The sequence below is a fragment of the Hyperoodon ampullatus genome (assembly GCF_949752795.1).
Source record: "Hyperoodon ampullatus genome assembly, chromosome: 4".
NCBI lineage: Eukaryota > Metazoa > Chordata > Mammalia > Artiodactyla > Ziphiidae > Hyperoodon > Hyperoodon ampullatus.
This window is the reverse complement of record NC_136917.1, coordinates 59,724,629-59,778,950: the sequence shown is the minus strand read 5'-3', so window position 1 is coordinate 59,778,950 and position 54,322 is coordinate 59,724,629. Positions and strand designations below refer to the sequence as shown.

The 54,322-nt window shown below is 42.9% G+C and overlaps 2 protein-coding genes across 4 annotated transcripts; both read right to left on the bottom strand.

Moving 5' to 3' along the window:
* Nucleotides 1–5,356: 5,356 nt before the first annotated feature.
* On the bottom strand, nucleotides 5,357–22,190 carry GFRA3 (GDNF family receptor alpha 3; the record flags this gene model as incomplete). Its single annotated transcript, XM_079703664.1, has 8 exons — nucleotides 5,357–5,446; nucleotides 5,662–5,750; nucleotides 6,160–6,294; nucleotides 6,464–6,567; nucleotides 8,032–8,344; nucleotides 9,668–9,760; nucleotides 14,888–15,175; nucleotides 22,115–22,190. 8 exons carry the CDS (start codon nucleotides 22,188–22,190, stop codon nucleotides 5,357–5,359), a joined length of 1,188 nt encoding a protein of 395 aa, XP_079559790.1.
* A 6,281-nt stretch (nucleotides 22,191–28,471) lies between these two features.
* On the bottom strand, nucleotides 28,472–53,678 carry CDC25C (cell division cycle 25C; the record flags this gene model as incomplete). 3 transcript variants are annotated; one of them, XM_079703818.1, is made up of 13 exons in its annotated part: nucleotides 28,472–29,003; nucleotides 29,204–29,315; nucleotides 29,703–29,836; nucleotides 30,373–30,471; nucleotides 31,742–31,804; nucleotides 32,817–32,918; nucleotides 34,068–34,220; nucleotides 45,545–45,694; nucleotides 50,164–50,253; nucleotides 50,369–50,402; nucleotides 51,915–51,960; nucleotides 52,671–52,765; nucleotides 53,467–53,663. In XM_079703818.1, 13 exons carry the CDS (start codon nucleotides 53,661–53,663, stop codon nucleotides 28,854–28,856), a joined length of 1,425 nt encoding a protein of 474 aa, XP_079559944.1. In that variant the 3' UTR covers nucleotides 28,472–28,853. The 3 variants fall into 3 exon arrangements, with proteins under 3 accessions (XP_079559944.1, XP_079559946.1, XP_079559945.1); XM_079703820.1 differs by lacking the exon at nucleotides 31,742–31,804 and having other exon boundaries at nucleotides 53,467–53,678; XM_079703819.1 differs by lacking the exon at nucleotides 32,817–32,918.
* Between the last annotated feature and the right edge of the window lie 644 nt (nucleotides 53,679–54,322).

Here is a 54,322-nt window from a genome sequence, read left to right as displayed (position 1 = left end):
GGCACACATTAAACTCTTAATAAATGTTAGTTATTATTATTGTCTCCTCCACCCCCACAACTCCCACAGTATGTCAGATAAGCCCTGACCAGCTCAGCACCTGAGGGTGGAATTTTATTGGACCAAGTTTCCCATGTGAACAGGCATCCTCCTGAGAGAAGCAAAGATGCTGAAAAGAGACTGGAATTTCTGAGAACCCAAGATTCCATGAGAGGAAATGAGAGTGAGAGCCTATGACTGTTGGTAAGATGGGCTATAGAGGCAAAGATGGAGGGTTATCAGCCAAGGAAGTGGCAGTGCTTTTGTTGGGGAGAACAAACCTTTTCTTCTACCCTCTTAGGGTCAGTAACTGGAGGTCTGTGAATTAAGCTAACAAAAAACATATTAACAGGAGATAAGGCACAATTTTTATTAATATTTACCTGCATGGGAGTTTACAGAAAAGAAGTGAAACTCATATAGGACTTGGGGTTAGACTAGGGGCCTTATATACCCTTTTAACAAAGGCTGGAGGGTTTGGGACCCAAGGAACAATAAATTGTGCAGAAGTGACTAGGAAATATATGGGGGAAACTAATGGAAGATAAGGGCTATTTTAGTAAGGTCTGTCTATGCAAACTTATCTTGGTGTTGACTCCTCATCTTCATTTATGCCCCTTCAGGCACGTAAGGCGAGGGCACAGAACTCTCCCTGTTGGTTCTTAATTGCCTTCAGGTAAAAATAATCCTTATGCCAAAGTGGCATATTTTGGAGTGGCATATTCTGATCCCCTTCACTTTGCCTTACTCTTCAACTGCTGGGACCAGAAATCTAGCAAGCCCCACAGCAGCAAAGCCTCCTTCTGCAGCCATGAAGAACCTCCATCTAGCTCTCAGGATGGTTCTCAGACCCAAAGGAGCCACAACAGGGCCTATGTTCCTACATTCCTATCCCTGAGGGCATCCAAGAAGGAAGCTCAGAGAAGACCCTCCTAGACCAGGAAGGAAGCCACAAAAGAAGCAAAGCTGGGCTTCCCTGGTGGCGCAGTGGTTGAGAGTCCACCTGCCGATGCAGGGGACACAGGTTCATGCCCCGGTCTGGGAAGATCCCACATGCCGCAGAGCGGCTGGGCCCATGAGCCATGGCCGCTGAGCCTGCGCATCCGGAGCCTGTGCTCCGCAACGGGAGAGGCCACAACAGTGAGAGGCCCACATACCGAAAAAAAAAAAAAAAAGAAGCAAAGCTGGACCTTGGGTGATTAAGATCTACCTTAATTCCCTGCCAAGAGTCTATGCTCTTGGAGTCCTGCTGAGATACACTGACTTCTCTGAGAACTGCCCTCCACTAACAGGCCTGGGGCCCTGTAATTACTTTAGTAGCATGTGGATCTATGTTTCTTTTACCCAGCTGATAAGCCTGGGATGGACCCTTAACCCAGGAAAGCACAGACAATCAGATTTTCCATGAATTTGGAATTGGGATGGGAGGTCATTCAGTTGAAAATGCTGGCCCTGGAAGGTCATGCAAAGGAAGCAGGTCTATAGAGAGAATGAAGTAGATGGCCCAAGATGTCTAGGCCTTCAACAGACGGGGCTCAAGACTGGTTCCTGACTTTCCAGTCCTATCCCCGGCAAGGCCCAGCTGAACGTCCTGGGATTCAGCTGCATGACATTCCCTTTTTACTAAGTAATTTCAATGTTTCTGTTACTTGCAGCCAAAAGACCCTTGACTAAGACACTGTCTCTGATTCCATGCCTGGTCCAAGGTCCCTCAGAGCCTGAGCTACAGACCCAGAGCTCTGGTTTCCATCCTGGAGTTCAGAGCTTGAATAGCGAGTCTCCCAGAAGCAGCCCCACCCAGAATTCAGCCCACAGTTGGAGGCAGAGCCAGCACCATCACTCACCACTGTTCCAGGGCAGGGAGCAGAATACATAGTCCCCACAGATCCCATCCCAGAAGTAATAATAGTAATAGCTGCCATTTATTGATTGTTCATCCTGTATCAGGCACTATGCTAAGTGTTGTAATTATTTCCAGTCTTCAACAACCCTGATTGTTTTAAATATTTTTACTGTTATCTAATGTAAATATATGTGGAGATCAAAATGAGCATACATTCCTCATGCTTATAAGCTTTTATAGAAATAAGAAGCCAAAAAAATTACCAACCAAAGCCATTTAAATTGATATAAACATCAGTTGATAATGCTAATTTGTTTTTTTGACTGAAATTAAATTGCTGATGTTGTATTTATTAAAAACAAAGGCAGGGCTTCCCTGGTGGCGCAGTGGTTGAGAGTCCACCTGCCGATGCAGGGGACACAGGTTCGTGCCCCGGTCTGGGAGGATCCCACATGCCGCGGAGCGGCTGGGCCCGTGAGCCATGGCCGTTGGGCCTGCGCGTCCGGAGCCTGTGCTCCGCAACGGGAGAGGCCACAACAGTGAGAAGCCCATGTAACGCAAAAAAAAAAAAAAAAAAAAAAAGCGAAAAAAAAAAAACAAAGGCAAAACAAAAACTGCAACCCTTTAAGTACTCCTACTGGGGTCCCTACTGGAGATGAGGAAATGGTGGCTCAGAGGGACAAAGAATATTTGCCAAGGTCAAACAGCTGAGTGTTAAAATCAACCAGGATAACTGAAAAGTCCCAAGTGCCTAAAGCTGAGGTCTATCTGCCAAAGTCCTGGGCTGCCCCTTCACCAAAATGGTAGCTCATGAATGCGCAGGGACAGACCTTGAAAAATACAGCCTGGAACAGAGCATTGCTAAGGTTTGTTGAATGAATACATGATTGAATGGGTGAATTGGAAGATAGTTGTTTAAAAGACAGTCTGCTCCAACCCGGCCATGCAGAGACCTGTAATTCAGCGCTCTCTGCTTATCACTGCTGCCAGCAGCCCTTCCCACCTCATTACCCAGAAACTAGTCTAATGGCATTAACCATCCCGGCCAGCCAGGATACCATTAAAAGCTTCAGTCCAGCCCCTGTGTGCCCCCACCCCGAGCCTTGGCTCTGGGCCCTAGGCTGGGAGAGTGGTCTGGTTGTTTACCAGGAATTTGGACCTTCTTCAGAGAAAAGCACAGATGACCTATTAGTCTAATTCAAGCACTTAGCAAGGAATGACTGTACCATTCACCACCCCCCCAGCCCCAGGATAATGGAGCCAAAGCAAATGGAGGGGCCTTGACGGTTCAGAGATCTTCCTGGGAGGGGAGGAAGGGGAAGGTCCACCCAGTGCTGCACTGTAGTTTGCAGGACAGCAGGTTGGCTGGGCACTTCCTGGGGCAGGGTGGGGTATGTGGATACAAGAATGTTTAGGGGGTGCTTTCCCTACTCCACCCACCACTCAGGCAGCTCTTCGGCACATGCTACCCCGTCACCTCCTCACTGCCTTAAAACTTGGCTCAGAGAAAAACAGGAAGAAAACCAAATACCCATCAATACAGAACTGGTTAAATAAACTATGTATGTAGGAATATGCATTCATAAAAGTCCATGTTATGCAGCTGATAAAAAGGATGATGTATTCTGAGCTCTACTCATGGATGTTGAAAAGTGTCTGTGACTTACACTTTGATAAGCAGTCTCTGACCTCACATATATAAAATTATACATACCCATAGTTTCTCATGTGCACAGATGTACAGGGAGTAGTTTGGAAGTTTGAGAATGGGATTTTAAAGACTTTAATTTTCTTCTTTATAACTATCTGTATTGTCCAAATTCTCTACAAAAACCATATGCTGTAACTGCTAACTTTTTTGAGTTCTATTTATCAGGCACAATGCTTTCACATGGATTATCTCATTCCTTGTGAGGTAGGTGCTATACCTTTTCATGTTACAGATGTAGATAGTGAGCCCCAAAGAGGTTAAGCCCAAGGTCACGTAGCTAGTGAAGAATTAAATGAATTATAAATGTATTTGCACACAGTAGGGGCACAGTAGTACTTGGCACACAGTAGGGGCTCAGTAAATGAGGGTTATTACAATTATTGTACAGTACTCATCACACTGCACTGTTCTTATTGACTGTCTTGTTAGTTCCCCTGCTCTGATGTGTAAAAGGCTTGAAAATAGGATCTGCAAATAGGATTACCTTGGAATCTCCCTCACCCAGCACAGTGTCTTGGAGAGCCAGCACTTATCAGATGCTTTTGGAAAGAGTGAGTGAATGAATTAACAGACAAATTTCCACAGCCCTATAAATATATTTTCCCAACTACTTTGCATGGGTAACTGTTTCCTTATCCCAACTGGATTGCACATGAGTTCAAGAACCAGTCTCTCCTTCCTCTGGCCCCCATTATGGTATGGAGCAGACTGATAACACAAGCAGGTGCTCAAATGCTGTGGTTGACTATGGACCCTCCCCCCTCAGCTGCTGTGGCAGATCCCAGGCAGCATGCTCAAAATGGCTGGAGCTGGAACAGGTACCCGGTCCACAGCCTCACATAAGTTATTTTTCTTCCAACTCCATGTCAAGTACACAGAGAGGCTGAGAGACTTGCCTGGGGGTCACATAGCATCTGGTGGCAGGGTTGCTGTGTCTCCTAGATCACCTGGCCTGTGCTCTTGTGTCTGTAACACCCCTAGTTCTATATAAATTCACAGTTTGAGACAATGGGAAAAGAGAAAAGTTTTAAGTTAAAATGTTTAATCATGATCCAAGAGGCTAAGGGGACTTTGGGACAGTAGCAGGAAGAAAGCAAGGCCCATATGCTCCAGCTCGTGATGCTCAAATGTTCTGTAGGATCCCCGGGCAGGCAGTAGGTTCCCATCCCCCATTCAGAGGAGGAGACAAGGGGCCAAGAGTCTTGCTCCAGCTTTCCTCACCATGAGGAATGTCTTTCTAGGTTGCTTCAGAACACCCAGCCCTGCCTACCTGGAGAATGCAAGAGAGCGTGACTGATTTGTTAGAGCCTGGGTGATGCCGGTGGGCAGAAGAAAGGGGTAAGGAGAGAGCCTGGTAGAGCTGGACATCACCAGAAGATATGGCTAAAGTCCTAAGGAGGGGCAGCCTGAGTCAGAAGTAAAGGGAATGACTCTGGCGGTCCAGTGGTTAGAACTCCGAGCTTTCACTGCCAAGGGCCTAGTTCAATCCCTGGTCAGGGAACTAAGATCCCAAAAGCCAAGCAGCATGGCCAACAACAACAACAACAACAACAAAAAAACAAAAAAAGAAGTGAAGGGAATGAGAACTAGGCTAGTCAGCTTCTACTGTGGCCTAATCTGGAGTCGACTGGAGGTGTGGGGTGACGTCAGGGTTTCCATGTTATGTACTGAACCTCCTTCCTGTGCTGTCCTTTCCTCACCCCTTGCAGGCTGCAGGTCAGCTGGGTGTGGTAGAGGGGAAGAGGGCCCCCAGGGAAGTCCAGCTACCAGAGGCTCAGAAGCAGAATCAAGGTAAGTATACAGGAGAAAAGAGAGGGCACCCAGGGCTGTGGCCTCAGAGCAGGGTTTTTGTTCTGTGGAAAAAATAAAATGGGAGTCAGCTCCACCCTTTTCACCACCTTAGTCTCAGTCAAGGCCTGTCCTCCTCCCCTGAGGTGTCTGCTAGAGGTCTAAAGTATTCATGACCACAAGGAGTTCACCGCCCCCATCCAATCTCTTGCTTGCTTTGTCTGGGTTTCCCCCAGCTGGTCCAGTAAAGGTAGGAGGGGTGTAACAGAGGAGGCTCTACCTGGCGTTCCATCATGGAAAAGGTAGAGGCTGTCCAGTCCTGGGAGAAGAGTTGGCTGTGAAAACGCATCTTAGCTGCAATGGCCTCCACTGAGGAGAGGAGAGAAGGAAGACTGAAAGCAGGCAGATGTTGGAGATCTCTCAGGCTCCCAAAGAAGGAAAGGGAATGTCTCAGGGACCCTGGGATATGCAAGGGTGGGTGGGTGGCAGCTGGGAATGGGATATTATCTCATTCTGCTTGCTATTCCTTGAGCTGAAGAGTGTCCCTAGGGCCCAGGCAAGTGAAGAGGCAGCTTGGCCAGGGATGGGGGTGGGTCACTTATAGAATGGGAGAAGGCAGAAAGGCCCAGGTTGGGGAGATGTAAGCCTATGCTGAGGAGGGGGCTGCTCCATCTGCAGGAGATGGATGGAACCAATGGACCACAGAGCTGACCCTTTCCCTCTCCCTGGGTCAAGCTGAGCCAGCCACGGGGGCTGGGAGCAGGTGGAGAGCACTCACTGAGGCAGGGGTTTCGGGAGAAGGACTCTTCCAGCCTCTCACACTCCTCCTGCAGATTGCCACTGCCTCGGCAGGTGCAGCTTAAGGCAACACTGGCATTGACATTGCTGACAAAGTTGGGAGTCATGGCAGTCCCTATGGGGTGAAAAGAGGATTGTCAGTGCCTAAGCCAACCCTACCTTCAGCTCCCATCCTCTCCCACCTGTCTCAGGACCACTCCATGGGGGTTCAGTCTCCAGAGCATTTTCACCCTCCCCCAGGCTGGCCAACCTGCAGGCTTCCTAAACATGCCCCCCAGCCTCACCAATCAGCCCCATGTATGCTCGCAGACATTTGGACTGCTCTGTTGCACAGGTCCCTAGGATGTCCATGGGATGGCAGTGGGTCTGAAAATCCGCCAGGCGCGATCTGGAAGAAGGGAAATTTTAAGAGTCCCTATTGATGGTCTGGCCTGCAGCCTTCACCTTGCCACAGTGTCACCTTGCTGCCCCTTTAGTTGAGATGCCCATCTTCATGCCAAATCTGCCTCAGCCTTTTTCAGAGCCTGGCCCATGGCTTCCTCCTCAGTGAAGCCTGCTCCTGTCACAATTAAATGCACCATCACCCCAGCCTCCACAGCATATCACTCTGAATTTGGGCTCCACAATCCCTAATTATGAGATCTCAGGCAGTTTCTTTAGCCTCAATTTCCTTGACAGTAAATAGAGATGAAAATAACACTACCTTGTGGATTTTTGTGAGGATGAAGTAAGAGAATACATGTATAGCATTTAACACAGTGCCTGGTATACAGTGAGTGTTCAGTAAATGTTAGATATTATTATTTTTAACACTCATCCTACAATAGGTAAAGCTGGTTATCTTCAGGGGATGGAATTATGAGTATATTTTTGTGTGTATATTTGTGCACTTTTCCTTACATTTTGCCTTGTGTTAGATTGGTGGTTTACATATCTGTCATCCCCATTCAGCTGCAAACTCCTTGAAGGAAGGGACAGTATCTTAGTCATCTAGCCCAGCACTTATTATGTAACAGTAATAGTAATATTGGGTTGGCCAAAAAGTTCGTTCGGGGTTTTCCATTAAAAACCCAAACGAACTTTTTGGCCAACCCATAGCTCCCAGCATAATAACAGGCAGCATAACAGAGCCTCTAGGAGCACAGGCTCTAAGCCAGACTTCCTATGAAGGAAATCCAAACCTCATTAACAAACCTGACTTACTACCTAGGTGGATTTGAGCAAGTTATTTAAACTTTCTCTGCTGTGGTTTCTTCATTTGTAAACTAAGGATGATAAAAAAAAATAGTAATAATAGCAACTATCTTATAGGGTTCTTGTGAAGCTTAGATAAATTAATAGATGTTAAGTACTTAAAATAGTACTTAGCCCATAGTAAGTAAGTACTCAGTAAGTGTTAGTATTATGATTTTTGAGAGCTCCATGTAATATCTTACAGAAGAGGAAGTGGGACTCAGAGAGGCAAAGTAACTCGCCCAAGGTTATACAGAGAAGTAAGTGGTAGAACCAGGTTGCAAAACAAGGTTGGTGTCTGATTTTGTTTACCTGGCGAGAAAAAAGACTGGAAGGAAATGCTCCCCAAATTATGGTAGATTACCTCCAGGTGACAGGTTTTGAGTGATATTTTAACAGTTTTATATTTCCTAAAGTTTTTATACTCTCTATATAATTTTATTTTATTATATTTTATTTTTTTATAAAAGAGTTTCAGAAAGTATCCAGGGTAGCTACATGGTAAAGTCGGTTCATGGTGCCTTGCGGGGGGGAGGGTGGTTCAGACCCAGCCCTGCCCAGGAAGGAGGCGTCAAAGGAGTGGTGTCCACCCCGCCCGCCCGCACCCAGCACCCGGCACCTGCACAGCGGGTCGGACACGCATATGTGCCACAGCTCCAGGCAGTTGGGGGCCTCCGATGGCAGTGAGCAGCTGGGGGCGATGGTGTTGCGCCGGCGCTGCCCGCAACCCAGGTCGGTGGGCGCGCACGGGCACAGCAGCAGGCCCTGAGCGTGGGGCTCCGACGCCTTCTCGAAGAAGGAGCGCAGCTGCCTTTGGCAAGTGTGGCGCTGGCAGCGGGACCTGGAGCACGCCTCCCCGTACGCCTTGCGCAGCCGGTCACACTTGTCATTAACAGTGCACATCATGGCGAACTTGAGGCAGAGGTCCGAGTCTGGGGGGAGAGGGGCACCAAGTCAGCAGTCCTCTCTGCAGACGTGCAGCCCAGCCTCCCCAGGAATCCCGGCAACCCTCTGATTTCACGAGGACGGTAGTGGGAAGGCACTCCTGTCAGGGAGGACTGCCCCGAATAAGGCCTTTCCCTCTACCCACAAACAGTATCAGGTATTCGCGAGCCTCTCCCATCCTGCTCCTCCGTTTGCCTAGGTTTAAAAAACAAAAGCCATATACATCTAACCAAACCCTTTCCTCAATCCTATGCAATGAGTGAGATCCCATGGTGGAAATTGTAACCAAGAGGCCCTACAACATTCTAAAGTACTTTCTGGGGAATTCCCTGGCAGTCCAGTGGTTAGGGCTCCCCACTTTCACTTCTGAGGGGTTGCATCCCTGGTAGGGGAACTAGGATCCTGCAATCCTCCTGGCGCAGAAAAGTACTTTCTGGATTGTCCACAGCAGATGCAACCAAATTCTATTTAGGATTTTGGTTTTGCATCTGTCTATTCTGCCCATAGACACTGACTGATGCATTTCATTGACTGATGCATGCATAAAACCCCCCATACTCTGAGTCTTGGGAAATTATGGTGATATTTCTATTAACAGAATATTCCAGCAGTCAGAACAATGGAGTAACTGGAATAGGTTATTCCCAGATTCCCTGTAACCTAGAGTTTGTAATACATAAACCTCTATGCTTTTCTCTCAAAGTTCTAATACACAGTACTGACTGTACAACAAAGCTCACATCTTTCTCAAAAAGAGAGTGCATGTGTGTGTTCCTTTCCAATTAATACAACAGCCTCACTTTCCTGAAAAACATGCATCATAGTCCTTGCCAGACAGATGGCTCCCCACCCTGAGTCACCCCTGAGGAGTCACGCTCTCTCTCACCATTTTCCCTGCCCAACACCTCACCCATCCCATTAGAATGGCTGAAAACAAGCAATTTCCTAGTCTTCAGGGACAAAAAGCTACTCTCCTGGCTGCCTCGAATTAGGGTAAGTACTCCATTTCAGCACTTTTTTTTATGGGACTGCTGCCACTCCCACCAAAGCCTTTGTAGAGATCCACCTTTTGGAACCAGGGAGCTCTAATGGGCTCTCTTGGAATATCTCCCTAATAACTATTGCTCTGTGTTGACTCGTGAGACTAGATCATGCGGCATAGCTCAGACTCTCACCCTGAGAGTGCTTCTTTAGTTACCTGGCAAGCTAGAACTCTCCCCCTTCATTCTCCCAGCTTGTGTTCCCCACCAGCCACCCTTCCCTCAGGGTCCAGGCCCTCCCATACCCCAGCCCCAGCTTGCCTTCCACACCTGGTTTGAGCATGTTCAGTTTGCTGAGATTCATTTTCCAGGGTTTTCTGGTCACTGTGTCTTCATAGGGAGAGACATCCAGCTTATAGTCACCTAGAGACAAAGGTGGGGAGCACCAGAATCCTGAGGATGGGGCTGGGGGTGGGAGCAGGAGGGGTTGAGGCTGCTGGAGAAAAAGAAAAGGCATAGTCTCTACCTAAATAGCTGCATGCTGGGCAGAGGAGAGAAAAAGAACAGGGCCATAAAGGTATAGGCTAGGCTTGACAAATAAACTGGGTTTAATGATAAGAATAATAAAGCTACTGTTTGTGGAGCACACTGTGTACTGGGCACTATGGTACAAGTGGAAAAAAATATATATATATACACATACAATTTCACTTAGTCTTCATCGAAGTCTTTGGGTAGGTAAAAGGAAACTGAGGATAAGAGAGGTTAATTCACTTGCTCAAGTTCACATAAGCTAGTAAATGGAGCCAGGATTTGAAACCTGGATTACCTGACTTCAGAGTCTCTGCTCCTAACTACTACAAGTATCGCCTGTGGGCACATAAGCAGGCAAGGGGACTCTGTCTTGTTTTCTCTTGCTATTGGAGAAGGGGCAGTGGTGGACTCTGTTCCAGCCTGACCACTTGGCTATGGAGATGCATTGCATGCTGCAGTCATGCAAATGAGACTAGATCTGGAACTGAACCTGACTGAGAAAAGCAGAGAAGGGAGAGAAATGATCTGAAAGGAAACACATCTCTTTCAAACACCCCATGGGGCTGTGGGCTCCTTAAGACCTTATAAAATCACTAGGTCTTACAAAATCACTGCACACACAACATTGTTAACCAACTATACTTCAGTTAAAAAAACAAGATGACTGCATAGCTCATACACATGGTAGGTGCTCAATAAATGTTGAAGACAGAGGTGAGCTTGCAGGGATGTCACCCAATAGGCCTTTGTGAATGTCTTTAGGCGGGAAGGGATATAGATGATATCAAGCAAACAGGAAAGGATGGTTTGGATGCTTGGGAAGACCTGGGAGCTCCCAAGGGAAAGAGGGGGAGACAAGAGGATTCAGGGAGAAGTCTCAGTGGAAGTTCTAAAAGAGAAGTGATTAGGATGAGGAGTGGAAATCAGGGAACAAGGAGAGCTTGTTTCCAATTGCTTGCTGTGGGAGGATAATACAACCTCACCTGTTGCCTTGTGACTTTTAGGCCCCCTATGAGAGGACTGTACTTTCCCACGCTACTGTAAGTCTTGGCCATGTGACTTGCTTTGGCCTGTGGATTGTGAGCTAAAGAGGCATAATCACCTCTAAGTTTCAAGAACTAACATGTGGTGCTGCTTGGCTCTTTCCCATCTACCATCCTGGATCCTCAAATGAAGAAGACAAGTGGAGTAAAGACAAAGCCAACTCATGGGACTTCCCTGGTGGTGCAGTGGTTAAGAATCCTCCTGCCAATGCAGGGGACACGGGTTCGATTCCTGGTCCAGGAAGGTCCCAAGTGCCGTGGAGCAACTAAGCCTGTGCGCCACAACTACTGAGCCTGTGCTCTAGAGCCCGCGAGCCACAACCACTGAAGCCCGCATGCCTAGAGCCCGTGCTCCGCAACAAGAGAAGCCAGAGCAATGAGAAGCCTGCGCACCGCAACGAAGACCCAACGCAGCCCTAAATAAATAAATAACAAAATTGTCCTCCAAAGCCAACTCATGGAAGCCCACAGCAGATGTGTAACATGAACAAAAGATATATTTTTGTTGGTGAAAGCCAGAGATTTGGGGTTGGTTGCATAATTTAGCAAATTCTTATTAAAAATGTAATTGGTCATATAATGGAATCTAAAAAAATAAAATGGTTCTGATGTGCCTAGGGGCAGGACAGGAATAAAGACGCAGACATAGAGAGTGGACTTGAGGACACGGGGAGGAGGAAGGGTAATCTGTGATGCAGTGAGAGAGTAGCATTGACATATATACACTACCAAATGTAAAATAGATAGCTAGTGGGAAGCAGCTGCATAGCACAGGGAGATCAGCTGGGTGCTTTGTGACCACCTAGAGGGTTGGGACAGGGAGGGTGGGAGGGAGATGCAAGAGGGAGGGGATATGGGGATATATGTATACATATAGCTGATTCACTTTGTTATACAGCAGAAACTAACATAACATTGTAAAGAAATTATACTCCAATAAAGATGTTAAAAAATGTAATTGGTATCTAGAAATGGAGAGCTGAAGTAACAAAAAAAGATCTAAAATAAGTGGTATTGGCTTTGGGACTAGGTAGTGGGTGGTGAATAAGCTGTTACTGGGGGCTGGGAAGATGGCAGCCCTCATTATGCAGTGGCAAAGCATTTGGTAAAATCGTTGCCTGCAATAACGTGGAAGGAAGATGATGTACTGAGTAAGCTTGTGCTTTAAGGGGAAGAAGCTGAGAAGCTGAAGATTACTAATATGTCCTGATTGCTGATAGCCACACTTGGCATGGTACTACGAGAAAGATATAAGCTCAGAGAACTGACCAGTTTACGCACAGAGAGGAAACAGAAAAGAAAGAATACAGAAATTCTAGGATCTGCAAAATTAAGAAATGCAACTCCTTCTCATATTGAAAAATGCATTGAGTAATAAGGTCAATTACAACTCAGCCTTGGGCCAAAGACCAATTCAAGTTTGTGGCTATCATGCCCTTTGTGGAGATCTCTCACTGATTAAGACAGTATCCGATAAATCCTGCCTGTTGGACAAATGTTCTCAGGGAAAAAAGACTAAGATAGTGGCTCTCCCACAGAAGCTTGATAAGGGCAAGGTACCTCTGATTAGGTCTCAAAAGAGATGTATGTCTTGAAAGGGATTATAGGAAAGGCTACTGGCACATGAGGTGACAGAAATCAGACATAAAATGCAATTATGTTTTGAGAGAGTTGTACTGCTAAGAGCCACCAGCCTGGATTAAAAGAGACTCTTAACTATTTGAGACTTAAGATGCTCCAACATTCCTCAGGTAGGAAGCAAGTGGAGAATGCTACTCAGTCCCTAAGGAGGTCATAGTCTCCAATGCCCTTTCCAGATGTAGCCCAAGAAAATAATGGAAAACAAAGGACCTTCCAGGGGGCTGGGAAACTCCTGGGCTTTTGCTCCTCAATGAGCAAAAGTAGGGCCTTATTTAAGAGCAATCCCTACTCCCAGGGAAGACAGCCCTTGCAACAATTGTGTGGCAGGACTTCAGAACTGCTATGAATCAACGTCTACTGTGTGCTTCCCATTACTCCTCTTTCTACCTGAGAGTTTGTTGTGCTTCTCCTGTCCCCATTCCATTACTATATATTGAGTATAGATGGGAAGCGGATGACTTTTTAAAAAAATTTATTTATCTGTATTTTTGGCTGTGTTGGGTCTTCATTGCTGTGTGCGGGCTTTCTCTAGTTGCAGCAAGCGGGGGCTACTCTTCATTGCGGTGCACGGGCTTCTCATTGTCGTGGCTTCTCTTGTTGCAGAGCATGGGCTCTAGGCGCACGGGCTTCAGTAGTTGTGGCACACGGGCTCTAGAGTGCAGGCCCAGTAGTTGTGGCGCACGGGCTTAGTTGCTCTGCGGCATGTGGGATCTTCCTGGACCAGGGCTCGAACCCCTATCCCCTGCATTGGCAGGTGGATTCTTAACCATTGTGCCACCAAGGAAGCCCAGCAGATGACTTTTTAGTGCATAGGTTTCTAAATTAAGAGAAACCACATCCAGACCTGATATAGAAATTATCACAAGATCCTAGACTCGGAGCCTGATGTCCTGCTTAGATGGAATTCTTAGGCACCTTCCTTAGAAAGTGAGTAGGTATATTTTGCTTGTGAAAGGGAGGGAAATGAATGTTTTGACCAACTGGTGGATTACGGTAGATTGCATTATTGTTTACAATTATTTTTGTCCTCCCTGTAAGACTATACATCCTCATTTATTGCCATGTGATTTTCAGTGTCCCCTGTGGGAGGAGTATACTTCCCCTTCCCCCTGATGTCAGGTTTGACCACGTGATTTGCTTTGTCAATAGAATGTGAGCAGAAGTATTTTATGTAACATCTGAGCAGAAGCTTTTAAAGGCATCAAATGGTTCTGCCATTGCTCATTTCCCTCTGCCACGAGAAGGGAACATCCCAGATAGAGGCTGTACTGGATCCCAGAATGAAGAGGACACATGACACAGCCAAGACAGAACATGAGCAAGAACTTAACCTTTGTTTTACAAGACCCTGTTGTGTTACTGCAGCACAGTCTAGTAAAAGCTGACTGATACGGAAAGGGATCTCCAGAGTCAGAGGAAGCTCCTCTCTTTGGCTCTTCCAGTGCCTTCCGTCTTTTATCATATCTTGTCTGGTTAATGAATATCCTCTCTGTTAAAGGCTGGACCAGGACACTGCCTCCCAGTCTCTCTGAACCTATGGATTATGTTGTATTTGCAGCCTGTTTATGAGTTAAGACCATTTCCCTCCATTTCCTCTCCATATCCGTCTGTTCCAGGAGCTCCCCATGTTGGGCCTTAGCTTGGTTCAGAGACCTTCCAAGAGGCAGCTACATGTTTCCAGATAAAAAAAAGGGGGAAGGACTTCCCAGGTGGCGCAGTGGATGAGAGTCCGCCTGCCGATGCAGGGGACACGGGTTCGTGCCCTGGTCCGGGAGGATCCCACATGCCGTGGAGCGGCTGGGCCCGTGAGCCATGGCCGCTGAGCCTGTGCGTCCGGAGCCTGTGCTCTGCAATGGGAGAGGCCACAACAGCGAGAGGCCCGCGTACCGCAAAAAAAAAAAGGGGAGGGGGAAGTAGTGAGAAGGGAGGGCAGTACTGTGGGGCCCAAAAGCATACTGCCAATTCCTCCTTCCATTTCTTACTGACGTCAAATGCAGAGCTTCATTATCATCCCTGTCAGAATCTACCATGTGGCCCATATCCAGCAGGATTAAAAAACAACTCCCGGGGCTTCCCTGGTGGCGCAGTGGTTGAGAGTCCGCCTGCCGATGCAGGGGACACGGGTTCATGCCCCCGTCTGGGAGGATCCCACATGCCGCGGGGCGGCTGGGCCCGTGAGCCATGGCCATTGAGCCTGCGCGTCCGGAGCCTGTGCTCCACAACGGGAGAGGCCACAACAGTGAGAGGCCCACATACCGCAAAAAAAAAAAAAAAAAACAACTCCCAAGAGCCATCTTCCCTAGCTTAGCCCACTCTAGGATGGGGGCCTCACCAAGGCTACGGGCAGGGTGAACGGTCCAGTAGATGTCCAGGCAGGTAGCTTGGTTCTTCATGCGCCGATGGCATGTGCAGCTCATCAGAGAGCTATTCCTGAGTTGCTGTGCTGCCTCCATGCAGTCATCAGGGACTGAAGGCTCCTCTGCAGGTGATGAGGTGCTTATACTAGAGGCACAGGAATTCAAGTAGTGGTAGGTAGCACTGCAAGTGGGATCAGCCTGGCACTTCCTCCTGGCCTGGATACAGCTGTTCATGAGCCGGCCTTCTGTGGGGAGGTGGTCCCCTATGGAGGGAGAGAGACCAAGTGAGGCTCACATAAGGTCAGAGTAGCTGTCTGGGAGAACCTAGTCATAAGCTAGGGTGGGGGGATTCTGGATGAAATCTTTAGCAGGAATGTCTTGGGGTGGCATAAAGGCCTTTAGCAGGGAGAAAGAAGTCCAGTAGGAGTAGAGGGTCTGCAGCTGTCACAATCTGGACAGAAGAGATCAGGCTCAAGAAGAGGTGGGGGTTTGATGAAGACAAGCTGCTAAGCCTCCTGGGAGGGGGAGGGGAACATTATTTGAAGCTGAGCCTGATGGCCCAGCCAGGCACTGGGAAGAGGGCCCTGAGCAGAGCTATGCCATGGACAGGGACAGCATCATAACCAGAGAGTTGAGAATGTGCATGGGAGTGCTAAATGACAGTTATTAACAACTCTGAGTCTTCCATTAAAAGTCACTTAAGGGGGGCTTCCCTGGTGGCGCAGTGGTTGAGAGTCCGCCTGCTGATGCAGGGGACATGGGTTCGTGCCCTGGTCCGGGAAGATCCCACATGCTGCGGAGCGGCTAGGCCCGTGAGCCATGGCCGCTGAGCCTGCACGTCCAGAGCCTGTACTCCGCAACGGGAGAGGCCACAACAGTGAGAGGCCCGCGTACTGCAAAAAAAAAAAAAAAAAAAAAAAAAAGTCACTTAAAGGGAATTCTCTGGCAGTCCAGTGGTTAGGACTCGGCACTTTCACTGCCGGGGCCCAGGTTCGATCGGTGGTCAGGGAATGAAAATCCTACAAGCCGCACAGCGCGGCAAAAAAAAAAAAGTCACTTAAAAATACCTTACAGTGGGAACTGGTTGGGGTTGGGGTGGGGGGCTTTTATAGATTCTGTCACTCACTCAGGAATATCAAGGTTGGTTATAGTTCAGCTCTGGAGAAAGGCCCTGCACCCTAGGACTTAGGGTCCCTATCAAGTGGTAATAGCACACCATCATCCCCCAGTTTTTCAAGGCAGAACATCTAGGAGTCATTCTGAATTCTTCTCTTTCCTTCACATTCTATGTCCAATCCAGTAAGTCCTGTCAACTCCACTACATATCTGGAATCTGTCCACTTCTCTCCACATCTATCACCACCTCCTTAGCTCAAGCCACCATCAACTCTTGTCTGAACTAGTTGAGAGCCCTTATTGGTCTCAGTGATTCCACCTTCCAAATTCATTCTACCATACCATTCAGCCATCTTTTTTTGTTTTCCAGCTTTATGGAGATATAATTGACATACAACATTGTTTAAGCTTTAGGTATACAACATGATGATTTATGTATATATTGTAAAATGTTACCACAATAAGATTGGATGTGTTAACAATAAGATGCATTAAAATGAACACATCCTTCACTTCACATAATTACCTTTCTTTTTGTTGTTGCATTCATCTTTCTTAAGAATTTTTTTAGGTTGGAAAACATTTTTATTGGGGTAAAATTCATGCCTGGTGATCATTCTGAAATGTATAGAAATAGCAAATCACTATGTTGTACACCAAGAACATAGTACTGTAGGTCAATTATACTTCAAAAACAAACTCATAGGAAAATAAATCAGATTTGCAGTTACCAGAGGCAGAGGGTAGGGAGGGAGAACTGGATGAAGGTAGTCAAAAGGTACAACCTTTATTTATTTATTTAAACATCTTTATTGGAGTATAATTGCTTTACAATGGTGTGTTAGTTTTTGCTTTATAACAAAGTGAATCAGTTATACATATACATATGTTCCCATATCTCTTCCCTCTTGCGTCTCCCTCCCTCCCACCCTCCCTTTCCCACCCCTCTAGGTGGTCACAAAGCACCGAGCTGATCTCCCTGTGCTATGCGGCTGCTTCCCGCTAGCTATCTGTTTTACGTTTGGTAGTGTATATATGTCCATGCCACTCTCTCACTTTGTCCCAGCTTACCCTTCCCCCTCCCCGTATCCTCAAGTCCATTCTCTAGTAGGTCTGTGTCTTTATTCCCGTCTTACCCTAGGTTCTTCATGACCTTTTTTTTTTTCCCTTAGATTCCATATATATGTGTTAGCATACGGTATTTGTTTTTCTCTTTCTGACTTACTTCACTCTGTATGACAGACTCTAGGTCCATCCACCTCACTACAAATAACTCAATTTTGTTTCTTTTTATACACACTTTATTTTAAAAAGAAAAAGAGAAAGAAAAAAATTCATGCAACATAAAATTAATTATCTTAAAGGGTACAGTTAAATGGCATTTAGTACATTCACCATGCTATACAACCATCACTTCTAATTCCAATTCATTTTCATCACCCTAATAGGAAGCCCATACCCATTAAACAGTCACTCTCCATTCTCCCTTTCCCCTAGTCTCTGGCAACCACTAGTCTGCTTTCTGTCTCTACACATTTACCTATTCTAGTATTTCATGTAAATAGAACCATAAAATATATACTCTTTTGTATCTAGCTTCTTTCACCTAACATGCTGTTTTCAAGGTTCATCCACATTGTGGCATATATCAATATTTCATTCTTTCTTATGAATAATATTTCATTGCATGGATATACCATATTTTGTTTACCTAAACGTTAGTTGATGTACATTTGGGTTGTTTCCACCTTTTGGTTATTGTGAACAGTGCTAAGTGAAGAATCATGTACAAGTATTTCCTTGAATACCTGTATTCATTTCTCTTGGGTGTATACGCAGGAGTGGAATTGCTGGGTCATATGTAATTCTATGTTTAACTTTTTGATGAACCACCAAATTGTTTTCCACAGTGGCTGCCCCATTTTACATTCCTACTAGCAATGCATGAGGGTGGTTCCAATTTCTCTACATACTTGCCAACTCGTGTTTTCTGTTTTTTGCTCTGTTTTTATAGCCATCCTGTGGGTGTGAGGTAGTATCTCACTGTGGTTTTCACTTGCATTTCTCTAATAACTAATGATATTGAGCATATTTTCATGTGTTTGTTAGCCATTTGTATATCATGTTTGGTAATAAATTAATTAAAGTATAACATATAGAAAAATACATAAATCAAAAATATATAGTTTAATTTCAAATTATATACACCTGTGTAACCAGATCTCCAGGTAAAGAACCAGAACATTACCAGCACCCCAGAAGCCATCTGCCAGTCACCATCTTCCCAACAAAGCAAATATAATACAATATCCTGATTTCTAACATTAGCAATTTGTTTTGCCTGCTTTTCAATCATACAACATGTGCTTTTGGTGTTTTGGCTTCTTTTGCTCAATATTACGTTTCTGAAATTCACCCACACTGATAAGTATAGTTGTAAACAGCTTATTTTCACTGCTATATAGCAACCCATTGTGTGAATATAACATAATTCTAATACTGACTAGCATTATATGGGATCATCTCTTAAAAAGTGTAAATCAGGACTTCCCGGGTGGCGCAGTGGTTGAGAGTCCGCCTGCCAATGCAGGGAACGCGGGTTCGTGCCCCGGTCCGGGAAGATCTCACATGCCACGGAGCGGCTAGGCCCGTGAGCCATGGCCGCTGAGCCTGTGCGTCCGGAGCCTGTGCTCTGCAACAGGAGAGGCCACAACAGTGAGAGGCCCGCATACCGCAAAAAAAAAAAAAAAAAAAAAAAGTGTAAATCGGATGATCTCATTTCTCTGCTTAAATCCCTCCAACAGCTTCCATTGAACTTAGGTTAAGATCTAGTTTATGTGCCTTGGTTTACAAAGCCTTGTAAAGACCTGGTCCCTGCCCACCTCTCTAATCTTACCTCCTAGCTCTCTCTTCCTCTCCCACTTCCCTCCATCTACACTGGCCTTCTTTCTGTTTTGAATGCTCTTCCAGCTGATCTTCACATGGCTGGGCCCTTCTGGTCATTCAGTGTCATCTCACAAAGGCCATCCCCAACCAACCAATGTAAAATAGCCCCCCAGCTACTCTAACACACTGTTGTTCCAATTCTCTGCATAGCACTTATCACCACTTGATATTTTTTTACTTCATTTTTTATTATCTCCCCAGCTAGACTTCCATGTCTATCTTATCACTACTCTGTTGCCAGTGCCTAGAACAGGGCTTGTTCTTTGTAAGCTCCTACTAATATTTAAAAAATGACCACATAACAGAGACATTTTATGAGCCACCCTGATAATGTCTCTGGGCCCCTTCTCTCTACTTATAATCAAAGAGTCCCAAAATTAGGAGGGGCCTCTGAGTTTAGGTAGTCCAACCTTCTCTTCCAATCACATAATAATCAATTAGATTACTTATTAAAATGCAGATTTCTGAGCCCTAGCACGAACTACCAAAGCAGAACCTCTGGTGATAAAGCCTGGGAATCTGAATTTTAGTAAGTTTACTGGAGAGAATGATGTAACCTAAAGTTTGAGAATTGGTGCCATATCCAATGTGTAAAAAAAGACAGGATCAGTAGTACTGATTTTTCCTTTTGCTTCAGGTTCCAATATGCCTCAGCATGGCATTATTACTCTTTTAATTTAAAATTTTGGTATTTTGTTCATAATGTATTTTTGGTATTAATTTTGATTTTTTAAAAGGGGGTTGGATTAAACCAGATTTTCTCAATGCACGGGACGGGGAAGAGAGAGGATGGGCCCCTTTTGGGGGTGTATCAGAATTTCCAAAGGGAATGTGTGGTTCAAAAAAGCGTATTTACAGACCTACTAGAGAATGGACTTGAGGATACTGGGAGGGGGAAGGGTAAGCTGGGACAAAGTGAGAGAGTGGCATGGACATATATACACTACCAAACGTAAAACAGATAGCTAGCGGGAAGCAGCCGCATAGCACAGGGAGATCAGCTCGGTGCTTTGTGACCACCTAGAGGGGTGGGAAAGGGAGGGTGGGAGGGAGGGAGATGCAAGAGGGAAGAGATATGGGGATATATGTATATGTATAACTGATTCACTTTGTTATAAAGCAGAAACTAACACACCATTGTAAAGCAATTATACTCCAATAAAGATGTTAAAAAAATCACATAAAAAAAGCATATTTGACAATTTCATATGTGGAAGATGAACAAAAAAACTTTTTTTAATGCAACTAGTTTTTTTATTAAACTTTTTATTTTATATTGGAGTATAGTTGATTAACAATGTGTTTGTTTCAGGTGAACAGCAAAGTGATTCAGTTATATATATATACATGTATCTATTCTTTTTCAAATTCTTTTCCCATTTAGGCTGTTAAATAATATTGAGCAGAGTTCCCTGTGCTAATACAGCAGGTCCTTGTTGGTTATCCATTTTAAATATAGCAGTGTGCACATGTCAATCCCAAACTCCCTAACTATTCCTCCCTCCAACCCTTCCCACCTGCTAACCATAAGTTCGTTCTCTAAGTCTATGAGTCTGTTTCTGTTCTGTAAGTTCATTTGTATCATTTAAAAATTCTGAAATTTCAAATTTTATCTAAGGAAGACATGAGATTTTTATTTTTATCAAGAAGGGGACATGCATTTAAACAGTTTGAGAAATGCTGAATGTTTAAGATGTTACTTCTGGTAGGTACCCAGAAAGTGCTTGCTTTAAGAAACGTAGCAGGTCCAAGTCTCATTGCTTTAACTGGACTAAATATTGAGTCGTAACAATTTTCAAAAGTAAACCTCTCTCATTTCTAAGCTGACAGTTCACCAAGTCTGAGTAGTAGTAGATTTAAGGGCATTGCAGCTCAACAAAAGAAGGTGGGGGTCATGTTAAGTTTCATCATTAACAGGTGGTAACTTGTTCCACTAAATGGTCATGAGGAAGGTATTTAAAGTTTACACCTGATCCTGACATACAGCCATACTGTTAGGGTTAGTGAAATTTCCTGGGCAGTCCAATCAGATCGGTAATGTCTTGCTGCTCTGATTTACTAATGAAGTCAGTCTGGACAGACCAGTACTTTCCTTCCTTCCTTCCGTATCTGTCTCTCAGCCAAGATTGCACTTCTGCAGTCCTACTTTGTGGGCTGAGGTCATGTGTAGATATGTGGTCTCTGACTCACGATTCCCTCCAGGCAGGCTCTGGACAGGAGCCCCACAATGAGATTCCATGCACCCATCCCACTCCCAAAGGCCATGTGCATGCTCCTTGGGGGAATGGCATAGTTCTAAAACCCGGCCTTTAACTATGTATTCCACAAAACAACCTATTGTGGATTTATAACAGGGCAAGGCACTGTGCTGGGCAGCTTGCACGTTAAGGCCATCTTGCCCACTAGTGAGTTTTCCACTCCAATTTAAATAATAATAAAGTATATCCTGAAGAGGGGGTTTGTTGATGGTGAGCAATACTCTCAACCACACAACCAAATAATGATGTTGGCAAGTTCTGGGAAGCAGTTTTCAATCTTAATTTGTGACGTCAGTTGTGTTTGTTTGTTTGTTTTTTCCGTGAAAGTGCAGAGTGCTAACCACTGGACGGCCAGGGAGTTCCCAATGACAAGTCAGTCCTAACAAAAACTTCTCCAGCTTCACCTGTACCTAGTATACACTTCCGCAGTCCTTACATGGGGTGGAAGAGGTGAAGCCCATGTGGAGCAAAAGGCAGTCCTGCTTCTGACTCTCCCAGCCCCCTAGAGATGCTGTAGTGGTAGTGGCCTGGCTGCCGGCTGTTCTGTGACTGTACAGACGCACTTCAAAAGGGGGAAGAGGGGGAACGAGGAGCGAAGAGGTGCTTGGGTGCCCTGGTCATGGCTGGCACTCAATCTACAAGTTCAGTCACTGGACTAGGCGTGGAACCCAGCCCCTTCCTGACACCCTGGGCTTCCTCCTCCAGTTCCCCAGGCTCGGACAGACGGACGCCCCGCACCAGGGAGCAGTGTGGGGCCTGAGACCTCTCTGGGCACTGGTGCCGGTACGTGTGCCCACCTACACGGTCACCACCACCACCCCAGCCCCCGCCCCCTCCCGCCCCAGCCTGAGTGGACTCCGCGGACGCACAGACGACACTCACCCGCTCGGAGAAGCAGCGGCAGCAGCAGCAGCAGGAGCGCAGGCAGCAGCGGTCGTGGGCTCGAGGGGTGCGCCATTGGCGGGGTGCGCACGACGACTGTCGGCGCCCCAGGGCGCTCTGCCTGCACCAGGCGCGGCGTGCCCTCTCCCCTCGTGCTGGAGCTCTGCGAGCGGTGCTCCTCCGCCGGCACCTCCCACCACCGCCTCCCGCCCCGCCTCGCGCGTGCGGCGCCAACACGCTCCCACCAGGGTCCCGGGCGCCGCCCTCCAACTCCGAACCACGCACCACGCCGACTCTCCTCCTAGACCGGCAAGGCGGGGGTGAGGGCGAGCGAGGGCACGCGCCCCGGAGTGGCCGGTCTTTGGCTCTGAAGAGTGCTCCACCCGAGCCGGCCCACATGCTGTCGGCCGCCAACTTCGTTTAGAGGAGGACTTCTACCCAAGACAGTGTGGAAGCTGTCGATGGAAACTCGCCATCTCTGGGGTCCAGATATTTATTTTTAATAAAAAAGCATCCTGTCTCACTTTCTGGAATCCCCTCTACCACCAAGGAGCAACCAACCCAAATGAAATAACAAAACTTGAACAAACGCACAAGGGCACTTGCGTTTCAAGTAAATTTTTTTTTAGAATTTGCACATCTGTGATTTCATTTCGCCTCGTAAATATCTTCAAGGGTGAGATTCGGTTGTTGTTATTAACCCCAAGATTCTGCAAAGATGGGTCCCAGACAGGTGAAATGGCTTTGCTGGGAACAAACCTGAGGCCAGATCCCAGGACCTTTGCTAGACTAGACTCCTCCAAAATTTAGCCCCTTCAGTGTCATGAGGGAGGATGGAAGGATCAAACTTCCCTCAGACTAAATTGTAGAGATCTCCCTGGACAAAAGATCACTGAGAAAGGTGGCTAGAGAGACCATTTAGGGGCCTCATCATTTTCAGATGATGGTTAAGAGACCAAGCTACTCTACCAAGATTAAATACTTAGGAGAACCCAGGACTTCTACATATAAAGATAAGGGTATTTATTAGACTAATTGATTGAGCTGATTCCCACCTGCTCCCAGGATAAAGACACACAGAATGACTTGGAAGAATGAGAACTAAACAGTACTTAGAGAAGACGGTAATGAAAGGAATTGGAGGGTTTCCTCGCCTAACCCTCCAGCCAAGCCCTCTCCTACTTCCACAGCCCACCTGGCAGAGGGCCAGGAGGGAGGGTACTGAGAAGTGCAATATAGACCTCTGAGATTTATTGGCTGCTGCTTCTGAATATGGCCATCCTGCTGTGGCCTCTGGGGGGCATTTGCCGATGTAATCAGCCCAGAAAGAGAGTCATTCCAGCCAGGGTGTAAATCACCCTTCACAAAGCTAGGAGAGAGACATGTGGTCCTAGATAAGGAAGGAGACTGATGTGGCCTCTTTTGCCCTTTTCTCCCTTCTCCTGCCCAGGGGGAGCTGATTCCTGAGCTGTAATGCACTTTAAATGGAGTTTGTGCTTCATTTTAATCTATATCTGCCCTGCCAGTCTTACAGGAGAGCTGTGAAAGTGAACATCTGGCTACTCAGCTTTTGTACAGGGCCTGTTTTCCCCCAGTTGCACCCTACCTCTGTGTACCTTTCCCAAGTCCTTCCCTCCAGTAAGATTAGAAAACCTGTGGCTGGGGAGCTGACAGCCCCCACTTTCCACTTCACTTTGGCAATAGTTTCAAAATGGGGTTTACAAGGCAAAAGGTAACAATTTCAGGTCGTTGGGATGCTAGGAAAGGGTGCTCTGAATCAACAAAGATGTGGGGTGTTCAAGGGGTGTCACTTCTGCTCACTCTCTCCTTCAGCAACCAAGGCAACTCAAGTTTGGGGTAGGAGGGTAACTTTAGAAAAGGCATTTGCTCAGGGTGCCTACTCAGTGGGTCTACTCAGTGCTCTCCCCACGAAATAGACCAGGAAGGCAGGAACAAGGTCAAGCCAATGGGCTGAAAGCAATACCCAATTCCACCTGTAAAAGGCCAGCCTCTTTTTGAGAGTAAATGAGATACTTGGAGCATATTCCTGTCTGGGCACTGCGGTGGAGAGCTTGACATCACTGGGCCTTTAATGAGAATTGGTAACCAAGGCTAGTGGAGGGTTGCAGAAGCCTCTGCAAATACATATGACTCCAAGACTAATATTGACAGATCCTCCAGCACACTGTCTCCCCACCAACCATGTCCTCTGTGACTTACCAACACCGGCTAGATAAGCAGCATTGTCATTGGGAACCTTGTGGGTAATGACAAATGAGCCAATCCTTTCTACAAAGATGTTACTCTGGGCTTCCCTGGTGGCGCAGTGGTTGAGAACCTGCCTGCCAATGCAGAGGACACGGGTTCGAGTCCTGGTCTGGGAGGATCCCACGTGCCGCGGAGCAACTGGGCCCGTGAGCCACAACTAATAAGCCTGCGCGTCTGGAGCCTGTGCTCCACAACAACAGAGGCCACGACAGTGAGAGGCCCACGCACCGTGATGAAGAGTGGCCCCCACTCACCGCAACTAGAGAAAGCCCTAGCACAGAAACGTAGACCCAACACAGCCAATAAATAAATAAATAAATTTATTAAAAAAAAAAAAAGATGTTACTCTGCCATCATTCAATTCAATAATGTCTTTTGAGATTGATTATGGGTCCAGCTTTGTGCCAGGTGCAGAAATGATTAAGACACAAACTGCCCTGAGAGGACCTTACAAACCACTGATTGGGGCTCAAAGATCCAAAGACTCTGTATCTAACTCCACTTTCATTTGTAATCTTGTTTTTCTGCCTTCTATCAAGCCCTCTCTCACCATTGAACTTTAATTCCTGTTGCTATCCTTAGCTAATCCAGGGTGTTAGCAGTTTAGTGAAAAACAGTTAAGAGAACAAGCTTTACAGACCACCTGGTTTCAAATGCCATTTCCAACACATGCTGGGTAATCTCGGGCATGTCACTTAATTTTTCTGTGCTTCAGTTTCTTCATCTGTAAAATTAATAGCAGCATTCACTTCATATAACCATTGTGAGGATTAAACAAGTATACACTGAGTAAAGGATTTAGCTTAGTGCCTGGCACATAGTGAACACGGAATGATATCACCCCAGGAGGCAGGCAGGAGTTAATTGTTCTATGAACTCAGCCACCCCCTACCACTGGACCTACTGCTTTGGAGCTAAGGCTAGTTCTTCTTCCTTTTGCTGAATATACTAGAGGGCCAGAGTGCTTGTAGGGATGGGAACAAAAAGAATCATTTTCTACCTTGTCAGTTTCTTGAGGGCAGGAACTGTGTCATATTTGAATGCCTGTGGTGCTTAGAATTGACATCCCTAGAGAGAAACTGGTGTTTCCCTAACATTTGCCTGAACTGAGTGGGGAAAGAAAATCATCCACGCCCCCCACTTTATATGCCTGGTAAGGAAAGGGAAACGCTTCCCTCTCTGTAGCAGAGGTCAGCCAGGTCCTGGGGCTGAGAATCAAACAGGAAGCAGTATTCAGACCAAAAGGTTTCCATTCTTTATTACCTGACTTCATGATGAACGAATACCAGTCAGTACAAGGACACCAGAGCAGAGCTAAGCCCCTATATAGCCTCATGTGGAGGTTCCTGGGCTGGGGTCTTAGTGTCTGCCCTTAGCCTCATTTCTCAAACCCCAGCAACCCTATGGTCCTGACTTCTCAAGAACCGACAATTGAGGCTCTTACACATGTAACACCTGATACAGTGCCAACTTAGAAAGACACATTGTTCATTGATGAGGATTTGGTAACAGCAAAATCTATTAACGGTACAGGCTCTGGAGCCATCTCGGCCTGGGTTCAAATCCCAATTCTGCCATTAATTAACTGTGGGATTTTAAACAAGTTACTTGAGCTTCCCTGGTGGCTCAGTGGTTAAGAATCCGCCTGCCAATGCAGGGGACACGGGTTCAAGCCCTGGTCCAGGAAGATCCCACATGTTGCGGAGCAACTAAGCCCGTGCACCAAACTACTGAGCCTGTGCTCTAGAGCCCGCGTGCCACAACTACTGAAGCCTGCGTGCCCAGAGCCCATGCTCCACAGCAAGAGAAGCCACCGCAATGAGAACAAGAGAAGCCACTGCAATGAGAAGCCTGCACACCACAACACAGAGTAGCCCCCCGCTCGCTGCAACTAGAGAAAGCCCGCGTGCAGCAACAAAGACCCAATGCAGCCAAAAATTAATTAATTAATTAAATTTTTGAAAAAAACAAGTTACTCGATCCCTCTGTTCCTCAATTTCTTTATTGGTAAAACATGCATAATAGTGAATACTTGCCTCACAGGACTGTTGTGAAAATGAGTTTATGTATATAAAATGAGTTCATGAAGTCTTGCACACAGTAAACAACTGAAAAGTTGTTAGCTACTATTATTATTGTTCCTGAAAATGACATGAATTAAGTGATGTGGTACCTATACAGTGGGAAGATATTACAAGAAACTATATGGGAAAATGTTGCCTTTTAGGCAAATATAATTTTCCACAAAGTAGATAGCTGATTAAGCCCTAGTTTTATGTGTTGCAACTCAGAATTTCCATTTAAGATTAATGAAACATGAACACTTGTGCACCAGTCTCTTCCCAGGTAGTGAATTGCTTCTACCTTTCTGGGGAGAATTATCAGGAAATGACCCACTATGGTAGGCAGTGAGTCAGGTACCCCTCATCACACTTGGAAGTGGAGGTGCTTCCAGCAGTTTCCTGCTCAGGCAACTAGAAGTTCCTGCTTGGTGGGGGGAAGTGTGTGGAGTGGGACAGGGAAGCAGCATCTTTCCCTCGGCTATTTCCACCTAATGTAGCAGAAGCTTTTCTCTCCTTTTTCTCCCCGGCCCTTCTGAGCTCTGAGCTGAAGGGCTTAGGCAGAAGGTCAGAGAGGGAGCCTCCCTCTGAACAGACACGCTCCAGCTAGGAGTGGAGGCTGCAGGCTGCAGTGGCTGGCTTAGAGGATACAGCAGTGCCCTCTGCTGTGAGGCAAGCACGCAGCATTCCGGGAGAACAGCACTTGCAAACCTTGCAAAAATCAATCCAGTCACTCTGGCACACTGTTGGGCTGCCCTATGGCTAATGCCCTCCTTCCCTCCCACTCACTTTTAAAAAGTCTTCCTGCTCCAGAACCTGGGAAGATATCATTTTTGTCTCCATTCTATGTCAGTCTAGGCTTCAGAGCCCTTTGTCCTTTTCTAGTCCTGAGCTATCACTACTACTAGGTTAATGCCAGAGAAGACAATGTTCAATTAATTCCACTGCCACCCAGGCCAAGTAGGGCTGTACCTTACTACACAGACAAAAGCCTACTCACCTTAAAGAGCTCTAAGAGGGGGCTTCCCTGGTGGCGCAGTGGTTGGGGGGTCCGCCTGCCGATGCAGGGGACGCAGGTTTGTGCCCCGGTCCGGGAGGATCCCACATGCCGCGGAGCGGCTGGGCCAGTGAGCCATGGCCGCTAAGTCTGTGCGTCCAGAGTCTGTGCTCCGCGGCGGGAGAGGCCGCAGTGGTGAGAGGCCCGCGTGCCACAAAAAAAAAAAAAAAAAAAAAGAGCTCTAAGAAAGGAAAGCCTGGGATAATACTGAAGAATGCAATTTAAAATATCTTTCTGAAGTCTAACTGATCTTGCTTGGTACTTTTCTTTTATTCCTACCTTCATATAGCACGGATCTCTACTTCCAACCATCCTAAATCCTAAACTTGTCTCTGTGAGACATGAAGTGGAGTGGAGAAAAAAACTTTGGAAAATGGGAAAAGTCAAAACTCCATTGAGGCTGTAGATAAGGAATCTTTTGAGCCCAACTCAGACCTATGCCTTGGCCTTAGAGAATGGCAATTATTTTGGTTTTCTGAGCCTTGATACCATTGAGTGTTGAGTCTGGGGCACACTTTTAGGCAACTCATACTATGGAATGGTCTAGGAAAGGAAAGCCAGGAACATTGCTGAAGAATGAAATTTAAAAGGTTTTCCTTAATTCCAGAGCTGTGGTTCTCAAGCCTTTCATGTATCAGAATCACCTGAAAAGGAGATTTTTAAAACCCAGATTTCTGGGCCCTAACCTCAGATGTTCTGATTTAGTAGGTCTGGAGTGGGCTGTGAAATTTTGCATTTCGAGCAAGTTCAGATGATGCTGATGGACCAGGGCCCAAACTTTGAGAACCATGGTCTGGAGAAAAGCACCTTGGCCTCAGCTATGAATAGAGATGGCTACATCTTTGTCCGAAGGAGTTTAATGTGGTGATTACTTCCTTATACACATCTTCTAGGAACAGACTGGGCTCACAATCGCATTTCTCATTCTTCAATGTTTATTTTCCCATTTAAAAAAAAGGTGAGAGAGGGAAACAAAGAAGGAAAATATAGAGAAAGAAGATGGGCAACTCTCTCTTGCATAGCCAGAAGCCCAAGGGGAAAAAGATGTGGCTGACCTCTGAGGAGACTCGAGCAGTTAGGAAGAGGAATGCAACAGCTCCCTGAAGCAACACAAATCTCTCTGCAACCCAAGGCTCCAGCCTTATAGAGCCAGCTCCAGGACTTCCCACCAGCCAGCAGCTCTACTGACACCTAACCAGTCCCCAGGCCTGGGATTTCAGTAGTTTGGCAGCCTGTTGGTTTGCTGACATCTTTTAACATCTTGGATTTAGCTGCATAGAAGATGGCCTCTTTCTGCTTAGGGTTTCTACAGTGTCTTTTGGTGAGTCCTAGGCAGCCAGTGGGTGATCTGATATCATGGGCTCACATCCTTCACCAGCAAGGCAATCTGCTCCTGCAGCTGCCGCTCCCCTTCCCATGCTTTGCTCTGGTTTCGACACCTCAGCAGCTCAGCCTTATGGTCCTGGTGATGCATAGGGCAGTAGCTCTGTGGTTCGCACAGCTCCTGAAAGGCAGGGGACAGAGTAAGGGATCCTCTTGAGGCCTGCAGTCTGCCTACTAGGTATAATAGAGATGCTGCAAGCAGTGGCTAAGGAGGAGCAGCAGTTTCTTCTCAGAGGGCTTTGCAGGACCTGGGAGCTGCATGCTAAAATAGGCTTCCCCGAGTTTGGGCTCCCCCATTGCCCCATGTGCCCCATCCTTTACCATATATTCTGGAAAGAAGTCTCTGTAGCCCCCTCTGAGGATATACAGCTCTGGGTAGTACAGTGCAGGATACTGGTTCACAGCCCTGTCCTCTTGTCTCAGAGAGCGGTACCTTTAGAGAAAATCCAGGGATGGGTGGGGTAGAAGGAAGCAAGTTCAGGATTCCATGGGCTATTCACTGGGGAAGGGGAGGAAGAATAGACTTTTGCTAGCCCTCAAAAGGAACTCCAGATCTATTTTTGCGAAACAAGGTCCACGTAGCACCACTCTTTCTCCTTTGCTCCATTGGTACCTAATTCCCAATCCTTTTTCCTTCACTGCTTCCAAACTTTGAATTGTAGAAACCTCTTTCCTCCACCTCCCTAACATTCTTCAGACTTCAGTGGAAAGTATTCATTGATTCAGTCTCTGTCTGAACTGATCTGGGAAGGTTCCCTGGCTGTAAGTCCCTACTCAAGATCCATTTCCATCACCCACCCTACCCTGTGTAGACACTCACATTCGGGGACCCCTCTCTGAGGAGAATTCACAGTGGAACACAATGATTATTCTTTTCTGAGTATCCAAAGGGACAATGGGTTTCTTCAGAAAGAAGTTATATAGTTCTTCTTGACTGTACAAGTTTAAAGCTCCCTGTAAAAGAATTTTATTAAGTATTTCCTTAAGGATCTGTGAACAGGGCCAACACTTAGAAATAACTGGAATACCATCTTGAAATATTTGGTTCAGGAAGGCTAGACTATAAGTACTTTCAGAGAGGCAATCTACCTGTATCTACCCCCAGGGCCTGGCATGGAGCTTGGTATGTAGTAGGTGCTCAATAAATGTTTATAGAATGGAACTGCCTGAAGTGTAGGGATCATTGTGAGGAATGTCTGTAAGCATCAAGTGTTTGCAAAGTGCTTCTCAGTCCTTGGATGAATGTTTTTACTTCCAGGTAGGAGCTCTTGGCTCCTATAGAAAAAAGGGAGATTGGTCTAAGAGGGAAAGGGAAAGTAAATTGCTCAAAGTACACAGAATTAGAACAGGAATGAGGACTGACAGCCTTGATATGCTCCAAATGTATAATATCTGCCCTGGTTCTAGAGTTCACAGAACCCTTTGTCCAGACTTCTCAATAAAGAGCTATCCCCAGCCCCTTCCCTGCTAAGTCCTCAATGTAACCTTACCTGGATGTGTCCTCCCAGGTACTCATATGGATAGCGGCAATCGATGATATAAAATTTCTCTATCAGACCCTGGAACTTCCCCAAAAGCAAGGCAGCCACCTGCACAGAAACTATGATTGAATATCCTGCTTCTTCTGAGGGAGAGAAGAGCCAGTCACACAGTTCCTGATTTGCACAGCATTCCACTGTATGCCCAGCCTCCAAAGTCCCCCTATGGTTGAAATATGGCAGTGATGCAGCCCCACCCCACATAAGAGGATAAAATAGGAAATGGCCTTTTTGGAGAACCAAAATAGCTGGTATTGCCAGGACATCAGGGAAAACCACACTCAGGCTACTTATTTGGAGGCAGGCATGGCTGCAGTCAGCCTCTGAGAAGATACCCAAGGACTTCTGTAAGGGCACAAGTAGCAACTAGAGCTCCTGATTTTACAAAAAGAAATGAGAAATGATTCCTCACCCTCCGCTGTAAAATTAGAAAGCACGTTTCCCGAAAGGGATATAGAAGGAAAGGGGTGATATCCAGAAGAGGAAACTTAAGCTTCGTGTAGTTATGTCGATTGGTTCAACCTTTCTGGAGGGGACTTTGTAAATACTTATAAAAATAAATGCAATTACACTTTCAACAATTTCTTTTCTAACATCTTAAGTTAACAGAAAAGTACATAAAGATAAGGCACAATAATATTCATCTCACCATTATTTCATATTATCAAAATACTATGAATAACTTAAATACTCAATAAAAGGGGTTTAGTTAAATAAATTAGACATTATCAGTATAACAGAATATTACATAGCCATTAAAAGGATAATATAGGTATCTTTTTAGTGCTATAGAAAGATGTTTACAACGTCTTACTAAGCTAATTGCAAAATTACATGTTTATTATGATCCTATTTTTATAAAACTTATGCCAGAATAAAATGTGTAAGGCCATAAGGAAAGTATTACTAGTGCTTATTTCTGGTGGTGAGGTTATGGGTAGAGTGACCAAATAATTAGTGCACAAACTGGGACACCTTTGAGAGTAAAAGAGAACACTATTAATAATTACCTTACACTAATAGGCATAAACGGGATTGCAACATGTAAACCAGGATGTAAGTTCAGCCTAACTGGGTGATTTTTACTTTCTTCCTTTCCCCTTCCTCCTTCCTTCCTTTCTTTCATAACAATTATATATCATTTGTTTAATTAAAAACAAAGGTGCATATAAAATAGAGTCCTTTAATACAGCTTCAGTTGAATAAAGAGCCTATATGAGTGAACACAGAAATAAATACAAATGGAAGTGGGGATTTTAGGGACAGAACAGACCAGATGGTAGCTTATGTAACCAGTTTCCATCTCCAGAAATCTGCTTACTGTTTCTGGGTTGACGTACTTCAGATCTTGGTGTCTCCCTGACACGGTCGGCAGTGCACATACCTAGAAATACCCAAGAGCTGAAATAACAGCAAGTTCTCTACACCCAAATTTGAGATCATGACCCATATATTGTCCTTTCCAAATGACATTTAAAACCTCAGATGCCTTCAGAAATCAATGGTCTCTATAACATGCATATGCAGCAATTTCATTTCTAAGAACTGATCCTAAGGAAATAATTACAGATGTGTACAAAGTTTTAGATTTAGCTACAAATATGTCCACCTTGGTATAGTGCATAAGGAAAAATTGTAGAAGTAAATATCCTACAAGAAACGATTTATCAAGAAATTATGGGCAGCCAAAAAAGAAAGAAAGAAAGAAGTACTGTGCTGCTATTAAAAGTGATGAAATGATGAAGCAGGACTGTTTATTGACATGAAAAGATGTTCCTGATACATCAAGTGAGAAGGAATAAAAAATTCAGCAGATCACAAAACAAACATGGAAAAACAAAAAATGTATTTGTGTACATGAATTGTGTTTGTGAAAATACATAGAAAAAAGTCTGCAGGAATATACACCAGGAAAATATCAAATAAAAGCAATAATACTCTGACAAGATTTGGGGTAGATTTCATTTTCCATCTTTTCTGTAGTGACCAAGTATGATTTACATAATTTTAAAATATATTAAAAAAAAAGTAGAAAGCCTCATACTTGGGACTTCCCTGGCAGTCCAGTGGTTAAGACTCTGCACTTCCACTGCAGGGGGGACAGGTTCGACCCCTGGTTGGGAAACTAAGATGCTGAATGCTGCACAGCACAGAAAAAAAAAAAAAAAAAGAAAGCCTCTTCTTACCTTCCCCACTGCTCTGGATATTCCCAGAACGAATAAGGAATCCTTTCTCATGAAAGGCTTAGGGCCTAGATCTACCACTACAGCACTTTCAGGTTATCAGTGAGTACTTGGTGAAGATGCATAATTAATTATACCTAGTGTCCTCTGCAAGCAGAGAAGATTCAGATCAAAATACAGGATGAAATATAGGATTGGTATAACCAAACTCACCTTGGAGAAATCACCAATCAGAGGCCCCTGGTTAGAATCTTCCTCCAGCATCTGAGTCATATTAATGTCACAGAGGGAGACCATTTTCTTTATACCTAAGCCCTGAAGACAACAAGATTCCCCCCACCCCCAATCCTCATATTAAAGGTTTAAAAACCATGGGATGCAAGGAGTGGAGGGAGACATTAAAAATATGCATACTCTTTGATCTAACAATTCCACTTGTTTTACTAAGAAAATAAAGATATGTACAAAGATTTGGCTGTAAGGATGTTTACAACAGAGAAAATTTTCTAATAAATGATCAATAACAGGATCTTGATTAAACAAATCATATCCACACACTATAGATTACTATTAAGGAATAAAAAGTATGTTGTAAATTTCTTTGACATGAAAATATGACATGATATCATTAAGTAGGTTAGAAAACATGTACTTTATAATGCCACTTTAATAAAAGAAAAAACATTTGCATTAAAAAATGTCTGGGGCTTCCCTGGTGGCGCAGTTGTTGAGAGTCCGCCTGCCGATGCAGGGGACACGGGTTCGTGCCCCGGTCCGGGAAGATCCCACATGCCGCGGAGTGGCTGGGCCTGTGAGCCATGGCCGCTGGGCCTGTGCGTCCGGAGCCTGTGCTCCACAAGGGGAGAGGCCACAACAGTGAGAGGCCCGCATAACGCAAAAAAAAAAAAAAAAATGTCTGAAAGACTATATATCAAGTATTAACAGTAATTATCTCTGGCCTGTGGGATTATGGGCATTTTGCAAAGGCTTCTTTTTGCTTATCTGCATTTTCCATCTTTCTGTAATGTCATACACTGATTTTATAAAATAGCCAAATGTATTGAGATTTTTTTTAAAGGAGGGATAGGGGATGAGGGCTAAGTTTTTCAGAATTTGCTTTCCACCAAACAAGTGTGCTCTAGGATGCTATTTCTCTCAGAATGCATATAAAACAACAATAAATGTCCTTACCAATCAAAGTTCCCTTGTACTCTCTCAGATCTTAAAAAAGAGGTTGGGAAGACAATACAATGACATAATTTCCAAAATTATAATATAACGTATTTATTATTAAATATTTTATATATGGATGCAGATGTAGAAAAGAAAACAGGAAGATTGAAAGAAGAGATAAAAGTAAAAGCAATGAAGACCAAAAGATGTACTAAAGCAATCCCCATGCCAGAAAAGTGGAGAAGATGAGATAGAAGATTAAAGAGACTGTCTTCTTAAAAAGTTTCTTACCTTCCTGAGCTCTTTGTGGCTAGAACAATACTTCTTTTTTACTTTATCTGGTATTGTGTTGTCCTTGAATTTTACCATCTGCTTCAGTCTTGGACTGTTCAAACTGTCTGGCAACGAAGAGGAGCGATACAGACAGCTCCTGTTCACAGATGCCTGTTTGGAAACATGAAACCCCAAGGTTCTTACTCCTTAAAGTGTGTCTGCAGGCCAGCATTGTGAACATCTCCTGGGAGCTTGTTAGAAATGCAGAATCCCAGGGCTTCCCTGGTGGCGCAATGGTTGAGAGTCCGCCTGCCGATGCAGGGGACACGGGTTCGTGCCCCGGTCCGGCAAGATCCCAAATGCCGCGGAGCGGCCGGGCCTGTGAGCCATGGCCGCTGAGCCTGTGAGTCCGGAGCCTGTGCTCCGCAACGGGAGAGGCCACAACAGTGAGAGGCCCGCATACCGAAAAAAAAAAAAAAAGAAAAAAAAAATGCAGAATCCCAGATGTTAGGCTTCAGCCCAGACCTGCTAAGTTAAAATCTGCACTCTAACAAGATGCCCAGGTGATTCCTAGGAACACTCAAGTTTGAGAAACAATGCCCCAGGTAAGCAACCTGTCTTCCCCTCCTCATTAACGTCTTTCTCCTCAGACTGCATGATGTTCCATCTCTCAAACATGTTTTAAATCCAGCCAAATTCTCGACCTGACCATATTATATATAACAGTTCTTGTAGAAGAAAGCAAATGCAAGCTTAGTTCCTCCAGTCATATGATAGTTTCTCTATGGGATCCTAAGACCCTGACAATCAAAAAACAATTTTTCTTTTCCAGCTGTGTTGGGTCTTCTTGCTGCATGTGGGCTTTCTCTAATTGCGTTGTGTGCTACTCTTCATTGCAGTGCGCAGGCTTCTCATTGCAGTGGCTTCTCTTGTTGCAGAGCACAGGCTCCAGGCACACGGGCTTCAGTAGTTGCAGCACATGGGCTCAGTATTTGTGGCACGTGGGCCCTAGAGCACGCAGGCTTCAGTAGCTGTGGCATGCGAACTCAGTAGTTGGGGTGCGCGGGCTTCAGTAGTTGTGGCACAAGGGCTCAGTAGTTGTAGCTCGTGTGCTTTAGAGCACAGGATCAGTAATTGTGGCACACGGGTTTAGTTGCTCTGCAGCATGTGGGATCTTCCCGGACCAGGGATAAAACCCATGTCCCTTCCACTGGCAGGAGGATTCTTTTTTTTTTTTTTTTTTTTCGATACGTGGGCCTCTCACTGTTGTGGCCTCTCCGTTGCGGAGCACAGGCTCCAGACACGCAGGCTCAGCAGCCATGGCTCACAGGCCTAGGCGCTCCGCGGCATGTGGGATCTTCCCGGGCCGGGGCATGAACCCGTGTCCCCTGCATCGTCAGGCGGACTCTCAACCACTGTGCCACCAGGGAAGCCCTGCAGGCGGATTCTTAACCACTGCGCCACCAAGGAAGTCCAAGACCCTGACAATCAAGATCTAAGAACCCCGACAAAACTGAAGATGACAAGCCAAAAAAGTTAGCCTGGGTGAAAAAGTACTAAGAAGCAAGAATATATAGTTGTCCCTTGGTATCTGTGAGAGACTGGTTCCAGGACTACTACAGATACCAAAATTTAGGGGTGCTCAAGTCCCTTACTTAAAACCATGTAGTATCTGTATATAATCTATGAACATCCTCCTGTATACTGTATTTTATTTATTTATTTTTTGGCCATGCTGCACGGCATGTGGGATCTTAGTTCCCTGACCAGGGATCGAACCCATGCCCCCTGCAGTGGAAGTGTGGAGTCTTAACCACTGAACCGCCAGGGAAGTCCCTCCTGTATATTTTAAATCATCTCTAGATTATAAATACAGCTAATACCTATACCTAATACCTATAATACCTAATATATTGTAAATGTTATGTAAATAGTTTCCTGTGTGGGCAAATTCAAGCTTACTTTTTAGAACTTTCTGGGGAAAAAATTTTTTTTTTAATATTTTCAATCTGTGGAGTGAGAGAGAAAAAATGTCATTCAGCCTTCTTAAAGGGGATGAATGGGGAAGAAATATAGCAAAATAAGCAGCATGCAAGGGAAAAGAAAACACTAGAATCTAATATCAGGATGACCATTATAGGATTGATACTATGAAGCCCATCAGGAAAAAAGTAGATTAAATACCATGAAGAACTAGTCTTGGGAGTTGCTGGCCCAGGAATAGACTAAATACAGGAGGATGGACTAATTGTCTCTTTGAAAGGCATGATATGTGTGTTATATACCCAGAGGCAGAGGGATATATTAAAAGACCTCTGATGGCAAGTTTCAACTAATCCAAGATTCTTATCCTCTGTTTCCTTCTTTATACACTCACCTCACTAATTGCCATGGATTGATTTAGGAGGGTGCTAGACCTCCTAAATAAGAGATAAGAGAGCCAAAATTAGAACACACATTGATAATAAATGGTTTCTAGGAGAAGAAAATATGAACATCAGTATTTTACTTTACAATAATTATATCTACACTACAGTGTTTGTCACACCCATGGTCCTAAGGAAAACTCCATTGTTCATGGTACCAGTTGAAGGTACAGTTCACATTTGGTATACCAACATTCTATACCTATCTTTTCCTTTGGACCCCTGCCAGTCATCTCCCTATGTCTCCACAACCCTACTCCAAGCCACTGGTGACTGGACCATATTGCTGACTGAACACTCCTATTTAGTGGTCAAGAATATGTAAACATAACCTGGGCCAATCAGGTTCCCTCTCTGGGAGTCTAACTTGGAAAATATCAAAATAATTAGGCAGCAGCAGAAGCCAAAGCTTTATTAAAAGGAAGAAGCCAAGAGATATAGTCAAGGCCATGATGCCAATGATGAATGGATGGATGAACCAAAGGTATGGTGGTAGAGGAAATGTGGTGAAGAACTGAGGAGCAGGCTACCCAGCCTCCATGACAGACTTCCCTTCATATAACTTCAGTTTTGCCCTGAGAAGAATGCAGGAGGAAGTCAGATCAGAATTTCAAATTTGCTGGCCTTAGTGCAATCTTTGTTTCTTTTAACCAAAAGAGCCTCTCTAGAACACACTGTAATTATTAAGCTAAGGGCTCATTTTAAAGAGTTTGAATTAATTATCTACTAAGTGAAATGTATCCATTTTCTGGTATTACATCTAAGAAATCTTTGCCTAACACAAGGTCACAAACATTTTCCTCCTGTTTTTTTCCTTCAGTTGTCTTACAGTTTTAGGTTTTATATTTAGGCCCATGATCCATTTTGTGCTAATTTCTATATATGGTGTGAAGTATAGATTGAAGTTTTTGTTTTTGTTTTTCAGATGGATTTTCAATTGCTCCAGCACAACTTGTTGAAAAGACTATGCTTTCTCCATTTAATTGCTTTTGTGTCTTGGTTTATTATCAATTGATCATATATGCATGATCATATATGCATATTATCAAATGATCATATATGCATCATATATGCATATATGCATGCATATCTATTTCTCAAATATCTATTCTGTTGCTTTAGGTTTTTGGTAGATATTATGATGGTGATAACGAAGGTGATAAATGTCTCTTTGGGTTTCATATTGTCCAAGGACAAGAAGCCAGAAATAAACGATAGCAAAAAACTACTTTAACAAACAGAAACAGCCACTACTGTTTGACAGATACTTTCCAATACATTTATATAAAAACAAATGGCAACTTATTGCAAGGAGTATAAGTGCTAGGTCACAGAGGAATGATGATGATGATGCTTTAGATTTGTCTAGCCAGTTACCAGAAGCTGGTGAGGGGAGATCCCAGGACCAGCTGTCTTAGATCTACCAACTAATGGCTTTCATTGTTTAAGTAATCAATGAACACTTTCCAAATCTGGGAGTTTTAAAGCATTGCAAAGGCCAGAAAGAAGAAAAGTTCAATTCTACTTGAAGATTTTATAAAAAGGTTAAATTAGATAATTATTACTTTATAAACTGAGGAGGCATCATCATTTCCTCATGGCTTATATGCTCTTCAGCACACATAGTCTTGGCTTCTGTCTGTACCGCTCTACTGCTCTTGTCAAAGTTATCAACAATCTTCTTGTTGTCACATCAGACGGTCACTTCTTTAGCCATGTATCATCCTGAATCTCACAGTGCCTTCAACTGACTTGGCTAATCCCTTATTTAGCTTCAATGGCACAGCCTAGTTTCTTAGTTTAGTCCTAGTATAGACAACTGTTTACTAAAAGAACTGTGATGCTTCTACCTCTCTGTTGCTCCTTCTCAGTCTTCTTTGTCAAGCTTCCTCATCTACCAAACCTCTAACAGATGTTGGATTCAGGGCTAGGACCTGCCGCTTTTTCAATCTCCTCACTCTTGCCATAGGTGACTTTTTTCTACCCATGAATTTAAACTTTCCCTCTATGCTGATGACTCTCGGATTTTTCTCTCAAGACTTCTGCTCTTACTTCCAGACTTCCACATTCACATACCTGTTTGACAATTTTTAAGTACATACCAAGTGACACAGCAGTGAATCAGAGAGTGGAAGAGACAAACAAATAAATATACTCTGTACTTTCATGTAGTGAAAAGTGCTGTAAGTAAAAAATAAAGAAGGATAAAAGATAGGAAAAATATTGGGGTTAGAAGTTGGTCAGGAAAGGCCTTTCTGTTAAGGTGACATATGTGGAGATAAGAGACTGAAATGAGGGAGAAAATCATGTTTGCCCAGGGGAAGAGTGTTTCAGGATGAAGGAACAACAAATGCCCTGGTGAGAACAGCAAGGCCAGTGATGGCCACATTTAGTATGGTTCCATTTTTAGAAAGCTCAAAAACTGAAGCAATATTATAAACCAACTAGATCTAACAGACATCTATAGAATACTGTACCCAACAACAGTAGAATATACAGTCTTCTCAAATACACATGGAACATTCTCCAGGATAGACTATATACTGGGACATAAAAAAAGCCTCAATAAATTTTAAAGGATTGAAGTGATACAAAGTATGTTCTCTGATCACAATTAGAAATTTATAATAGAAAAAAATCTGGAAAACTCACAAATATGTAGAAATTAACACACTCCTAAATAACCAGTGGGTCAAAAAAGATCACAAGGGAAATCAGAAAATACTTTGAGATGAATAAGAATGAAGATATAACATACAAAAACTTAGGTAAAAATGCAACTAAACCAGTGCTTAGATGAAATTTATAACTGTAAATATCTATAATAAAAAAGAAGGAAGAATTCAAGTCAATGACCTAACCTCCACTAAAGAAGAAACTAAATCCAAAGCAAGCAGAAGGAAGGAAATAAGACAGATTAGAGCAAAACTCAGTGAAGTAGAGAATAGAAAAACAATAGAGAAAAACAACAGAACCAAAAGTTGTTTCATTGAAAAAATCAACAAAATTGATAAACCTTTAGCTAGACTGACCAGGGAAAAAAGAGAAAAGACTCAAATTACTAAAGTCACAAATGAAAGAGAGGACATTACAACCAATCATATAGAGTTTTAAAAACATCATAATGGGGACTTCCCTGGTGGTCCAGTAGGTAAGACTCTATGCTCCCAATGCAGGGCACCCAGGTTTGATCCCTGGTTGGGGAACTAGATGCTACATGCATGCTGCAACTAAGAGCCCGCATGCCGCAACTGAAAGATCCCACATGCCTCAACTAAGACCTGGCTCAGCCAAAATAAATAAATAAATAAATAAATTTTAAAAAATCATAATGATATACCATGAACAATTATATTCTAATGAATGAGAAAACTTAAACGGGAAAATTCCTAAAAAGGCAAAAACTATTGTCAAGGAAAAAAATGGAAAATCTGACTAGACCTGCAAAAAATAAAGAGATTAAATTAGTAATTTAAAAATTTCTCACAGGGACTTCCCTGGAGGTCCAGTAGTTAAGACTCCACGTTTCCACTGCAGGTGGCATGGGTTCAATCCCTGGTCAGGGAACTAAGATCTTGCATGCCATGCAGCACAGCCAAAAAATAAAATAAAATAATTAAAAATAACGATGACAAAAAAAAACTTCTCACAAAGAAAAGCTCAGGGACTTCCCTGGTGGCCCAGTGGTTAAGAATCCTGCTGCCAAATTGAAGGAGAAAAACCATATGATCATCTCAACAGATACAGAGAAAGCTTTCGACAAAATTCAACACCCATTTATGATAAAAACCCTGCAGAAAGTAGGCATAGAGGGAAATTTCCTCAACATAATAAAGGCCTTATATGACAAACCCACAGCCAACATTGTCCTCAACGGTGAAAAACTGAAATCAATTCCACTAACATCAGGAAGAAGACAAGGTTGCCCACGCTCACCACTCTTATTCAACATAGTTTTGGAAGTTTTAGCCACAGCAATCAGAGAAGAAAAAGAAATAAAAAGAAGCCAAATTGGAAAATAAGAAGTAAAGCTGTCACTGTTTGCAGAGGACATGATCCTATACATAGAGAATCCTAAAGATGCGACCAGATAACTACTAGAACTAATCAATGAACTTGGTAAAGTAGCAGGATACAAAATTAATGCACAAAAATCTCTTGCATTCCTTTACACTAATGATGAAAAATCTGAAAGTGAAATTAAGAAAACACTCCCATTTACCATTGCAACAAAAAGAATAAAATATCTAGGAATAAACCTACCTAAGGAGACAAAAGAACCGTATGCAGAAAACTATAAGACACTGATGAAAGAAATGAAAGATGATACAAATAGATGGAGAGATATACCATGCTCTTGGATTGGAAGAATCAACATTGTGAAAATGACTCTACTACCCAAAGCAATCTACAGATTCAATGCAATCCCTATCAAAATACCAGTGGCATTTTTCACAGAACTAGAAGAAAAAATTTCACAATTTGTATGGAAACACAAAAGACCCCGAACAGCTAAAGCAATCTTGAGAAAGAAAAACAGAGCTGGAGAAATCAGGCTCCCTGACTTCAGACTATACTACAAAGCTACAGTAACCAAGACAGTATGGTACTGGCACAAAAACAGAAATATAGATCAATGGAACAGGACAGAAAGCCCAGAGATAAGCCCATGCACATATGGTCACCTTATCTTTGATAAAGGAGGCAAGAAAATACAGTGGAGAAAAGACAGTCTCTTCAATAAGTGGTGCTGGGAAAACTGGACAGCTACATGTAAAAGAATGAAATTAGAACACTCCCTAACACCATACACAAAAATAAACTCAAAATGGATTAAAGACCTAAATGTAAGGCCAGACAATATCAAACTCTTAGACGAAAACATAGGCAGAACACTCTATGACATAAATCACAAGATCTTTTTTGACCCACCTCCTAGAGAAATGGAAATAAAAACAAAAATAAACAAACGGGACCTAATGAAACTTAAAAGCTTTTGTACAGCAAAGGAAACCATAAACAAGATGAAAAGACAACCCTCAGAATGGGAGAAAATATTTGCAAATGAAGCAACTGACAAAGGATTAATCTCCAAAATTTACAAGCAGCTTATGCAGCTCAATATCAAAAAAACAAAAACCCAATCCAAAAATGGGCAGAAGACCTAAATAGACATTTATCCAAAGAAGATATACAGATTGCCAACAAACACATGAAAGAATGCTCAACATCATTAATCATTAGAGAAATGCAAATCAAAACTACAAAGAGAGGGGCTTCCCTGGTGGCGCAGTTGTTGAGAGTCTGCCTGCTGATGCAGGGGACACGGGTTCGTGCCCTGGTCTGGGAAGATCCCACATGCCACGGAGCGGCTGGGCCCGTGAGCCATGGCCACTGAGCCTGCGCATCCAGAGCCTGTGCTCCACAACGGAGAGGCCACAGCAGTGAGAGGCCCGCGTATAGCAAAAATAAAAAAAATTAAAAAAAAAGAAAACTACAAAGAGATATCTCACACTGGTCAGAATAGTCATCATCAAAAAATCTACAAACAACAAATGCTGGAGAGGGTGTGGAGAAAAGGGAACCCTCTTGCAGTGTTGGTGGGAATGTAAATTGTTACAGCCACTATGGAGAACAGTATGGAGGTTCCTTAAAAAACTACAAAAAGAACTACCATATGACCCAGCAATCCCACTGCTGGGTATATACCCTGAGAAAACCATAATTCAAAATGAGTCATGTACCAAAATGTTCATTGCAGCTCTATTTACAATCGTCAGGACATGGAAGCAACCTAAGTGTCCTTCAACAGATGAATGGATAAAGAAGATGTGGCACGTATATACAATGGAATATTACTCAGCCATAAAAAGAAACGAAATTGAGTTAATTGTAGTGAGGTGGATGGACCTAGAGTCTGTCATACAGAGTGAAGTAAGTCAGAAAGAGAAAAACAAATACCGTATGCTAACACATATATATGGAATCTAAAAAAAAAAAGGTCATGAAGAACCTAGGGGCAAGACGGGAATAAAGACACAGACCTACTAGAGAATGGACTTGAGGATACGGGGAGGGGTAAGGGTAAGCTGGGACAAAGTGAGAGAGTGGCAAGGACATATATACACTACCAAACGAAAAATAGATAGCTAGTGGGAAGCAGCCACATAGCATAGGGAGATCAGCTCAGTGCTTTGTGACCACCGAGAGGGGTGGGATGGCGGGGTGGGAGGGAGGGAGATGCAAAAGGGAAGAGATATGGGGACATATGTATATGTATAACTGATTCACTTTGTTATAAAGCAGAAACTAACACACCATTGTAAAGCAATTATACTCCAATAAAGATGTTAAAAAAAAAAAATCCTCCTGCCAATGCAGGGGACACGGGTTTGAGCCCTGGTCCGGAAGATCCCACATGCCACGGAGCAACTAAGCCCATGCGCCACAACTACCGAGCCTGTGCTCTCAAGCCTGCGAGCCACAACTACTGAAGCCCACACACCTAGAGCCCATGCTCTGCAACAAGAGAAGCCACCCAATGAGAAGCCTGAGCGCGCAACGAAGAGTAGTCCCCGCTCGCCACAACTAGAGAAAGCTCGCGCACAGGCACAAAGACCCAATGCAGCCACAAATAAACAAACAAATTAATTAATTAATTAAAAAGAAATTGAGGCATAGCAAGATCATATTACTCACCCATACAGGTAAAAGTGGCAGAGTCAAGCTATGAACCCAGGCAGTCTGGCTCTAGAGTCCATACTTTTTAGACCAATATGCTCCATTGACTCCCATGCTCTTGACTTTTCCCTCTAATCCCAAATAATCTCAAAGTCATCCTTCAATCAGGATTGGGAATGGTGGTCAGAAAAACAAAATACCCAAGGCTAATTAACCCTAATTTTCTTTCAAGGAGAATATATTCAAATATACTTTGTGAAATAAAAAATATATAAAATGACTTACTACAAAGCTACAGTAATTGAAACTATGGTTCTGTAAATATACACCTAGACCAACGGAATAGCATAGGGAGTCCAGAAATAAACCCTCACATACACAGTCAAATGAATTTTGAAAATGGTGCCAAGACCTTACAATGAGGAAAAGACAGTCTTTTCAACAAATAGGGCCAGGAAAACTGGATATTCACATGCAAGAGAATGAAATTGGACCCTTACCTTACACCATAAGCAAAACTTAATTCAAAATGGAACAAGACCCAAATTTAAGAGCTAAAACTATACAGCTCTACAAAGAATTTCTGTGTGGGGTGATGAAAATAAAATCGACACCTCTGTGCCCTAGATCTCTCCTTTCTGATCCTTGAATGATGTTATTCCTGTTATGTATCTACCTCATTATTAGACTCTTCAGTGGCTATTACTCCTTCTTCACAAACTTTCTCTCTGCTTTTAAACTTGGAGTCACTAGCCTTCATTTTCTCCTCTATGCAGATGGTTCTGAAATGTACATTTCCAGTCCTGATGGTTCCAATTCCTCATTCAGTATTTCCATTTAAGCTCCCTGTTACTGCCTCTAACTGAAATGTCCAAAACTGAACACATCTTATTCCCTTTGAATTCACGTTTCTTTTCAAATTCATTACAGTGTCACCATTTCTCCAGTTACTCAGATTGAAGTTAAAAGTAGTACCATCCCAAACTCCTAGGTCCTGTTTTCCTATCACTCTGCCATTCACAGCACTTTTGACAATCATTATCTTGTTTTTGACTTACTTGCATTATCTATCTTCTTGACTAGAAAAAATACAAATAGGAACTACATGAAAATTTGGAATCTTGTCCATCTTAATCATGACTCTGTTCTTAGTTCTAGCACAGCACCTGGTGCATACCAGCCTCCTAATAAATACTTATTGAATGTCGTTAACAGCTTATACTAGTTTTTATTAACAATAATAAAGTAGGTATATTATTACAAACTGCTTTTAATACTTTATCATATTAACAATGATTCTCTTGTAGAAGTGTTTATTATCATTACGCTCTCCATTTTATATTTGAGAAACTGAGCCTTAGAGTGGTTAAGTGTCTTGTTCATGGTCATAACACTACATAAGAGAATGAGGTCCAGAATCCAAGGGTTCTAACTCAGCTATATCATATTTACCTTGTAAAATGAATAAGTTTAATAAACACACCCCCTGGACTTCCCTGGCAGTCCAGGGGTTAAGACTCCATGCTTCCAGTGCAGGGGGCACAGGTTCAATCTCTGGTTGGGGAAGATCCCCCATGCCACAAGGCAAGGCCAAAACAAAAAACACCCCTACACATATCTGTTTCAAAGAAATGAAGTTGATTCAGAAAATCTAACTGCCTCAGAAACTATCTTTGATATTTCAGTACATCGCCAATAAGCCACAGGCTTCAGATATTCCTCTCAATGATATGGGAAGGATAAAAGACAAAAATATATATTGTAAAATACCTAAAAAATCATGCTAAGTATATCCCATCTATTACTATTATTCTGGAGGCATCACTTACACAAGATTACATTGATGGTGGTCTACTCAAACTGCTAACGAACCTTCTCACCCAGCAGTAATAAGAGTCTCATGATGACCTGATACCCTATCAGTCAGGTAGCCCTTAGAATATAGAGACCATGTCTTCTTGATCTCTGCAGACCTACCACATAGTACAGTGGCTGAAATATATTAGATACACAATATTATTTATTCAAGAATGAAAGAATTTGGGACTTCCCTGGTGGTCCAGTGGTTAAGAATCCACCTTCCAATGCAGGGAACGCAGGTTTGATCCCTGGTCGGGGAACTAAGATCCCACATGCCACAGGGCAATTAAGCCCATGCACCGCAACTACAGAGCCAACACGGTCTGGAGCCTGTGCACCACAACTAGAGAGAAACCTGTGTGCCATAACTAGAAAGAAACCCACCCGTCACAACAAAAGATCCCACGTGCTGCAACTAAGACCCAATGTAGCCAAAAACTTAATTAATTAATTAATTAATTAATTTAAAAGAATGAAGGAATTTGAAAAATGCAAAGACACCATCAGAGAGTACTTTACCTTGGCCTCTTCTTGATCTTCCAGAGAAAACTCCATCAATTCATCTGAAATCTCCTCTGTCTGGTTTTCTCCTAGCTCTGGATTTTTATCTAATTTTGAAACTGTAGTAATAGGACTGTCCAGATGTTTCATTTCACTTTCCACCAAGTTTCCACTGTCCTATGAATTATATTGACAATATTAAAAACTATCCAGGACCCTTACCTTACACCATATACAAATATTAACTCAAAATGAATCAAAGACCTAAATGTAAGAGCTAAAACTATAAAACTCTTAGAAGAAAATAGGAGGAAAGCTTTACAACCTTGGATTTGGCAATGATTTCTTGGATATTACACAAAACCACAAGCAACAAAAGAAAAAATAGATAAACTGGACTTCATCAAAATTAAAAACTTTTGTTCATTGAAGAATATTATCAAAAAAGTGAAAAGGCAACCCATAGGATAAAATATTTGCAAATCACATGAATACTATCAAAAAAGTGAAAAGGCAACCCATAGGATAAAATATTTGCAAATCACATATCTGATAAGGGATTAATATTCAGAATATATAAAGAACTCCCACAACTCAACAACAATAGCAACAATAACAACAATAGCAACAATAACAACAGAAGCAAACAGGACTTGAATAGACATTTCTCCACAGATATACAAATGACCAATCAGCACATGAAAAGATACACAACATAACTAGTCATTAGGGAAATGCAAATCAAAACCACAATGAGATACTACTTTGTACCCATTAGGATAGCTACTATTAAACAAACAAACAAACAAACAAAAAACCCCAGAAAATAACAAGTGTTGGCAAGGATACGGAGAAATTGGAACCCTTGTACATTGCTGTGGGAAATGTCAAATGGTGCAGTCGCTATGGATAACGGTATGGTGGTTCCCCAAAAAAATCAAACATAGAATTACCGTATATGACCAGTAATTCCATTTCTTGGTATATACCCCAAAGAATGAAAGCAGGGGTTTGAAGATATTTTTATACGAATGTTCACAGCAGCATTATTCACAATAGCCAAAAGGTGTAAACAACTCAAATGTCCATCAACAGATTAATGGATAAACAAAATGCGGTATATTCATACGATGGAATATTATCCAGCCATAAAAAGGAATGAAATTCTGATGCATGCTACAATATGGATGAACCTTGAAGACATTATGCTAAGTGAAATAAGCCAGAAACAAAAGGACAAATATTATATGATTCTACTTACATGAAGTACCTAGAGTAGTCAAATTAACGGAGACAGAAAAGAGACTAGAGGTTACCAGAGGGAGAAAAGCGCAGTTATTATTTAATAGGTAGGCAGCTTCTGTTTTGAAGTATGAAAAAATTCTGAAATGGATAGTGCTGATAGTTGTACAACATTGTGAATGTACTTAATGCCACTGGGTTGTACACAAAAATATGGTTTAGATGGTAAATATTATGTATATTTTACTACATTAAAAAAAAATCACACACACACACAGAAGATTATCTAGTAATTTACCATGCTCAAAGTCTTCCCCTTCTCCAAGAAATCAAAAATCTGAAACATGATCAGCTTTATCTACTTAGCATGGGATATGTTAAAATGGCTTTCCCAGAGGGTTGAGATTAGAATCCAAATCTCTGGAGTATCTTAAGTCCATAGTCTATTAAAAACAAGTGATGCTGTACACCTGAAACTAACACAACCTTGTAAATCAACTGTACTTCAATTTAAAAAAAAAGAAAAAATCACAACAAGTGAGTGCCTGGGTAACTTAAGACTCCAGTAGCAAAATGGACAAAGGACACAATCATTCACTAGAGAAAATATACACGGCTAATAGTCACATGAAATCATTACTAATTATTTTTAACATAAAATAAAACATTTTACCCATCTAATTAGCAATTTTTTTAAAGTGATAACAAATTATCCAAATGAGCCATGGATTGCTCCTGAAAACGTAAATTCTTAGAACTTTTTTAGGAAAGGAATTTGGCAATATGTACCAAATATCTTAAAAAATATTTAAACCCTTTAATCCATTAATTATGTGTCTTGGTACTAATCCTACATATAAAAATTTTTAACATAGGCAAAAATTTGTGCTCAAGAACTTATATGATAGCATTATTTGTAAAAGCAAAATGTGGATCATCCTAAGTGTCCAACAATTGGGAAGTATTGTACCTAGGTGTTAGAATAAAAGCATCCCTTAAAAAGTAATGTTTACTAAGACTCTTAATATTAACTTAAAATAACAGGATATGAAGTTATATATATGATATGACCTCAACTTTGTAAAACTGTACACATGGTTAAAAGATTGAAAGAAATGAGGTAAAATGTTAATAGTGGTTTTTCTGTATGAGGAGGTTATTTTCTTTTTTGTATTTTCCTTTATTTATTTATTTATTTTTAACATCTTTATTGGAGTATAATTGCTTTACAGTGGTGTTAGTTTCTGCTTTATAACAAAGTGAATCAGTTATACATATACATATGTTCCCATATCTCTTCCCTCTTGCGTCTCCCTCCCTCCCACCCTCCCTATCCCACCCCTCTCAGTGGTCACAAAGCACCGAGCTGATCTCCCTATGCTATGCGGCTGCTTCCCACTAGCTATCTATTTTACATTTGGTAGTGTATATATGTCCATGCCACTCTCTCACTTTGTCCCAGCTTACCCTTCCCCCTCCCCGTATCCTCAAGTCCATTCTCTAGTAGGTCTGTGTCTTTATTCCCGTCTTGCCCCTAGGTTCTTCATGACCTTTTTTTTTTAGATTCCATATATATGTATTAGCATACGGTGTTTGTTTTTCTCTTTCTGACTTACTTCACTCTGTATGACAGACTCTAGGTCCATCCACCTCACTACAATTAACTCAATTTCGTTTCTTTTTATGGCTGAGTAATATTCCATTGTATATACGTGACACATCTTCTTTATCCATTCATCTGTTGATGGACACTTAGGTTGCTTCCATGTCCTGGCTATTGTAAATAGAGCTGCAATGAACATTTTGGTACATGACTCTTTTCGAATTATGGTTTTCTCAGGGTATATACCCAGCAGTGGGATTGCTGGGTCGTATGTTAGTTCTATTTGTAGTTTTTTAAGGAACCTCCATACTGTTCTCCATAGTAGCTGTATCAATTTTCATTCCCACCAACAGTGAAAGAGTGTTCCCTTTTCTCCACATCCTCTCCAGCATTTATTGTTTCTAAATTTTTTGATGATGGCCATTCTGACCGGTGTGAGATGATATCTCATTGTAGTTTACTTTATTTTTATACCATTTTCACAATGGGCACATAGTACTTTTAAAATCAGGGAAGGGGGGGCAGAAACACTTAAAGAATAAAGGGGAAATTTTTTAAAAGGCCTAAGAATTTTTTCTTCTCCTTAAACTTAAATGAATAAAAAGATCAGAGGACATCTCCTCCCTTTCCCAGCTCAAAGGTTACTTCTCTAACCTCTTTTCTCACCCAAGTCAGCTTTGAAAAATTCAAAGGGGCATAAATGCAGATCTATCATCCTCTACCCCACAATACCTCGGTTGACTCTTGAGGAAGATGTCCAGTGACTCACCAGTAGAAAAAGAGGAGACCTCAGGGTCCTGGGTACCCACCACTCCAAGGGCTTTGAAGTGCTGTTTTCCTGCATAAGAAAAACTACATTGGCTGGAGGAAGAGAAGTGTCAGCAGACCTTGCCAAAAACATTTCATCTGATGAAGCCATGAATAATCCTTACAAAACACAGTATATGTAACCAAGGTTGACCATGTACCCTGAAAATACAAATTATGGTTTGGATTTGTTATGGTGTGTAGATCTGCTCTGGAGGGTACTAATTTTATGATCACAAGCCAAAGGAAGGGAGGAAAAAGGGAGCCTGACGGGAAGGAATGATGAGATTTTTAAAAAGTGATTTTAAAGGGAGATTAGAAGGACTGTAATTCAAGAAAAAGCTGATTAGAACAGCCAAAAACATGGGCATAACTTAGGCAATGTGAGCAAAGAAGAACAGCAGCTATCTTTTATAGATACTGACCTGGGGGAAAGGATGGGAGGCAGGGAAAAGAAAAAAGATGGCTAGAAAATGGGATTAGTTGAAGGGATTAGTTAGAGAATTATCTTAGTGATTAGGTAGCTTTGGAGAGGACAGTTTCAACTTGGAACTGAAGGATGGTCTGAGACTCAGACGAAAAAGGACAATGACTTCTTCAGAATAGGGGCTAAGAAGCTGGGCTAAGGGGAAAATAAGAAGAAATTAAGAAACCTAGACTAGTATATGAAGCCATGCAAAGAATATGTGAACAAGTTATGTAAATTATCCCTATCTGTTTAAAAAAAAAAAAGTCCTAAATTCCTTACACTGCAATCAACTGAACATGAGTAATAATGATGACCTGCTGTGGAAGACTTGGAGCTAGGATCAAACTTTAAAGGGTAAAAACAAAACAAACCATAAAGAATTTTTTTTCCGTAGTGATGCAATTTGCTTGTCGAGCATACTGAGGCACAAACAGCTCTAGGTCTCATAATGATACTGATGAGTTAGTTGCTCCACTCAGAGGAAGAAAACTGCTAATGGATCTAGGTTTCCATTAAAACACTCACATTCTCTTTATTTGCGGATGAGCTACATATTGCATCTTTCTTTCTGTGGCCATGGTCCAAAGCATTCGGAGTGCTACAAAGCAGCTGTGCCTGCAAGAGATTGTTTTCTGAGAACAACCAGCATCCTCAAGCCACAGGTAAGCTGGAAGCCCTCTGCTTCCCACCTGACAAACAAACTCAGACCCAAGAAAGATGAGTTACTCACTGGGCTGCATTTTACAAGGTGTTGGTGATAATTCCTGTAGATAAAAAAAAAACTGCCAGTCAGTTAAACCCCAAATAGGATTTGGTTATTCTTCAGTAGCTTGGGACATCCCACTTCTCCTTTCTTCCATTCTAGGAGACCTGTACCTAGTTGATATGTCTCTTCCAATAACAATATGTAGGGTGTTCTCTGTGGTAAATATCAAGACATTGAGTGACATCCTGGGGATAAGGACCTCATTTCACTGGCATAACCATATACATAGATATGCATCAAAGATGATGAGTTTGTCCTACATCTTATGCAGACACAATTTACAATTTACTAATTTTTCAGCATTGACTATTGGGAGTTAATATTTATTTTTTTATGAATTTCTATCCTCCCTTTCCAGATTTTATCTAGTTTACCTGGGTTAGGACATAAACAATTCAAAGAAAATACAGGCAATATAAAGTAAAATTTTCACATGTATTGATTAAAAATACTCATGGAAAGCCTTCCCTAGTGCATGAAAGTGGCACCTAATTCATATAAACATCAAGAATAATGCTATAAAAAGATTATAACAGTCAAATGGAAAATTTATGATAAATTTAAGAAGTTGAATTAAAATTACTTTTCAGTCCTGAGTACTCTCTGATTGAACATTTTAAGATCTCCAACACGGGACTTCCCTGGTGGCTCAGTGGTTAAGAATCCTCCTGCCAAGTCAGGGGACACGGGTTCGATCCCTGGTCCGGGAAGATCCCACATGCCGCGGAACAACAAAGCCTGTGTGCCACAACTACTGAGCCTGCGCTCTAGAGCCCCCGAGCCACAACTACTGAGCCCGCGTGCCACAGCTACTGAAGCCCATGTGCCTAGAGCCCGTGCTCCACAACAAGAGAAGCCACCACAATGAGAAGCCCGTGCACCACAATGAAGAGTAGCCCCCGTTCGCCGCAACGCAGCCAAAAGTTAATTAATTAATTAATAGATTAATTTTTTTAAAAAAGATCTCCAACAAAGAATCTTCAACAGTAATAATAATAAACATTATAAAATGTATGGTATGCATTAGGTACACATTTTCATTTAATCCTCAGAGCAGCCATTTATGTAAAGTGTTATTATTATCTCCATTATTATTATTTCTTTATTACAAATAAAGAAACTGAGGTCCCTTGAAATTAAGAAACTTTTCAGAGTCAGCTGGTGAAGTAGTAGTAAGCCACTGGAATCCAGACACTCTGATTCCAGAGCCTGCACTCTGCACTTTCAACCACTAAGATATATATACTCCGTCTAAGTGCAGTATACCATTCTCCTCCATTCTAAAGACAATACTGATTGTATGTGATGGTTAAAATGAATAGCCTTCATTTTCACAACACAACTTAGATCTTGGAAACTTAAAAACATTTCAAGGGAAGAATCTAGGCCCCCAAGCCCACTTACATCTAAAGTGAAACATTCTCTACTCTACAGAGTCTGCATAGGATAAAATCCCCAGGCCAGTGTTGAAAAGGCTTTAGCATGGGGTTCATTTCGCAAAAGAACTTACATCCCAGCTAACTGTATTTCCTCAGGTCCTGTAGAATCCAAGTGACCTGCAATCAGATGTGAAGAGTTATTCTTGTCCATGCATTTTGTCTTTCCTTCTCATTTTCTTCATTACCAGTGAGCCATATTAATTTCAAAAGCTGGCCTTGTGAACACAAAGGCTCTTGATAGGTACCAGTTTCATGGTACAAGGTACCATGGTATAAGGTACAAGTTCATGGAAACTTAAGAATTTACATGTGTCACTGAAAGAAAAAATTCTGAGAAGCAGTGCATTATGCTAACCTACAGAGATTTTTTCCATGAGTAGAAAGAAAAGCTTATCACTCAGGAAATGTGAAATCAGAACAAATACTAAAATGGTTGACTAGTAAAACACATTCCTTTGGGGTACACACCCTATAAAAACACATAAGAATTAGTTGACAAAGTATTTCTTTATGTTGGTTTCTTTGCCTCTGCTGAGATTAGACTAGGGCATAAAACTTTTCATCTTTAACTACCACATTCATTCCCACAATCAGTCAACAAAATATTCCTTCTTGTCTAACTTTCTCAACGCAAAGTGACTCCTATTGGGGTCAATTCTCTTCCCATTGGCTGAATCATTCTCCTCAAAAATCCTCTAGGTACTCAAAGAATTCCATCTTCAAGGTTCTCTATTTAATTTTACCACCTTCCATCTCTATCCTACTACTCTGTCCTCACCCCTAACAGTTATTCCTTCCCTTGAGGCTTTTACCTCCCTTTTCCCTACCAGTTTCATCAAGATCTGAAGAAGTGGTAAACTGAGTGGCAGACATCTCCCCGCTGCTAAGATTCGAAAGATTAAGGCAACGTTTGGGGGTTTCTCTGTTGAGACATAATGATACATGAAGATTCCCATTAGATTGTAATATCCTTAAAAGGCAAAGATCACATTATCCTCTTCATTTGAAACACCCCTCAATGACTATCACATAATCTGAGCAGTGTCCAAATAAAGCTAATTGGTTTTTGGAAGTATTTCAGATTAGGCTGAGAAAAATTTCCCACCTTTTCTCTACTCTAATAACCTGTACCTCATTTTCTCCTCACCAACATATTGAGACAAGGGAATTTTTAAAAATTGGCTGAGGTGGGTCTTGACCACACATCTTTTGCCCTGAGCAACATAACAACACAGATTTGATTTCTCCCTGGAGTCTCCAGTACTTCTCTGATCTGTGATTCTCCAACTTTGTTGATTAGCTGACGCATCAGGGCATGGCATGACCAGAATTTGAAGTACAGTAACAGTAACGTTAACAGTAGTACTAATAAAGTGGAAACTCATATAATGAAATAAAGTTTTCAAAGACTTTTCCCAGACACCACATCATTTGATTCTCACAAGATCCTAGTAAGATATTATGTCACAGAAAAGAAGCCTGAGACTCAAAACGGTCACATGGCTAGTCAAGGGCAGAGCTAAGACTTAAACCCTGATCTCTGAGCCAGGATAATTTTTAAAAACTCAAAAACTGTTTAGAAGAGCAAAGGAGATAAGGTGTGAAAAGAAAAAGTGTATTTACCCAGACAAAATGCTTAGGTTTGCAGAATCACCAAAAAGTTTCTTCTCCACTGGGGTTCTAGGGAGATCTGAACTGATGGAAAAGGAAGTATCTCTCTCCAGAAGCAGGTTTAATATCTTCCTCTGATTGGACCTAAAACTAGGTCCTGAGCCAGGGCTTCCTTCCTCTCTTGTAGATGAAAAGAATTCTGCAGACATGGTCTCCGAGTTCTCACTAAGAAAAAATAAAACCTAGCTAAGAGAGGGAGAACGTCATCTACACGGGTACATCACAGATGGTCTAGCTGTCAGAACCTCCTCCACCCTTTCCAGCAGCGACCAAGCGGATCAATATTGAAGGAGGGGGCATTCCTAAACGGTGAACCACATCTTGGCTTGAAGGTTAAATAGCACTTGCCCGAAGCGGCTTGGCCTTTCCAGCGGAACCTGAACTTACCGAAAGGCAACCTCAGAACCTAAAAGATGGAATGAAAAGAGGACCTGGACTTGTTAGGAGCCACACAGCTCGTGACTCCTGACAGGAAGGAACTCAGGTCTCCTAACTCGCGATAATGCCTGTTTTGTCCCCCTAACCTCTTTGCGAGGCCCGTGATTCCAAGGAGGACACAGCTCTGGGCTTACCTCAGGTTTGAGTCTGAGACTTACCTTCAGGAGGAAGAGAAATAGGCAGGGAATCACACACAAGCGAAGGCTCTAGCAGAATTCAAGGAAATCTGGGGAAAGGAGGCGATTCGACCAGACGACAGCTATGCCTCTCGACCAGTTAGGCTGGAGTCTGGCTTCTCCGTTTCTCTCAGCGGACTGTCGAAGTTACAGTCTCAGAGCAAGTTCAACAGCCATAGGCCCTGACCATTCAA